Here is a 72,089-nt window from a genome sequence, read left to right as displayed (position 1 = left end):
ACTCTGCTGCCTTATCAGCTATTGAACTTTATTTTTCCTTTTGCTTCTGAATTTCTCAAAAGCATCTCACCTTTCAGTGACAATGCTTCACCATCCTTTGTAGTCAGGGACTTGCCCCCAGTAAGGGGCAGAAACTTTCTCAAGACTTTCTCATTCCTCATCTTCCTATATTTTTCTCCAGAATTTGATTGAATGACCCCTGTTTCTTAAATCTGCTTCTTTTAATCTGTTTTCTTATTCATTCTCTTATAGGATGGTGATTCCTGAGAATACATTATGACAATTCTTTCTTTATTCATCAGAGAGTTTGGTCAGTTCCACAATTCTGTCTCTTACTTCTATACTGATGGCTCCTAAATCTCTGACTCTAATATCTGTACATTCCACAGCCTACTGACTTGCCTGTTGGTTGTCTCAGGGGAATCTTTAGCTCAGCATGTCCAAATATAGATCAGCATCTTTCCCCTGGCCCATTCCTACTCTAAATTCTATGTTTCCTATGTCTCAGTGAAAGTCACCGATACTTTTCCAATCTACCCAGTCACCTCTCCTGCAAACTTTTGATCTATTAGTGATGGAACTAATAGAGTAGGCAGATGAAGCATGACCCAGATTTCATGAGGAACTATCTCTCTCTCTCTGCTCCACCATTTTCTGCAATGTAAGACCCCTGCATTGCTGTAAAGCCACCACCTGGAAGACCCTCACCAGATGTGTTCCCTAGATTTTGGACTTCCGAGCCTCTGAGACTGTAAGCAATAAATCTCATTTTCTGTTCCAGTGGTTTTGTTATAAGCAACAGAACACTGAGCAATACATCATAACTCAGCTGCAACTATTTATTGAATGTCTAGTGTTGTAGATGTGTACACAAAACCATACACAATTTCAATCACAGACATGTAGTTGGTACAAAGACATGTATTCACACACAGACATACAAAAATAAATTAAAAAATTACAAAGTATAATGATAAAATGACTTTACAGTTTTTCTTATCGGAAATAAAACTAAAATACTTGACTGTTTTGCTCAATAGAGTACTCTAAGGAACCTTAAACGCCAGTGATAGCTGTCATTGGTAATAAAAAAACAATGTGAAATTCAGAAAGTGACTCCTTGAAATATATCCCATGGTGGGACACTTCAGGGAAAGCCAGGGAGATGGGAAATAATACAAATTCTAGCAACCATTCTTTAAGCATTAGAAGTTATTCACTTTTGAGACAATACAGCTATTTCTTTGAAATACCTGCAAGATATGGAGGTTATTTTTATTGTACAGATAAAGAAACAAGCTGAGAGTAAGTGATTTTCTACACATATGTTGGTGAAATTTTAAACTGGTTCTTCTGATTCCAGCACCCTCCTTCTGTGTGCTGCACCTGTGCACTCAGATTGTGAGTGTGCAGGACTTAGAGTGACCATTAAGGGAACAGGATCTGGTCAGATTGAAAAAGCTTGGATTTAGAGCAGGCTTATGGAAAGGCTAAACTTCTGCCCAGAGGGTGAAATCTTATGGAGGGTGAAACCATTTCATCAGACTTGGGAGTCTTTGGAGTAACTGCTTCAAAAGAGGAAGTAGGTACAGAACTAGGGCCAAGAAAAGGACAAATATGCCAAGGAGATTATGCAAAAGGGTGGAGCTGGTCTGCTACCTTAAGGATACACAAGAGCAAGAAATAGGTGTCTGTCGAATCAATAACAGTCTGTATATATACAAGTGAAAGAGTGCAAAACAAGAATAAAAGCACAGTAATTAAAGTACTGAGATGTATCCAGATCCCTAAGTATATACTTCTATCTATCCTATTTAAAAAATAATATCTAATTAGGTATCTTTCAACTTGGCCCTTTATATTTTTTTTTAAAAAGTATATGGGGAGATGCAATGCAGGACAAGAGAAGAGGACAGGGCTGGGTCTTCTAATTGCTGGTTACTGGGGATGATATCCCTTATACAATTAACTTTTTAAAAATTGGAATAGAGGCAAAAGCATGCAGTTCTCTTCCACTGGGCTACAGATTTTTGTCCTGTGGGATGATGACATTGTGCACTGCCTTCTGTCATTTTTTTCCAAGTGAGAAAATGAAGAGAAAGGCTTTCTACAATCTAATTTTCTACATTCCTGCCTGCTTCTCCTTTCTCACTCACCACTTTGGTCATCACTGTGTCCCCAAGCATGTGCACATCTTTCTGGCTAATCTATGTGCTGGTGCCTCCTTTGCTCAGCCCAATCATCTATGAGGATAGGACCAGAGAGATTTAGAATCGAACCTCCCTCTGGGACTGCTTTACTTAGGGAAGGATTTGGTCTGACCCATCAATTTGAGATAGAAGATGAAGATAGTATAAAAGCTGTGGTTTGCAAACTATATGACTTGAGTTCTAATACTGGACACATCACTTGACCACTCGTGAATTAAATACCTTTACCACTACTACTTCAAGTCTCTCATAGCTTCACAACGTGGTAAATCTAGTGCATAGGTGTGTTCATTTTAATATTGCTATAGGAGTCCAGAGCCCTGAGTCCTATCCCTGCTTCTCATACTTCTTGACTCACTAACCCTTATGTTCTTCCAGAAATATTGTGAGATTTCACAGCAGGAGGTTATTGGTATAAATGTTCTTGGTGAGTACGAAACTGACAAGCTCTCTGACATTTTAACACTTTAAAATTTAATAGTGGCCCCAAATTAATGATCTGAGTTAGTTCACTTGCTGATAGCTGTTAGCTTCCTGCCCAGAACCCCTTGTTCCCATAACATAATTATAAGTTGCTCATGTCCAATTTTCCATCAAGTAGGAAGAGATGACTCAGAGATCACAAGGAGAATGTAATAGTTTGTTTTCCAGAAAAAATGAATGCTCTCAAAGAAATTGTGACTGTTGAAGGACCTAGAACCAGCTGCCGCTGGCTGGTGCCAAGGAGCCTGGTTGCCTAAGATCTTATCTGGAGTCAGAGGAGAAAACACAGGCCTTCTCTTAACTTCCTTGAGACTCCCTCTCCCTTAACTCTTGGTCCTGTAAAACTTCCTGTTTTCTGTTTCTTTGGTAAGACAGATCAGAGAGATTTTGCTCTTTCGTCCTCTCACTTTAGCCAATTTGAAGAAAACTTTCTCTATCTCCAAGCATGGTAATTCAGTTTTGGCTTTACTTGTGCGTTAAATACCCAAACCTGGAATTTTGGGGTTCCAGTTCCAGGTGGTTGCATTTGTGTGGTGGACTTTATTATCAAGTGAAGCCAGGACCTGAGAGAAGTAGGCATGGGACCGCAAAGATGCCTTTCAGGAGCAGAACTGCAGTTGCAAAGGCATTGAGCACTAACCCCAACTCCTATCTCTGGCTTTATGTGTTTTTCTCTTCTCAAAATCATTATGCTATCGATCCCTTTAGCATCCACTGCCTCAAATGCAATGATTCTTCATTTTTGTTTCTGGGTGTTCTTGCAGGATGGCATCCCATAAAAATCATGTGTTTATTTGTTCACCCGTTCACTAACTTATTCAACAATTAACACCTATTATGTTCTAGACTTGGTCCCAAGTATAGTCAGATCACAAAGCTTGGAATGAAAAAAAAAATTGAATGCATCAACGTCTTAAAAAATGGGTAAGTATTTGTCAGGTGAACAAGCCAGAAATGCATCCTGGGTAGTAGAAACAGCATGAACAAAGTTATGGAGCTGTGAATGCCTGGTGTGTTGGAGAACTGCATGATCACTATGGCTAGAATGTCATGACAAAGGTTATGCTTTACTTAACTTATTAGTCTGAGGTGTTTGGGAATCTACCCTGAGGGCTGCAGAGACCTTTGAAGGATTTAAGCAGGGAATGGTACAGTCCAATTTTTCTTTTATAAGGAAGTTGGAGAATGTGATTGGAACATAGCAAGACTGGAGGTAGAGAGATCAACAGGATGCTGTAGCTGCAATCTTTTGGGAAAGATTGTAGATTCTTTCCAAGTGGGACAAAAGAGAAACCCTACAAAGAATTTAAGCTACATCTGAGTTGGCAGGTTTTTAGTTCCGGTAGCATCTCCTATGTTTTACCTAGACCACACTGCCTTATACACAGCCTGAGCTCTCTTGCCTCAGGAACTGGTCTTCAGTATGGTGCCAAATTCCTCTACCCCTCACACACACAGGACTGGGAAAACCCATACACCTTTCCCAATTTGTGACACACATAGTTTCCCCTTATTTAAATCTTGACTGAAACTTCTATCTTTTCAGTCTCTAGAGCATCAACTTTGGGGGATTAAAAAAAAAGGCCTAACGTCAAATTCAGGCATTATCTTTGTTACTTGAATAATCTTGTATTGGTTGCTTGACCTCTTTATTCCTGTTTCCCTAGTTAATAGAGAGGGAAATAGTATCTACTATTTAGGTGTTTAGGATTGCTGTAAGGATTAAATAATCTATGTGAATCTCTTAGCAGAGGATACTTAGAACACACCATGGGCTAATGAGTGTCAGTTATTAAAATGATTCAAACTCTGAGTCTGTTTTCTCATCTGTAAGATGGTGGTAATGCTATCTACTAGGTATTAGCAAAGATTTTAGTAAAGTTAAACATGTTTATATTTAACATGTTGCACAGTACTTGTCACATAGGCACTTATAAAAAAGTAGTAATGTTTCCCTTTTTATACTACAAAAGCTCTTCTCTCTCCACCTCACATTTGATCGGCAAGTAACAGTAATTGACATCGGTGCTGCTGAGTGAATGCTTTAATTTCCCAAAACACGTCTCAAGGCCTGCTCCCTGCAACAATGGGATGGGACTTCACAAAGCCTGTTCAAACCAAAAATTGCACTTACAGCATCTCCCAAAATGGAAAGGGGAGAGGAAAGTGGGACCACTCTTAAAAAAAGCCTGAAGGAACTTCACCTGTCATTGCTGTTATCCTGTGATTCCCCAGATGTTTTCTTGCCATTCAACTCCCTCAGTATGGTCTGTACAGTCCTGGGGATTAAGGGCATTCCTTGCTTATAAGCATCAGGCTCCAGTCCAGTGGGGCAATACTGGGCATCATTATTACATGTGCCTAATGTGCACACTCTTTATTCAGCCCCAGGAGATTCCATACCAGGCTGTGAGGGCCCTAGGTCAACATGCTTATGAGATAGGCCAAGTAGTGATCATAAGTGTACAGGGCCTGTCATCCCTTGTCACCATTAAATAAATAAACAAAAACTGCCTTATCCTCGCTTTTCTCTTTGCAAGACATTCCTTCTTCCTGAACATTTCAGTTTTAGAAATGTTCCTCTGTATTTTCTACTTCCAATACCTCAGACTTCATTCATTTTTTAAAACTATTGTCATCAGCCTTTGGATTTGCTCTCTGGTTCCAAAGAAATCACCCTCCCTAAGGTCAGCAGTGGCCTACTAATTGTCAAATCCCATGGGTACTTTTTGACCTTCCTTCTCTTTAATTTGTTTGTGGGCCTTAACACTATTAACTCTTCCAGGTATTTTTTATTCTCAGTCTTCTCTTTTCAGTCTACACTATGTTCCCTGGGTGATATCATATCATTTCATTCCTTGTTTTAGATTATCAGAACTATAGCACTTCCTTTCCTATTCACATGCTCACATGAAGACTTTACTGTCCATTTCCGTGAGAAGACAGAAGCACTGAGACAGAACACCCATGAGTTTTCACCTTCATGTCTACCCACTTAGGTGTATTTTGTGCTGTTATATTCTGCCTGCTGTCCTGTTGCTGTGGGTAGAATTACTACGAAAGTTCAAACTTCCACTATAATATTTGAATTTTTTTCTCTCTTACTTATTAAAGGACAGCCTCTCTTTCATGCATCACCAAACTTCCTTTTCTAGTGGCTTATTCCCATTAATATGCAGGTTACTTTCCAATCTTAAAAAGAATATGCTGGCCTGTAAGCTTTCTACTGAGAAATCCCTTAGAGATGCATTGGGGCTCCTTTGAGAAGAACAGAAGAGAATGGGATGATATATTTAAAATGCTGAAGGAGAAAGACTTTCAGCCAAGAATTCTGTATCCGGTGAAACTAACCTTCAAATATGAAGGAGAAGTAAAGTCTTTCACAGGCAAATTAAAGCTAAAGGAATTCATGAAGACTAGACCTGCCTTACAAGAAATGCTAAAGAGAGTTCTGCAATCTGAAAGATAACAATGTTAAAGAGTAGCAAGAAAATATTTGAAGATTCATAACTCACCAAGAAAGCAATTACACAGACAATCTCAGAATACTCCAGTGTTGTAAGGGTGGTGAATAAACCACTTATATCCTTAGTATGAAGACTAAAAGATAGACCTAATATAAACAGCTAGAAATAAATTTATACTGCTAGAGAAAACCACTCAGTCACAAAAAAAAAAAAAAAAGAGTGTAAGACTGGAAAAAAAGGAAAAGAGGATTTATAAAATAACCAGAAAAAAAAAATGGCAGTAACAAGTTCCTATATATCAACAATAACCCTAAATGTAAATGGATTAAATACCCCTATTAAAAGAAATGGAGTAGCTGAATGGATTAAAAGGTAAGAACCAACAGTATGCTACCTACAAGAAACTTAGTTCATCTATAAAGACACACAGCAACTCAAAGTGAAGGGATGGAAAAAGATATTTCATGTAAGTAGAACCCCCCCGCCCCCCCCCCCCCAAAAAAGCAGCACTTATATCAGGTAAAGTAGACTTCAAGCTAAGGAAAGTAAGAAAAAAAAAAAGAAAAAAAAAAGATAAGGAAGGGCTTATATAATGATAAAGGAATTCAACAAAAGGATATAACAATTCTAAATATATACTCAACCAACTCTGGAGCACCCAGTTATACATAGCAATTACTATTATATGTAAAGGGAAAGATAGACTCCAACACAATAATAATTGAGGGCTTTAATACCCCGCTTTCAGCAAAAGACAGATCATCCAGACAGAAAATTAGACAGGAAACATCAAAATTAATCTCACTGTAGGCTGACTGGATTTAATGGACATTTTACAGAGCATTTCATCCAACAGCAACAGAATACACATTCTTTTCAGTGTAATATGGAACATTATCTAGAATAGACTGTATGTTAGGACACAAAACAAGTCTCAAAAAATTTTTAAAAAGTTAAAATCATATGAATTACCTTGTCTGACCACAATGGAATAAAACTAGAAATCAACAGCAAAAGGGACACTAGAAACCATACAAATACATAGAAATTAAACAGCAGAAATCAAAAGAAAGTTTAAAAAATTCCTGGAGACAAATGAAAATGAAGACACAACATACCAGAACCTCTAGGATACAGTAAAAGCGGTTCTAGAAGAAAAGTCTATGGTAATAAATGCCTACGTCAAAAAAGAAGAAAGGTCCAAATAAACAACCTAACATTAAACCTTAAGGAGCTGGAAGAACAAACTAAACCCCCAATCCACAGAAGGAGGGAAATAACAAAGATGAGAGCAGAAATAAACGATTTAGAGATTTAAAAAGAATACAAAATATTGATGAAACAGTTGGTTTTTTGAAAAGATAAACAAAATCCACAAACCTTTAGCTAGACTGATGAAGAAAACAACGTGAGAAGACTCAAATAAAATCAGAAATGGAAAAGGAGATATTACAACTGATAAGACAGAAATACAGAGGTTCATAAGACACTACTATAAGCAACTATGTGTGAACAAACTGGAAAACCTAGAAGAAATGGATAAATTCTTGGACATGTACAGCTTCCCAAAGTTGAATTATGAAGGACTAGAAACCTGAACAGAACAATAATGAGATTGAGGCAGTGATAAAAAGTCTTCCAACAAAGAAAACCCCAGGACCAGATGGCTTCACTGCTGAATTCTACCAAACATTTAAGAGGACCTAATACCAGCTCTTTTCAAATTCTTCCCAAAAGCTGAAGACTAGGGAACACTTCCAAACTCATTCCATAAGGCCACAGTACTCTCATATGAAAACTGGAAAAAGACACAACAAAAAAAGAAAACTACAGACCATTATCTCTAATGAACACAGACTCAAAATCCTCAACAAAATACTAGCAAACAGAATCCCAAAACACATTAAAAAGATCATACACCATGATCAAGTGGGCTTTATCCCAGGGATACAAGCATGGTTCAACATATGGAAATCAATAAATGTGATACAACACATCAACAGATGAAGGAAAAAAATGTTTATTTAAATAGATGCAGAAAAAGCATTTGTAAAATCCAACACCCTTTTATGATAAAAATACTCAACAAATTAGTTATATAAGGAATGTACCTCAACACAAAAAGGCCACATATGACAAACCCACAGCTAATATCATACTGAATGGAGAAAACTTGGAGTCTTTTCCTACAAGATCTGGCACAAGACAAGGATGCCCATTTTCCCCACTCTTATTTAACCAAATACTGGAAGTTCTAGCCAGTGCAATAATGCAATAAAAACCAATAAAGTACATTCAAATTAGAAAGGAGAAAGTCAAACTATCCCTATTTCTAGATGATATGATCCTATACATAAAAAGTTCTAAAGACTCCACCAAAAAATTACTAGAACTAAGAAATGAGTATAGTGGCAGGATAAAAAAATCAACACACAAAAATCAGTGGTCTTCCTATAGGACAATAATGAAATTACTGAAGAAGAAATCAAGAAAGTAATCCCATTTGCAATAGCTAAATAGTAAATTTAACAAAGGAGGTGAAAGACCTGTACAATGAAAACTATAAAACATTGGTGAAAAAAACAGAAGAGGAAACAAGTAAATGGAAAGTTATCCTATGTTCAAGGGTCAGAATAATTAATGTTATCAAAATGTTCATATTACTCAAAGCAATCTACACATTCAATGCAATCCATATTAAAATACCAAAACATTCTTCACAGAAATAGAAAAAGAAAATGTTAAAATTTGTATGAAAATACAAAAATCCTGTATAGCTAAAGCAATCTTGAAGAAAAAGAACAGTTAGAGGCATCAGACTTTCTGACTTCAAAATATACTGTAAAGCTATTGTAATCAAAACAGCATGGGGCTGGCATAAAAACAAATTGACCAATGAAATAGAATAGAGAGCCCCCAAATAAACCCACACATTTACAGCCAACTGATTCTCCACAAAGGTGTCAAAAACATACAATTGGGGGTGGGGAGGGAACCAGTCTTTTCATTATATAGTGCTGGGAAAACTGAATGTCCACATGCAGAAGATTAAAACTAGGCCTTTGTTTCTCACCGTACACAAAAATCAACTCCAAATGGATCAAAGTCCTAAATTTAAGACCCCAAACTATGAAACTATTAGAAGAAAACATAGGAGAAATGTTACATGAAATGGGAGTGGGCAGTGCTTTTTTGAGCAAGAGTACAAATGCACAGGCAACTAAAGCAAAAATATGTAAATAGGATTACATCAAACTTAAAAGTTTCTGTACAGTAAGGGACACTGTCAACAAAGTGAAGAGACAACTTACAGAACTGGACAAAGTGTTTGTAAACTACACATCAGACAAGGGGCTAATATCCAGAATATATATGGAACCAAAACCATCTCAATAGCAAAAAACAAAAAGACAAAAACAAACAAAAAATTAAAACTAAAAACAAATAACCCAACTAAAAAATGTGCTAAGGATCTGGACAGACATGTCTCAAAAGAAGACATACAAATGGCCAACAGCACATGAAAAGATGCTCAACATCACTAATCATCAGAAAAATGCAAATTAAAACCATAGTGAGATATCATGTCACTCCAGCTAGAATGGATCTTATCTACAGCCAAAACATAACAAATGCTGGATAGGATGTGGAGAAAAAGGAGCTCTTCTACACTGTTGAGAATGTAAATTGGTACAGCCATTATGGAAAAGTTTGGAGTTTCCTCAGAAAACTAAAAACAGATCTACCTTACGACCCAGCTATCCCATTGCTCGACCTATACCCAAAGTAAATGAAATCAATATATCAAAAAAGATCCCTGCACTCCCATGTTCATCGCAGCACTATTCACAACAGACAAGTGATGGAATCAACCGAAATGTCCATCAATGGATGAATGGATAAGAAAACTGTGGTATATTTATGCAATGGAATACTATTCAGCTACAAAAATGATATCCTATCATTAGGAGTATAACATAAATAAAACTGGAAACCATCATGTTAAATGAAGTAAGTCAGGCACAGAAAGACAAATATCACATGATATCTCTCATATGTGGAAGCTAAAATTGAAAGAAAAAAGTAATTCTTATAGAAGTAGAGAGTAAAATAATGGTTAGCAGATGTGGGGGAAGGGTGGAGGAAGGAGGAGAAGTGGTGAACTAATGGGTACAATACTGTGCTATCTACTCTAAGTGAAGCATTGTGAAGCATGTGCATATACTGAAACAACACACTGTAACCCATAAATTTGTACAAGTGAATGTAGAAATATTTTGAATAAAAAATAAAATAAAATAAAAAATAAAAAGAATACACTAACAAAAACAACCATAAATGTCTTGCGTCTGCTTATCCCTCTATCTACTATCTCATTTTTCTACCCACCTTTACAGCAAGAATAATTACTCAGAAAAGTTATTCATACTCACTAATACCAATTTATCTTCTGTTGTTCTCTTAGACCTACTACAATTAAGCCTTTGTCCATATTACTCAAAAGTTTGAAGCCACTCGTGTCAGGGTAACCAAAGATCTCTGCATTGCTGAGTCCCACAAGTCATTCCTCAGTCATCATCCCACTTGCCCCTCAGTCTTATTTGAGTGATTCTTGTATTTGTCACAGCTAATCACCCGCTTTTCTTTGAAACACGTTTCCTTGTATTCCTGCACATTTTTTAAATTAACTTCACTCTCCTAGAGACCTTTATTTTCAATTTCCTGTGCTGGTTTCTCCTCATCTCCCTGACCTCTTAACTTTGAAGTCTTGTCTGTTTACTTTATCTTACTGAATTGGTGTTTTTACCTAGTTTCATGGCTTTAAGTAACATGTACACAATGATGAATTCCAAACTCAGATTTCTAGTCTAGACTCCTGTCATGAATTCTAGACTTTTACAGCAAACCTATGACAAATCCAGACTTGTATAGACAAACCTGTGGCAGACCCAGACTTGTGTAGGCAAACCTTTCCTCTAAGATATCTTAGAGATAGTAAACTCATTATCTTCTCCTGCAAACCTGTCTCTTTTCTAGTCTCTCTTGTCTTACCAAAAAAAAAAAAAAGCAAATCTATCCTTCCAGTTGTTCTGACCCCAAACCATACAGGTGTCCTTAGCTTCTCAATGGCAGTCAATCTGTTATAATAAACTACCTTCAAAATATACCCAGAATCTGACCAGTCATTACCATCTCTGTTGCTATCACACTGTTCAAATCATTGTTATCGCAAAAGCATTCTAAACAGTGTCTTTGCTACCATCCTTGCTCCCCATCTTTTTACTATTCCCTACATAGCAGCCACACTGATCTTTTTAAATACCAAGACAAATTATATGGAGTTATACAGGTGCAGAAGCAAGCACATAGAAGGTCTCTATTTTCCCAGAGTCACACAGCTTGTGACTGGTTGAGATGAGTGGTTATGACAGGTAAAAAAGACTTACCATCCTCAAGGAATAGACTCTGTGCACCATCCAGGTGGTGCTGGGCCACTTTGACCAGGTCAGCTTGGTCCCAAGGTTCATAGTGGTCAATGCTGGCAATGGCCAGTTAAAGAAGTCTCAGGAAAAGGGTGGAGGGAAGCTACTTCTGGGCCTGGTCATCTCCAATCAGGAAGAACATGTGACAGAGTTATGGAAACCTGAGCTCGTGGATTCCAGTCTGTCTTCTTAGCTTTACACAAACTCCAAGTCAGAATCAATCAGTTCCCCTGAAATCAGTGAGCAGAAAGTGTTTCCTATCTTGCCCTGGCACAGAAGAAGTGACAAATTATGTCTCCAGTTCTTCAGGAATTTAGAATCTCACTTAGGAAAAGCTGAGAGAATAATTGAATTCACAATGAAAAAAAATTTCCTCTCTCTATATATTTATAATAATAACAGATTAAATGTTTCCTGCTGCTGAGAATTATTATTAGCAAATAAAAAATAAAATAAAATAGTGGGACTATGGAGTGGGAGGAAGAGACTGGTATTAGGGATGGTTTCTTTTCCCTATTATGTAAAGGGAAGAAATTGTTTTGTTTTGTTTTGTTTTGTTTGAATTCTACATAAACAAGAAAAATGTATGTGCGTATGAGACAGAGAGAGACAGACAGACAGACTAGGGAGCCATGGGGGGAGCAAATTCTGGTTCTGGAGAGGGCTATGGCATCGGTGAGAACTTGGCAGGGTGGCAATTCAGGGCTTCACCAGGGTCGAATGACTTAAAAGGGAATTCACAGAGTCTTTTCTTCCTCAGCAATAATTGAAAGAGCTATACCTAGGTCAAAAAAGCCCAAGTTCATTCCAGAAGATTTTGAGGTTAGGCTTATTACAAACTTTTCTCTGCAATTTGGCAATTGCACTGATTTATATGCAAAAGCATGAATATACTTTTCAATGTGCTCCAGCATATGGGTTGCTGAGGGCTCTACAAGGGTTCACACAGCAGACTAAATCATACGCACATGCTCTAGGACTGGAGACATCTGCCTTTCTTCAAAAGTTGAATTTCTTTTGAGTGCACATGTAAAAACATACAGTGTTGTGCATTTTAGGAAAGGATGATGCTGAATACTGGGTTGTGGTTGTTGGGGAAGTATTACCTTGGAAAATCTTGCCTTCTCCTCTTACCCATTGACCTCACTTCAAACTTATCTCTCTTCAGACTTCAGTTGCAACTGATTGATATTGATCTATCACTGTTTCAAAATGGATCGATTCATAACACTTCTAAGGGCTGTCCATATCTTCTGACCTTGGCCTGGCTTTAGAGGTCCCCTGGAAATCTCTTCTCATCCAGCTGCCTCAAACTCAGTAACCATCTCCCAGTCTCCTTTCTGTACTGTTATCCTGTCCATCCCTCTCTTTCAGTCTCTTCTCCACCCCTCTGATCTTTCTCCCCTTAGCTCCTCTACACCTAGACATGCCTGGCCCTAAACCATGACAGCTCCTTACACATGAACTTTCCTCTTCAGCTGTAATTGTAGCTTTTAATGTCCACAGCTGACACGTCTTCTGTTGCCTCACAAGCGGATTCTGTGATCCCTTTTCCACTAACTGCTTCCCTGGAAAACAAAAACAAAAACAAAAAACTCTCCCTTAACTCTACCCTGCTCCTTGTGAATGTGACTCTATCTAAACAGCCTTCATGTAATATAAAAGAAATAGAAAGCAAAAATAAACAAATTACTGTATGTTTACCATGTGGTACATGTTGTGCTAGATGTATACTGTCATTACCCATCATAATAGCATAATGAAGACATCATTTATTTATTCGATAATTTAACAAAGAATATGATATATACCACTATCATCCATAACACATTCTCCATAATATTTATTCAGTGCTTATTAATTATGGTTAAGGCCCAGATGAAAGGCCTGCCATCATGAAGATTCACAATGGCAATCAGTCAATCAATCAAGAAGCAAATAGATAAGCACTACAGATTATTTTAAGTCATGTAGGTGTAATGAAACATAGCATACCTTTATAAATTTAAGGATTATTAACCAAATGCCACCAACTACCACCAATCTATGTGGAACGTTGCTGTTTCAGACATTATAAAATGAACTAATGCTAGGGATGGTTAAGTGGGATGCATAATTCATGGAGCTAATAGATAAAGAAGTCATGATTTAAGCCCATGGTTATCTGGATCCTGATCTTATACTATTTCCATTATATAATCCTGGAAAATGAATGAGATATTGTCCACATAAGTGGTGTAACTTTAGACAGTTAGCCTCTCTGAATTACAGGTTCTTCACTTAAAAAGCAAATAACAAACCCATCTATCTGAACAGTTGGGAGGAGTATCAGTGGACTTATCTGTACATTTTAGAACTGAGATTACGAAAACATTGAAGAACTATTAAAAAAGGAACGTGAATTCCAAGCTGGCTTCTTTGAATCTTTAATAAGGGATAACTTTATGTTGAAAGAAAAGGAACCTCAAAACTGAGGAGGACGGAAGAAAAAACAGTTTTATTAAGCATTGATCGTATCTCATCACTGTCTAAATATTATAGGGTTTTTAAGAAATATACTTATAACAATAACACCATGAGGTGATATACTACAAAAATGTCTTAGATAAGCTAAGTAACTTGACTAACAAGGTTTAGAGAGATTACATAACTTTCTCATCTTACATTTATGTATTGAGCATGTTACACGGTAGGTACTGTCTTAAGTTTCTTTCATTAATTAACTTATTTATTCCCCACCACATCATTAAGTAAATATTATCATTATCCCCTTTTCATAGATGGCCCAAATGAGCCATAAAAACATTGAACAAAATGCTCAAAGTCACAAAACTAGGAAGCAGAGGAACCAGGATTCAAGCGCAAATACTCTGACTTGATACTTTGTGTTCTTAACCACCACCCGAAGGGTTGGAATTGAGATTCAAATTTACTGCAAGTGTTCTTTTCTTTTCCACTTGGACACACAGGAGAATATTTCTACCATGAGAGCCAGACTCCCCTCCAGTCCAGGAACTGACTTGCTCCTTAGTAAGTCATAACCACTTTTGAGACACAAATGAAGATATTATCACCTTTCTGAGCTATTCAGAGGTCTTCAAGGACTCTCAGGAAAATGGTATTTTCATTTTGATCATTGATACTGCCAGTTTACCTGGCTATTACTCTTCCTTCCAGGGCTTGCTGCCACCTCAAGCAATTCTTCTCCATATCATGGGTCACCATTCATGTACATGCATCTAAGCAGATATCCTACCCATTTATTTTCTACTCCACCTTCTGCTGAGAATTCATACTGAAACCTTCTTCAAGTGAAGCAGTCTTAGAAGTCGACTCCGAATCTCCTTGGTTCTAGCTCCATAGATAATGGGATTGAGCACAGGAGGAACCAGAACATAGAGATTAGCCAGAAAGATGTGCACATGCTTGGGGACACGGTGGTGACCAAAGCGGTGGGTGAGGAAGGAGAAGAAGGCAGGGATGTAGAAAACCAGGATGACACTGATGTGGGAGCCACAGGTACTCAGAGCCTTGTGCTGGGCATCACGGGATGGAAGACGAAAGACAGCACGGAGGATAAAGCCATAGGAGATAGCAATGAGGATGGAATCCAGACCCACGGCTAGCAGAGCCACAGTCAACCCATAGACAATATTGATGGTGATGTTGGCACAGGCCAGTCTAGCAATGCCCATATGCTCACAGTATGTATGTGCCATGACATGGTGACCACAGTAGGGCAGTCGCCTCAGCAAGAAGATGAAGGGGGAGACAATAGCTACACTACGGCATATGCCAACAAGGCCAATTTTGCCTATGACAGTATGGTTCAAAATGGATGTGTATCTCAATGGGTTGCAAATAGCTACATATCGGTCAAAGGCCATGGCAAGAAGAATCAAAGACTCCAGAGCATAAATAGAATGTATGCAAAACATCTGTGCCAAGCATCCACCAAAAGATATCTCACCAGCATGGAGCCACAAAATGGCCAGCATTTTGGGCACAGTGGTGGAGCTGAGAGCCAGGTCAGTGAGTGAGAGAAGGCAAAGGAAGATGTACATGGGTGCATGAAGTGCATTGTGTGTGACAATGACCAGGATGAGAGCAGCATTTCCAGCCAGTGCTACCAGATACACGGCACAGAAAGGGATGGCAATCCAGAAGTGGGCAGCCTCCAGCCCTGGTATCCCTGTGAGGAAGAGAGTGGCTGGGAGACTGTTGTCACTGAAGTTAGAATCTGACATCCTCTTTGGCAAGTGAAGGGCTGTATTCAAGGGGTGATGGTGTGCATGCCCTGTAACACCAGATATTTGATTTATTCACATAAAATGATGCCCTTTCTGTGAAATAATCTTTTTAGTCTGAGAAGAAATATTTATTGTTTTTCACTTGCTCAAGAATCTGAAAAGACTCTACAACATGTCATTTATTTTTTAAAACCTCTTGCCAATACCTATCTTCAACAATGTTATTTTGAGATCTAGATTCAGAGCAACAAGTTAAGTAATTACTCATCTGCCCAAACTTACACTTCTAGTTTCATCTTCTACCACATCCTGCACATCATTCATTGACCTTTAGTTCAGCCATATCTAGGGATATTCCTTGTCTTTCATTCATGCTTTTTCCCATGCTAGGGAGTCTTTTCTCTTTATTTTTCCTCTATCATTTTTTTTTTTTTTTTAATTATCAGGGCAAGTTTTGCTGCCTACCAGAGACTTTTGCTTTCTAACTAGTCCTTAGTGATGCTGATTTTTTTTTTTTTTTTACATTCTTCCAGTACCTTCCAATATTATATTGGGCTGGAACTATGTCTTTTTGCATTTGGTACCTTCATACTCCCCATGATTTTGTCTATACCTAGACATTTTGATCAATGTTCACTAAAGACTCAAATCTGATAACTCTTAGTAACATTCTATGGACTTTTTGACTTGGTTATATAATGATGGATATACTTTCTTTTCTGTTTGTAGTGTATTTTCCCAGATACACGGCAAAGGGCTTTTTTGTATGTCTCATCTGAAGTGCCTAGAAAGAATCCGGATATCCTGAATATGCTTCCATGCCTCCAGATTGACTATGTGCTGTGACTTGAGTATTTTTGAGAGTATAATAGAAGAAAATGTGAGATCAATCACATATGCTTGCTGGGGAGACAACACTCTCACCTGTAGCAAAGTCAGCTCATAATCCTGTGAGGCCACCAGTGCAATAGCTGGAGGCTATGGCTGGGTCAGAATAAGAAATTCGTAATGAGCCACAAAACATGTTTACATTGCATATTGATACAATTTTTGTATAAGTATAAAAAATATAAAAAGTAACAAAAGAAAAAAAAATGCGATGTTCCAATAGAAGCAGATGGAGAGAGTGGAGTATCCTGGGGTTGCCAACCATAAAGACAGCTCAGATGGGAGTCTGTTTTTTGCTGTTGAAGGACAACTAGAATTATATACATTCTTTTAGTAACATATTGTGTACTCTATAGAACCCTAATAGAATGCCAGGAAACTTAAATTGTAGCTCTGATTCTGTATGAAGATTGACATGTGACCTTGAACAAATTTCTCACTCCTTTGGGCAGTCTCAAGTTACAAACAGCAATGACTTTGTACTCAATTCTGTTTGTCTATCTCCTCATAATGTGGCATTGAAAAAATCCGAAAATCTTTTTGTTCTTCAGTTTTTTCCCTCTAAATTGGAATGACATAATCTAGCCTACTAATTTCATAAGATTTTGTGGCTGAGCAAAGATTAATATTCATAGGATTAAAAGATTGAAGCCACAAAACCGTTTTCTCCACTCTTTTTTTTTTTTTTTACATGATCTTTACCTCCTAATAGCATATACTCTGGAGAAAATAAGCTATAATTTACCATCCATACACCTTAAAATGGAAAGACAAAGTCCAGAGAGGTGAACTGATAAAATTTAGATAACAAGGCATGTCACTTGCAGAAGTGAAATTAGGTCTCATTTTTTCTGGTTCAGAGTTTGTTTTTTTCTCCGCCACCTGTCGTCCATTACTATGGCCAGTATCTGAATTCCTGTCTCTTTCAAACAAGGCATTTTGTCTAATATCATTTCCTAATGCTGCAATAACTTTAACTTGTTATCTCAACTCCAAAGTGCTAGAGAAGTTGGGAGACCCCTGCTATTTGCATTGAGATTTTCAATGATGACACGAGATGGTTTTGTGCTCATCCTTATCACTGTCCTGTAGTAATAGGGAAATAAGCTTTGATGGTAGAGTCTAGAGAGCTGGAATCACTGTCATTTCTCTTCTACTTTCTTCCTGGCCTATTCTTGCCCCCTAACGAAAATTTTAAATGGTTTTTAACATAGCTGTTACTCTGAGCACATACAGATTTGAAAACCAGAAAGCTTGGGGTAAGTGCAAGTTTTCTACATTTCCCTTTGGGAAGCAATGGTAAAAGGATAATAAGCTGGAGTACTGCTCTGATTCAGATGGGGGCGCCCCTCTAAACTTGTCTCAGCGTCTTGTCTCTGGCTCACTATGATGGCTGAGTTTTTGAGGTTCCCCTTCTCAGACACAAACCTCAATAACTGGGTTTGTTCACTGAACATAGCTGTTGGAGAATCTAATTTCAAGAACTTACCTATGTGAGAGATGTGTATTTGCAGATGGAGCAGGCTGAGGTTGCAGCTCTCTGTAAAGGTATAGGGTATGGAGTGAAGCTGTGTGGGAGAGAGTGTGGTGGGGCAACACCGTGGGCAGGAGTATCTTTGCATGTGTATCTGCATGCAAAGTTATGTTCTGTGTTTCTCTGCTGATTCAAGTGGCTGTGGTATATGAGAGTGGAGGATCTGAATGTGCAATCTGTGATGATGTGTCTGATCCTTTCTTGATTATCTGGGCTCATTGAATGTTTTTAGCTCAGCTCTGTGTTCCAGCCTCCTCTGCTCAAGGAGCTTATAAGTGAGGTTATTTATTGACTCTGGGATGCCCAGGTGTGAAAAGCCAGGTGGCCTCCTCTAGGGATTTGATTTGTTGTGCATCTGTGGAAAGAGAGAAAGAGAAGGAGTAATTGATAAATGAGGAAGAAATGAGCAAGAAAAATTTCCCAGTGACTTTTCAAGGAAAATGGAAATTAAACATTATATATATGTTTTATTCTCCATTCTTGTCTCTTATTTCTCTCTTCTTTCCTTGTCTCCTTTTTCTCTCTTCTTCTCTTTACTTTTGTGAGTCTCCTTGAATCCCCACTCACTGTCGACCTGTCACAATTCTGGGCTCATAGGGTATGATGAAAGATTCATGTGAATTGTGTGGCAACTAATGATAGTGGACAGATACATACATTTTTGCACCATCAAACTTTTTATACAACATGCATGCTCAAAGATAAAAGCATGAGTAATTCCACAATGATGACAGAAGAGTATTAAACAAAGCATTGGACCCTTCTGAGCACAGCCCACTACAAATGTCCAGGTTGTGTGCCCATGAACCCAGTCCTCTCAGAAAAGGACATTAGTGCTCTAGCCAGATCCTTTCATATCCTGTGACATTAGGCATCCATCAAGTCCTTCCTCCAGGTGTTACTCGCATCAAAGCCCCCTCCCAGGGTTAATTAATTTCTTCTTCTTGACTTCAGCGTACGGCACTCTCTTCCCTTGTAACACACCTTTCTCCTCTCAAATTAATTCAACCTAGGGGTCTTTAGAATTTTTATGTAGGTGTTTCCTCAAAACATTCCGTTTCTTTAAATACTTTAAGTTGGCATCTAAAAATTATCATTAGAACTTTAAATATTAGAAAAGGATGCAATTTCCAGTGTAATGTGAATATTGACTTTGAAAAATAAAAGTCTCATATAACTATTTTTTTTTTTAGTTGACATGTAATAATTGTACATTTTTTATGGGGCACAGAGTGATATTTTGGTATGTGTATACTATGTGTGATGATCAAATCCGGGTAATTAGCATATCCATCACCAAAGGTATTTATCATTTCTTTGCAATGACATTTGAATTTCTCTCTTCCAGCTGTTTGAAATATAATTAAATATTGTTAATTATAAACAGCTAGCAGTACTATAGAACCGTAGAACTTATTTTTTTCTTTACAGCTGTATATTTGTATCCATGAATCAACCTCTCACTATTTCCTATGTTCCCAGGTTCTAGTAACTACAATTTTACTCACCACTTCTATGAGCTCAATTTTTTTATCTCCCACATATGAGAGTACGTGTTATTTATCTTTCCATACCTGTCTTATTTCACTTTAAATAATGTCTTCCAGGCTTGCCCATGTTACTGCAAGTGATAGGATTTCATTAGTTTTTTATGGCTGAGTAGTATTCCATTGCCATATTAGTATATTAAATGTGTTCTATGGAATCTTTAAACCCTAGAAATTTACAACTCACAGTCATCCATTTACAAATATGTGGGGCTGAACAATAGCTCAATTGTTTACAGCTGAGCATTATAACACCAAGATTGTGGGTTCAGATCCCCATACTGAACAGCCACACTAAAAATTAAAATAAGTAAATTAAAATATACACAAGTTTTTCTTAACTGTTAAAAATTTAATGTAACTGCTTTGTGTTCTTATGTTGGTCCATTATCCCACATTCTTATATTTATGTTTTGCTAAAATATTTCATTAAAATCAATCTCTCATACATGTAATATGTATGTAAATTGGAATTGTTTATTTTCTATAGGCTCCAAATGTTAATGTGTTTTTTAAAAATTATTATAAGGGTACACTAAAGAAATCAATATGAAAATTTTTAATTTTATGAGTTATTAAACGGAGCTCAAATTTTTTTGTAAACATTTAAAAATGATATTTGCTACAACTTTTTTTCTCTTTCAAATTTCCTTATGTATACACAAGCCAATATTGATGTAATAAGGTAAGGTTCACACTCAGTCATTCTTAATTTTATTTACATAGAACTAAGCTCTGAGAACATTTGTTTACATAAATATTTTAGCTGGGAATTGAGGGACTTTTGTTTCTTCAATGTGGGAATTACACCATAACTTGGAGTAATTGCTATAATAATCAACAGTTCTAAAAGAGGAGGTTCTGATTATCTGATACTTAAAGGAATGTACACAACATAGCCGGGACCCAGACTTCTGGAGAGAGGTCCTACCAGGTGGTACTGGTATGGCTCAGGGACACGAAGAGGTTGGTTAAAAGTAAGGGACAAATAAAAATTGCAAACAGGAAACAACTACGTCTATTAGAATCAACTGCCATTGCCAAGGAAAAAACAGGTGCTTGGGTGACAGAAATTCAATGTGAATAGAAGAAGCAAATTTCTTATTCATGTTCTGGCTTTCCAGTCTGCTTCTAATGGCTCCTATTGACATTGCCTAACAAGTAGAGAGGTGGTAGAGGAAAAGTATAGTCCCAGCCTAGGCATCATAAAGCAGAGCATAGATGGGTGGTTTTGGAGCTGAGAGGCAATAGCTTAGCATTCAGCATAATTTTCCTTTGTTACCTATTTATTCCTGTATGAAATATAACTTGTGTGGCATTTTGGGATTGTGTAAATATGAATCATGTAAAAAAATAGATATAAATCAATTCAGTTTGTTAGAACTCACAATAAAATTTTTCTTCATTATTATTGTAAGAAAATATTACATACATCTAAAAAAGTAAGATTAAATAATGTTAAGATTGCCTATTATTTGAAAATATTTCTATATATTTTGATAAAAATTATTTTTAATTAAATAATGCTTATCTTTTCAAATGGCATCTTTCTTTTTTTTAATGTTCAAATCAGGATAATTAGTATCGTTACCTTTATATAATGTAATCAATTTTTGCCACCCATTATCAATTCCTCCCTTCCCCCCCTTTACACTCCTGGCAACTTCAGTTCTGTTCACTTCTCCTAAAAAGTCTAATGTATTATTGTGATTGTTGTATTTTTTCTTTGTTTTCTTTGTTTATTTATTTATTTAATTTTTTATTAGCTCTCATTTGTAAGTGAGGACATGTGGTATTTATCTTTCTGTGTCTGGCTTATTCACTAACGTAATTTTCCCTAAGTTCATCCACGTTGTTACAAATTGCAGTATTTAATTCTTTTTTAGGGCAGAGTAGTCCTCGACTGTACAAATATACCACATTTTCCTTATCCATTCATCCAGTGGTGGGTATTTAGGTTGGTTCCAACTCTTGGCTATTGTAAATGGAGCTGCAATAGACGTGGAAGTACAGGTGTCCCTTTGACATGATGATTTTCATTCCTTTTTGTTTATACCCAGCAGTGAGATTGCTGGGTTATATGGAAGTACTATCTACAGTTGTTTGAGGATCCTCCATATGATTTTCCCTAATGGCTGCACCATTTTACAGTCCCAACAACAGAGTAGGCAGGTTCCTCTTTCTCTACCTCCTTCACCAGCATTTGTTATTCTCTGTCTTTTTGACAATAGCCATTCTAACTGGAGTCATGTGATATCTCAATGTGGTTTTGAATTTCATTTCCCTGATGATTAGTGATGTCGAGCATTTTTCCATGTGTCTGTTTGCCATTGGTATATTTTCATTTGAGAAATGTGTATTCAGCTCCTTTGCGCATTTTTTAATTGGGTTACTTGTTTTTTACTGTTAAGTTGTTTGAGTTCCTCATGTATTCTGGATATTAATCCTTTGTTGGATATATATTTTTCAAGGTTTTTCTACCACACTCTGTTGTTTCTTTTGCTGTGCAGAAGGCTTTTTCGTTTAAAATAATCCAAGTTGTTTCTTTTTCTTTTTTTTTGCCTGTGCTTTTGGAGTCATATTCATAAAATCTATGCCCAGTACTACTTCCTGCAGTGCTTTCCTTATGGTTTCTATTAGGAGTTTTACAGTTTCTGGATGTATATTTAATTCTTTAATCCATTTTGTGTTGATTTTGGTATATCACGAGAGGTACAGGACTACTTTCATTCTTCCATACATGGAAGTCCAGTTTTCCCAGTACCATTTATCGGAGAGGTAGTCTTTTCTCCAATGTATGTTTTTGATGCGTTTGTTTAAGATCAGTTGGCTGTAGGTATATGGGCTGATTTCTGGGTTCTCTGTTCTGTCCCATTGGTCTGTTGTCTGTTTTTATGCCAGTACCATGACGTTTTGGTTACTCTAGACTTGTAGTATAATTATAATCAGACAGTGTTATGACACCAGCTTTATTTATTTATTTTTGCTCAGGATTGCTTTGGCTTTTTGGTGTCTTTTCTTGTTCTGTATGAATTTCAGGATTGTTTTTTTTTGTTTGTTTGTTTGTTTTTTTCCATTTCTGTAAAGAATTCATTGGTATTTTGATGGGGATTGCATTGAATTTTTAGATCACTTTGGGTAGTATAGACATTTTTACAATGTTAATTCTTCCAATTCAAGAACATGGAATATCTTTCTGTCTTCTTGTGCCCTCTTTAATTTCTTTCAACAGTGATTTGTAGTTTTCCTCATTGAGATATTTCACGTCCTTGGTTAACTTTATTCCTAGGGGTTTTTTTGTCTTTGTTTTTGTTTTTTTGGTAATTTTTTCTTGATTTCTTTTTCTGCTAGTTCATTGTTGGAGTATATAAATGATACTGATTTATTCATGTTGATTTTGAACACTGCAACTTTGCTGAAATTATCAACTCTGATAATTTTTTGGTAGGGTCTTTAGGCTTCTCTCTATATAGGATCATGTCATCTGCAACAGGGACAAGTTGACTTTCTCTTTCCATCTTTCTCTTTCCTGATTGTTCTGGCTAGTAATTCGAAAACTATGTTAAGTAGGAGGGTGGAGATGAGCATCCTTGTCTTGTTCCCATTCTTAAGGTAACAGCTTTCTTCTTTTCCTTATTCAGGATGATATTGGTAGTGGGTATGTCATATATGGCTTTAATTGTGTTGAGATACTTTCCTTCTATACCTAATTTGCTGAGAGTCTTTATCATGAAGCAGTGCTGAATTTTGTCAAGTGCTTTTTCAGTGTCTATTGAGACAATCATATGGTTTTTGTCTTTGATTTTTTTTTTTTTTTTTTATGTAGTATATCACATTTATTGACTTGCCTCCCTGGGTGAATCCCACTTGATCAGGGTGTATAACTTTTTGGATGTGTTGCTGTATTCTATTTGCTAATATTTTATTGAGGATTTTTGCATCTATATTCATCGAAGATATTGGCCTGTAGTTTCCTTTTTCTGTTGCAGTTTTGTCTGGTTTTAGTATCACGGTGATGTTTGCCTGATAGAATGAGTTTTGGAGACTGGCCTCTGTTTCAATTTTTTGGAATGATTTGAAAAGAATTTGTACTAATTCTTCTTTAAAGATTTGGTAGAATTCAGCAGTAAAGCCATTCGGTCCTGGGCTTTTCTTTGCTAGGAGACTGTTGATTACTCCTTCAATCCCTTTGCTTCTTATTGGTCTATTCAGGTTTTCTATGTTCCTGGATCAGTCTTGGTATTTTGCGTGTGTCCAGAAATTTGTTAATTTCCTCTAAGTTTTCATATTTGTTGCCATATAGTTGTTTATAATAGTCTCTAATGATTCTTTGTATTTCTGTGGTATCAGTTGTAATGTCTCCTTTTTCATTTCTAATTTTTGTTATTTGTGTCTTCTATCTTCTTTTTTTAGTTAACCTGGCTAATAGCTTGTCTATTTTGTTTATCTTCTCAAAAAAACTACTTTTTGTTTCATTGACCTTTTGTATTTTTTTGGGGGAAGGGGTTTCTGTTTCACTTAGTTCTGCTCCGACCTTAATTATTTGTTTCCATCTGTGGGGTTAGATTGTTCTTGTTTTTCTAGTCCTTTGAGGTGTAGCATTAGGTTATTTACTTGTGATCTTTATATTCTTTTGACATAAACATTTATTGTGATAAACTTCCCCCTTAGTATTGCTTTTGTAGTATCCTACAGGTTTTGGTATGACATGTCATTATTTTCATTAGTTCCAAGAATTTTTTTTTGATTTCCTGTTTAATTTCTCTTTTGACCCATATGTCATTCAGGAGAATGTTGTTTAGTTTCCATATATTGTGTAGTTTCCAGAGTTTCATTTGTTCTTGATTTTTAATTTTAATTCATATTTGCCTGAGAAAATGCATAAAATTATTTCAATGTTTTAAAATTTTTGAAACTTGATTTGTGACCTAACATGTGGTCTATCCTGGCGAATGTTCCATGTGCTAAGAAGAATGTATATTCTGTTTTTGTTGGATGAAATGTCCTGTAGATGCTTGCCAAACCAATTGGTCTAAAGTGCAGTTTAGAGCTTGTGTTTTTTTATTGATTTTTTTGCCTATATGATCTGTCCAGTGTTGAGAGAGGGGTGTTCAGGCTTCCAAATATTATGGTATTTGGGTCTATTTCTTTCTTTAGGTCTAGTTGTGTTTGCTTTATATATCTGGCTGTTCTGATATATATTTATGATTATATATAGGTGCGTATATATTAATGATTACTGTGTCTTCTTGTGGGATAGATCCCTTTATCTTTATATAGTGGCTATATTTGTCTGTTTTGTGTTGCTGTAACAGAATACCTGAGACTGCATAATTTATAAAAAACAGGTTTACCTAGCTTATGATTCTGGGACAGCTGCATCTGGCATGGGCCTCAGGCTGCTTCTACTCATGGCGGAAGACAGCAGGCAGCCGGTGGGTACAAGCAGATCACATGGCAAGAGGAAGCAAGAGAAAGAGAGAGAAAGGGAACATGCCAGGGTCTTTTAAACAACCAGCTCTGGTGGGAACTAATAGAAGGATAACTCACTCACTACTCCCACCCCCCCGGGAGAGCACTAATCCATTCATCGGGTATCTACCCACATGACTCAAACAGCTCCCAATACTGCCACATTGGGAGTCAGATTTCCACATGAGTTTTGAGTGGACAATTACATCCAAATTCTACTAGTAGCCTTCTTTGTCTCTTCTTATGGTTTTTGGTCTATTTTAAAGTCTATTTTATCCTGAATAAGAATAGCTTTTAAAAAAACATACAAACATGCACAGGATACTTTTTTTTTTTTGGTCCTTAAGAGGCATCTACTGAATTTTGAAAAATATGGTAGCCTTCAAAAACATTTCATTTATATTTATGAATATAATTATTAAATGTCATATTTCAACTTTTTGTGGGTATTTTTCTTTATAGTCACAACATATCCTAATGATAAATATTTGAATACTACAGCAAAATATCCTTGAGTTTAAAGTATATAAAAAGAAAATTTTAGTGTTTAATATTTCCTTACTTTTCTCTGAAAAATATTCCTTTTTAATAGCTTGTTTAACTTTAGACCTGGCAAAAGAAAGGCAGAGTCATTCAACCACCCTGCCTAATTTATAATGTGTTTAAATTCAAAACTTTCAAACACTGTCAAAATACTCTGGTCACAAGCCATATGTTATATTAAAGATAAATATATAACAGACAGGGAAAGCAAGCTCTAGGCAGGTATATGATGATTATATTGATCATTAAAAAAGCTTGTTCTAAACCAGAAAGTGTAATTATCTCTTTGCTTGTTCCCTTGGAGGGTAATGCACTAGATGAGAAAATTAAGATGCATGAAGCATAAATGAGCTTGTAAGACCACAGAATGTTGTTTTGCTTTGTTTTTCTCAGAAGCATTGTAATAGTTGGATTTATTTCCCTATTTGACCGTTATCTATCTCTCTGGGGAGCTTTTTAACACTACAAATGTCTGGATATGAGTCCAAATCTTCTGATTCAGAAGTCTTGGGGTGGGGCCCTGGGCCCTGAATCTGTATGTTTAGATTTCCAGTGCATATCCAGGATGAAGAATCACAAACCTAGGGACACATGAAGCTGAGGGCATCTCAAATCAAAGGGTTGTGTTAATTCAGATACTCATGGCTACACCACATATAATGACAAATTACCAGAAAAAACCTAAAGAGCACTCAATAGGCAATTGGAGAAATTAATCATGGCCCTTCTGTACAATGCATTATCATAGAACCCATTGTAAAAGAATAAAGTAGAATCAGGTACTGAGCAAATCTATTTACATTCATTATTTTATGTAATCCTTACAATAAACCTGTAAGGTAAGTACTATTATTATCATCCCTGATTGTTATATGAGGAAACTGAGATGCCGAGAGAAGTTACGTACCTAAAGTTATAATTATTACAATTAGTTATAATGTCAGAATGTCAGTGCAGGACCTTGGACCCAGAGTGAATTAGTTTCTTAGTAACCATGCACTGCTTCTCTCTGAAAGGACAACAGAAGGTTTATAATTATGTTTGTAATCATATTAACAACGCAAGAATCAGAAAACCTGATCGCTTTCTACCAGAGATGGTCCATCTGGCAGTCTAGGCTTTGTTCTTCCTTTGTACTAGTTCTTTCGCTCCTAACCTGGATAATTCTTACCAGTCATTTCTATGTTCCTATTATTGAATACTATTTTAGTCAGCTAGAGCTTCCATAACAAAATATCACAGCTGGGTGTCTTAAACAACAGACATGAATTTCTTGGAAATTTGGAGGCTAGAATTTTCAAATCATAGTCTGAAAGGGTAGGGATTATGATAAGGGCTCTTTTCCTGGCTTGCGGAAGCTCACGTTGTCCTCACATGGTGTTTCATTTGTGAGAGAGTGGACAGTGAGTTCTCTGGTGTGTCTTCTTACAAAGATATTGATCCTATGGAATCAGGGGTCTTCCTTTATGACTTCCTTTAACTTGAATGACCTTCCAAAGGAACTATCTCCAAATATGGCCACCTTGGAATTAGGGATTTAATAGACAAAATTGAGGGTTTGGAGATTCAGTCCATGCACATACTATGGGGACAAACTCCTAATTATCCCTAAATTAACATAATGTAAAGCCATGGCCTTAAACCTTAGCTTTATCTGGGAATCATTCTCTTTGATCTGGTTGATTTTCTCTATCATCCCCCTTAAAGACCTTTTATAATGTTCATTGCACCCTCGGAGTGCTCTACCTACTTATACTTAGTATGTTGAATACATAGGATTTTGTGACTACTTTAATGGATATGGGGGACTAACGAGGTAAATATGTACAGAATGAAACTCAGATTGTTGCTTTAGTGAGCTACAAATAACATGACATTCATTGAGAAAATAAAACTAGAAAGAATAATAAGTTTATATTCATATTTCTTTTCTTATATTCATATTTTGGATATGGTGAATTTAACATTTCTATGAAACAACAAATTATAGGTGTCAAACAGTTACTTGGAAAGGAAGAAAAAAATTAGAGGTACAGATATTGATTTGAGAGTCAGACATAGAGGAAATCCTACTTTTTTTTTCCCAAGGTAATCCAGCGTGAGTATATAAGGACAAAATTGAAGCAGAATTGAAAAAGAGCTGTGGAGAATATTAATATTTAGAAAAGAAAAAAAGGAGAGTCTTTGTAAAGAAAACTGAAGAAATTGGATATAAAGGTGGGTGGAAAACCAAGAAAACATGATATTACTGATCCAAGAAGAGAGAAACAATCAAGAAACAGGAAACAGTCAAGTGTATCAGTCTCTGGACTGAAAGCCCATTACATTTAGTAATATCAAATTCAGGCTGACAGTGAAGGCACAGCTTTAGAATGTGATAATACTATAGTACAGTGCATTTAGGAGTGAATGAGAAACAAGAAAAAGATATAAAGGAATCAGATGGCTGATGACCATGTGTTTGAGAAGCTTATGGTATAGTGACAGTACCATAATAGGTACACTTCTTTTACTGATCAAGGAATAGAAGAAGAGATTCTTTCAGCCCAAAACTAAATAGGTAAGAGAGGTAGAGAATGAATGATGAGTTCAGACCAATTATTGAAGGATGACACATGCCTGAGCCATTACTCAGATTTTAAATAAAAGATACTGTGTAACTTTTGAAGAACTTAAGCAGGAAGACTTGGGTTTTAGAATGATCAGTCTGTCAGTCAAGGCAAGAAATGGATGGATTCTGACAGAGTTGGTGCCAGGAGCAGTTAGGAAGTTGCTTCAGTAATTCTGACTGTGAAGGTTTAAAGTTAGTCATATACAGTATAAATATTGCAGCAAAACAATTTTTAGAAATGTGATATAGACAAACCATTTGCTAGTCTGGCAAAAAAGAAGAGAAAATTCACAAATAACAAAAATCAGAAGTGAAAAAAGGAGATATTACAATGTACCACAGAAATATAAAAGTCATTAGAGGCCATAATGAACAACTGTATGCCAACAAATTTGAAAACTTGGAGGAAATCAATAAATTTCTGTGCACATACAAAACAACCAAGACTGAACCAAGAAGAAATAGAACACCTGAATAGAGCACTAATGAGCAACTAGATTGAAGCAATAATCAGCAGTCTCCCAAGAAAGAAAATCATACGACTGGATGGCTTCAAAGCTGAATTCTACCAAACCTTTAAAGATGAATTACTACCAATAATTTTCAAACTATTCCAAAAAACTGAAACAGAGGCCATTCTCCCAAACTTATTTTATGTGGCCAGCATCACCCTAGTATCAAAATCAGACAAAGATACAAAAAAGAAAACTAAAATGTACTTGTTGAACATAGTTGCAAAAATCCTTAACAAAATATTAGCACTCAGCATACAATAGCACATGAAAAAGATTATATGTCATGATCAAGTGGGATTCTTCCCAGAATGTGAATGCAAGGAATGCCAGGATATTTTAACATACACAATCAATAAATGTGATATAGCACATCAACACAATCAAGGACAAAAAACATATGATTATCTCCGTAGATGCCAAAAAAGCACTTGATAAAATTCATCATCCTTTCATGAAAAAGATTCTCAAAAAATTAGGTACAGAAAGGAAGTATCACAACAAAATAAAAGCTATATATGACAAACCTATCACCAATATTATCCTGAATGGGGAAATGCTGAAAGTTTTTCCTTAAGAACACAAACAAGACAAGGATATCCACTCTCACCACTCCGAATGTAACAAAGTATTCGAAGTACTACCCAGATAAATCAGGAAAGAGAAAGAAATATAGGATATCCAAATTGCAAAAGATGAAATTAAACTGTTCCTGTTTGTCAATGACAATCCTGTATATAGAACAACCTAAAGACTCTACCAAAAAACTCCTAAACCTGATAAACATATTCAGGAAAGTTGCAGGATTAAAAAAAAAAAAAAAGCAATATACAAAACTCAGTAGAGTTTTTAAATACCAACAGTGAAATAACAAAACAACAACAACAAAAAAGAATTTAAGAAAGAAAGTGCATTTACTGTAGCTACCAAAAAAAAGTACTTAGGAATAAAGTTAATCAAGGAGGTGAACGATCTCTGTGATGAAAATTACAAATCACTGCTGAAAGAAATTAAAGGCACAAAATGATGGAGACATTCTATGTTAATGACTTGGAAGAATTAATGTTGTGAAACTGTCAATACTACCCAACAAGATCTACAGATTCAGTACAATCCCCATCAAATTACCAATGGCATTCTTCACAGAAAGAGAAAAAACTTAGTATTCATGCAGAACAACAAAAGACCCCTATTAGCCAGAGCAAGCCTGAGCAAAAAAAAGAAAAAACAAACAAAAACAAAAACAAAAACAAAAAACAAACAAAAAAACCCCAGAGCATTATAATACCTAACTTCAAATTATACTACAAAGCTATAGTAACAAAACAGCATGGTACTGACATAAAAACACGCACACTGACAAATGGAACAGAATAGAGGTGCCAGAAATCAGCCCAGTTACTTGCAGCCAACTGATCTTTGACAAAGGCACCAAGAACATACATAGGGGAAAGGACAGCCTTTTCAAAAATGGTGCTGGGAAAGCCGGATATCCATAGTTAGAAGAATGAAACTAGACCTTTACCTCTCACCATACACCAAAATCAACTCAAAAGGATTAAACACTAAAATATAAGACCTGAAACTGTAAAACTAGAAAAAAAACATAGGGGAAACACTTCAGGATGTAGGACTGGGCAAAGACATTATGAATAAGACTCCAAAAGCACTGGCAACAAAAGAAAAAAAAATAAACAAACGGAACTATATCAATGTAGAAAGCTTTGGAACAGCAAATGAAGTAATTAACACAGTGAAAGACAGCCTATGGAATGGGAGAAAATATTTGCAACCTATAAATCCAACAGAGATTAATACCTAGAGGGAAGAGAGAGATATTAGGAAGAGTTTCTTCAGGGCTCCAAGAAAAGAATTTGTTTTATTGTTGTTGCTGTTGTTTTTATTTTTGAATCCTATATAAACAAAAAAAAAGGTGTCTGTGTTCTTGTGCATATGTGTGTGTAAGAGAGAGAGGGAAAGACAGAAATGGGAGCCATGGGGTAGAGTGAATTCTGGTGTGGACAGGGCTATGATATTGGTGAGAACTTGGCAGGGTGGCCCTTCAGGGCCTCATCAGTGTCAAATCACTTAAAAAAGGAGTTCACAGAGTCTCCCTCAGCAATAATTGAAAGAGCAATCTGGGCAAAAATCCTAAAAGTATATTCAAAAAGGTAAGATTCCAAGGTTAGGCTTATGATAAACTATTCAGTGCAATTATGAAATTGCACTGATGTATAGGCAAAAGCATGAGCACACTTCTCAATGTGGTCTAGGAGAAGGGTTGCTGAGTGCTCTACAGGGCCAGTTTCACACAGCAGGCCTAAACCATGTGCACATGCTCAAGGACTAGGGGCATTTGTCTATCCTCAAAAGTTGAATTTCTTTTGAGTGCACGCATAAAAATATACAGTGTTGTTCCTTTTTAGGAAAGGATGATGCTGAATACTGGGTTGTCGTTTTCAGGGAAGTATTACCTTGGAAAATCTTGCCTTCTCCTACTACCCATCGACCTCATTTCAGACTTCAGTTGAAACTTATTGACATTGATTGATCGCTGTTTCAATATTGACTGATTCATAACACTTCTAAAGGCTGCCGTGTCTTCTGACCTTGGCATGGTTTTTGAGGCCCCCTATCAATCTACTCAACCCAGCTGTCTCAAACTCAGTAATCTTCTCCACAGTCTCCTTTCTGTACTGTGATATTTCCCTTCCTTCTTTTCCAGTCTCTTCTCCACTCCTCTCAGCTCTTCTGCACCAACACATGCCTGACCCTAGTGCATGACAGCTCCTTGTACATGAACTTGCCTCTACAGCTCTACTTGTAGATCTCTATGGCCAGAGCTGCCACTTTTTCTATTCTCTCAGCAGTGGACTCTGTGATCCTTTTTTCCACTAATTGCTTCCCTGGTGAAAAAAAAAAAAAAAAAAACTAAAAACAAAACAAAACAAAACAAAAATACGACCCCCCCCAAAAAAAAACCTCTCCCTTAATTCTACCCTGATCTTTGTGAATATGTTTCTCTCTAAAAAGCATTCATGTAATGCAAATAAGAAAAAAAGAAGAGTCAAATTACTGTACATCTACTATGTGGGAGACATTGTGCTAGATGTACGTTGTCATTAGGTATCATAATAGCACAGTGAAGACATCATTCATTTATTTGTTAATTTAACAAAGAATAAGATATATGCCAGTATGATCCACAATACGTTTTCCATAAAATTTATTCAGTGCTTATTAATTGTGGTTAAGGCACAAATAAAATGCCTGCTGTCATGAAGTTTTATAATGGTAATCAATCAATCAATAAAAAAGCAAGTAGATAAACATCACAGATTATTTGAAGTCATGTAGTTATAAAGAAACATAGCATAACTTTATAAATTTAAGAATTATTAACCAAATACTACCAACAGACAACAATCTATGTGGAACGTTTGCTATTTCAGACACTATACTATGAACTAAGGCTGGGGATCGTTAAGTGAGATGCACTAATTCATGAAGCTATTTGATAAGGAAGTCAAGATTTAAGCCCATTGTCATCTGAATCCTGATCTTAGTATTATTTCCTTTATAAAATACTGGATAATGAATGCAATATTATTCACATAAATGGTGTAACCTTAGAATATTAGCCTCTCTGAATTACAGGCTCTTCATTTAAAAAGCAAATAACAACCACCATCTATTTGAACAGTTGGGAAGACTAAATAGGAAGAGTATCAGTGGACTGATTTGTATATTTTGGAACTGAGATTACTAAAGCATTGAACAGCTATTTAAAAAAGAACTTGAATTCTAAGCTGGCTTCTTTGTACCCTTAATAAGGGATAACGATGCTGAAAGTAAAGAAACCTCAAAACAGAGGCGGAAAAGAGGATGGGATGATCAAATCTCAGCACTATCTGAACATTGTAGGGGTTTTAGGAAATACAGTTATCACAATAACCCAGTGAGGCCAGAGACTCCAAAAAAAAAGTCTTAGATAAGTTAAATAACTTGACTAACAAGGTTTAGAGAGATTACGTAACTTTCTCATCTTCCATTCATGTATTGAGCATGTTACACGGTAGGTACTGTCTTAAGTTTCTTTCATTAATTAACTTATTTATTCCCCACCACAACATTAAGAGGTAAATATTATTGTTATCCCCTTTTCATAGATGGCCAAACTGAGCCATAAAAACATTGAACAAATGCTCAAAGTCACAAAACTAGGAAGCAGAGGAACCAGGACTCAAGCCCAAACACTCTGACTTGATACTTTGTGTTCTTAACCACCACCCGAAGGGTTGGAATTAAGATTCAAATTTACTGCAAGTGTTCTTTTCTTTTCCACTTGGACTCACAGGAGAATATTTCTACCATGAGAGCCAGATTCCTCTCCAGTCCAGAAAATGACTGTTACTCTTCTTTCCAGGGCTTGCTGCCACATCAAGCAATTCTTCTCCATATCATGGGTCACCATTCATGTACATGCATCTAAGCAGATATCCTACCCATTTATTTTCTACTCCAGCTTCTGCTGAGAATTCATATTGAAACCTTCTTCAAGTGAAGCAGTCTTAGAAGTCGACTCCGAATCTCCTTGGTTCTAGCTCCATAGATAATGGGATTGAGCACAGGAGGAACCAGAACATAGAGATTAGCCAGAAAGATGTGCACATGCTTGGGGACACGGTGGTGACCAAAGCGGTGGGTGAGGAAGGAGAAGAAGGCAGGGATGTAGAAAACCAGGATGACACTGATGTGGGAGCCACAGGTACTCAGAGCCTTGTGCTGGGCATCACGGGATGGAAGACGAAAGACAGCACGGAGGATAAAGCCATAGGAGATAGCAATGAGGATGGAATCCAGACCCATGGCCAGCAGAGCCACAGTCAACCCATAGACAATATTGATGGTGATGTTGGCACAGGCCAGTCTAGCAATGCCCATATGCTCACAGTATGTATGTGCCATGACATGGTGACCACAGTAGGGCAGTCGCCTCAGCAAGAAGATGAAGGGGGAGACAATAGCTACACTACGGCATATGCCAACAATGCCAATTCTGCCCATGACCTTATGGTTCAAAATGGTTGTGTATCTCAATGGGTTGCAAATAGCCACATATCGGTCAAAGGCCATGGCAAGAAGAGTTGAAGACTCCAGAGCATAAATAGAATGGACACAAAACATCTGTGCCAGGCATCCACCAAAGGATATCTCACCAGCATGGAGCCACAAAATGGCCAGCATTTTGGGCACAGTGGTGGAGCTGAGAGCCAGGTCAGTGAGTGAGAGAAGGCAAAGGAAGATGTACATGGGTGCATGAAGTGCATTGTGTGTGACAATGACCAGGATGAGGGCAGCATTTCCAGCCAGTGCTACCAGATACATGGCACAGAAAGGGATGGCAATCCAGAAGTGGGCAGCCTCCAGCCCTGGTATCCCTGTGAGGAAGAGAGTGGCTGGGAGACTGTTGTCACTGAAGTTAGAGTCTGACATCCTCTTTGGCAAGTGAAGGGCTGTATTCAAGGGATGATGGTGTGCATGCACTGTAACACCAGAGATTTGTTTTATTCATGTAGAATGATGAACTTTCACTGAAATAATGTATTTCAGACTGTGAAGAAATATTTATTGTTTTTTTCTTGTTCAAGAATCTGAAAAGACTACAACATATCATTTATTTTGTAAAACCCCCTCCAATTTCTGTCTTCAATAATGTTATTTTGAGTTCTAGATTCAGAGCACCAACCTAAGTATTTATTTATCTCCCCAAACTGACACTTCTAGATTTATCTCCTACCACATCGTGCTCATTTTTCATTGACCTTTAGTCCAGCAATATCTAGGGCTATTATTTGTCTTTCATTCATGCTTTTTCACATGCTTAGGGAGTCTCCTTCCTTGCCTTTACCCTTATTATTTATTTATTCATTTTAAATTTCAGGGCTAGTTTTGCTGCCTACCAGAGGCTTTTGCTTTCTAACCCAGTCCATTGTTATTCCCAATTATTTTTTTTAATCTTTAATTTTTCTTTTTCATTCTTCCACTACCTTGCAATATCATATTGGACTAGAACCATGTCTTTTTGCATTTGTAACTTTCACACTCCCTGTGATTATGTCTATACCTAGATATTTTTATCAATGTTCACTAAAGACTTGTTTCTGATAACTCTTAGTAACATACTATTGAGTTTTTGACATATTGATATTATGATGGGTATACTGTCTTTTCTGTTTGTAGTGTATTTTCCCAGATATATGACAAAGAAAAAAAATAAATCTTTTTTTGAATTGTCTAGAAAGAGTTCAGATATCCTTAATATTCTTCCATGCCTTTTGTGGGTATAAACAGAAGAAATTGTGACATCAATCACATATGCTTGCTGGGGAGACAACACTCCCACCTATGGTAAAGCCGGCTAATAATCCTATAAGCTTATCAGTGCAATGGGTGGAAGTGATGGTCAGATCATGATAACAAGAGCCAATAGAGGTAGTTGTAGGGAGAGAGTAGAGTGTCCTGGAGTTGCCAACCATAAAGACATCCCAGGAAGGGAATCTGTTTTTGCCGTTGAATGACAGTATTACATACATTCTCTCAATAATATATTGTGTACTAAAAGAATTCTAGTAGAATACATGGAACCTGAATTTTTGTCCTGATTCCACAACAAGATTGATTTGTGACCTTGAACAAATTTCTTCCTCCTTGGAGAGTCTCAGTTTAGAAAGGAAAATGACTCCGTGGTCATTCTTGGCTTTTCTATCTGCTCACTATGTGGCATTGGAAAAATCCAAAAACTTTTTTGTGCTCAGTTTTTAACTCAAAATTGGGAGTGACATAATCTAGTTACTAACCTCACAGGATTTTGTGGCTGAGCAAAGATTAATATTCATAGGATTAAAAGCTTGAATACACAAAACAGTTTTCTCCCACTTTTTAAAAACACTTTTTTACAAGGTTGTTACCTCCTAACAACATATACACTGGAGAAAACAAGGTATAATCTATCATCCACACTCCTTAAAATGGAAAGACCAAGTCCAGAGAGGTGAACTGATGAAATTTAGATAACAAGGCATGTCACTTGCAGAACTGAAACTAGGTCTCATTTTTTCCGATTCAGAGTTTGCTTTTTTCTCCCCCACCTGTCATCCATTACTATGTCCAGCACCTGAATTCCTGTCTCTTTCAAACAAGGCATTTTTTCTAATATCATTTCCTAATGCTGCAATAACTTTTACTCATTATCTCAACTCCAAGGTGGTAGAGAGGTAGGGAGACCCCTACTATTTGCATTGAGATTTTCAGTGATGACACCAGATGGTTTGGGGCTCAGCTGTGTCACTGACCTGTGGTAATAGGGAATGAAGCTTGGATGGTAGGGTCTAGAGAGCTGGAGTCACTATCATCTTCTCTTCCATTTCTTCCTGGCATGTTCTCACCTCATAAAGAAAATTTTAAATGTTTTTTTTTTTTTAAACATAACTGTTACTCTATGAGCATGTATGGATGTGAAAACCAGAAAGCCTGGGGTAAGAGCAGGTTTTCTACATTTCCCTTTGGGAAGCAATGGTAAAAGGATAATAAGCTGGAGTACTGCTCTGATTCAGATGGGGGCGCCCCTCTAAACTTGTCTCAGCGTTTTGTCTCTGGCTCACTATGATGGCTGAGTTTTTGAGGTTCCCCCTCTCAGACATAAACCTCAATAACTGGGTTTGTTCTCTGAACATAGCTGTTGGAGAATCTAATTTCGGGAACTTACCTATGTGAGAGATGTGCATTTGCAGATGGAGCAGGCTGAATATGCAGTTCTGCATAAAGGAGCACTGTATGTTGTGGAGCTGTGTGGGAGAGAGTGTGGTGGGGCAACAGCGTGGGTAGGAGGTGTGTATCTGCATGCAAAGTTATGTTCTGTGTTTCTCTGCTGATTCAAGTGGCTGTGGTATGAGAGAGCAGAAGATCTGAATGTGCAATTTCTGATGGCGTGTCTGATCCTTTCTCAATTATCTGGTCTCATTGAATGTCTTTAGCTCAGCTCTGTATTCCAGCCTCCTCTGCTCAAGGGGCTTATCAGTGAGGTTATTTATTGACTCTGGGATGCTCAGGTGTGAAAATCCAGGTGGTCTCCTCTAGGGATTTGATTTGTTGTGCATCTGTGGAAAGAGAGAGAGAGAAGGAGTAGTTGATAAATGAGGAAGAAATGAGCAAGAAAAATTTTCCAGTGAATTTTCAAGTAAAGTGGAAATTAAATATTGTCTCTATGTTTTATTCTCCATTCTTGTCTCTTACTTTCTCTCTTGTTTCCTTGTTTTCTTTTTCTCTCCTCTTCTCTTTACTTTTGTGAGTCCCTTGAATTCTCACTCACTGTGATTACATCAGAATTCTGGGATCATGGGGCATGATGAAGGATTCATGTGTATGGTGCGGCAACTAATGATAGTGGACAGATGCATACACTTTTGCACCATCAGACTTTTTAAACAACATGCATGCACAAAGATAAAAGCAAGAATAATTTTGGAATGGTGACAGCAGAGTATTAAACAAAGCTTTGGACCCTTCTGAACATGGCCACTCAAATATCCCGGTTGTGTGCCAATGAAGCCAATCCTCTCTGGAAAGGACCTTAGTGCTCTAGCCAGATCCTTTCATATCCCGTGATATTAGACATCTATCAAGTGTTTGCTCCAGTTATTACTTGCATCAAAGCCCCCTCCCAGGGTTAATTAATTTTTCCTTCTTGACTTCAGAGTACTGCAATCTCTTCCCTTGTAACATACCTTTCTCCTCTTAAATTAATTCAACATAGTGGCCTTTAGGATTTTTATGCAGGTGTTTCCTCAAAACACTTTTTCTTTAGGTACTTTAATTTGACATAAAAATTATCATTAAAAATTTAAATAGTAGAAAGGGATGTAATTTCCAGTATATTGTAAATATTGACATTGAAAAGTGTCTCATATCACTATTTTATTTTATTTTTTAGTTTTCATGTAATGTACATATTTATGGGGCACAGAGTGACAGTTTGGTACGTGTATACTATGTGTGATGATCAAATCAGGGTAATCGGTATATCCATTGCCAAAATATTTATCATTTTTTGTGATGACATTTGAATTTTTCTCTTCTAGCTTTTTCAAAATATACAGTAAATATTGCCAATTATAGACAGCTAGCACTACTATAGAACACTAGAACCTATTTTTCTTATGTAGCTGTAGATCAGTATCCATTAACAAACCTCCCTCTATCTCCTGCTCTTCCCAGCCTCTAGAACCTACAATTCTAAAAAATATGTGGTATTTATCTTTCTGTACCTGACTTATTTCACTTAACATAATGTTTTCCAGGCATATCCATATTACTTCAAATGACAGGATTTCATTCATGTTTATGGCTGAGCAGTATTCCATTGCCATATTACTATTTAAAATGTATTCTGTGGAATCTTTACACTGTAGAAATTTTGAACTCAAAATTATCCATTTCAAAATATATGAACAAATTTTTTTTTAACTCAAACATTTAATAATATTGCTTTGCCTTCTTGAGTTTGTTCCATTATACCGCATTTTCGTACTAAGTTTTTATTAAATATTTCGTTATAATCACTCTCTCATACTTAAAATAATATTTATGCCAATTGGAATTATTTTATTTTCTATAGGCTCCAAATATTATTTTATATCAGTTATTATAAGGGTGCATTAATAAAAGCAATATGAAAATATTTAAATTTTTAGAATTATTAAAAAAAGGAAAATATTTTTTGTAAACATATTTTTAAGTGATATTTGATACAACTTGTTTTTTCACTCTTTAAAAATTCCTCATGTACGCACAAGCCAATATTGATGTAATAAGATAGGGTTCACACTCAGTTATTTTTAATTTTATTTACATATAATTAAGCTCTGAGAACACTTGTTTATGTAACTTATGTAGCTGGGAATGGAGAAACTTTTGTTTCTGCATTGTGGGAATTACACCATAAGTGAGAGTAACTACTATAATCATCAACAGTCCTACAAGAGGAGGTTCTGGTTATCTGATAGTTAAAGGAGGGTACTCACATAGCTGGGACCCAGACTTCTGGAGAGAGGTCCCACTCAGGTGGTACTGGTATAGCTGAGGGACATGAAGAGGTTGGTTAAAAGTAAGGGACAAATGTAAACTAGAACCCACTACTTTTATTAGCATCAACTGCCATTGCCAAGGGAAAAACAGGTTCTTGGGTGACACTGACAGAAATACAACATGAATAGAAAAAGAAAATTTCTCATTCATCTTCTGACTTTCCAGTCTGCTTCTAATGCCTCCTATTGGCATTGTCTAACGTGTAGCTAGGTGGCAGAGGAAAAGTGTAGTCCCAGCCTAGGTATCATAAAGCAGAGCATAGTAGGATGGCTTTAGAGCTGAGAGGCAATAGCTTAACACTCGGCATGATATTCCTTTGCTACTTATGTATTCATGTATGAAATATAACTTGTATGGCATTTTGGGATTGAGTAAATATGAATCATGTATAAAAATCAGATATAAATTAATTTATTTTGTTAGATCTCTAAAATTTGTGTTTATTATTTAATGTAAGGAAAAATTATACATGTTAAAAAAGTAATAATTTGTAAGATTGAATGATGTTACAGTTGACTATTATTTGAAAATATTTCATGATATAATTTGATAAAAATAATTTGTAATTAAAAAGTGCTTATCTTTTCTCACGACACCTTTTTTTGAAAAAATACATGCACACTTTTTTTGTTGTTGTTGTTCTTAGCAGTTATCTAGTGAATTATGAAATATATAGTAGTCTTTAAAAATATTTCAATTATATATATGCGTATAATTACTAAATGTCATACTTCAACTGTTTGGGGATATTTTTCTTCCTAGTGACAACATATCCTAATGATAAATATTTGATTACAACTGCAAAATATCCTTAAGATAACATGTAAAAGAAGCAATCTTTAGTATTTAAATCTTTTGTTACTTTTCTGTGAAGAAATTCCCCTTTAGTAATTTTGACTTGTTTAACTTTAGACCTGGGATATGAAAGGCAAAGTCACTCAGCTGTCCTGCATAATCTACAATATATTTAAATTTAGAACTTCCAAACACTGCCAGATTACTCTAATCTAAAGCCATACATTGTTTTTAAAGTAAATATGTAACAGACAGGGAAAGCAGGCTGTCGTCAGCTATATGATGATTTCATTAATTATTAATTAAAGAAGCTTGTTCTAAATCAGGAATTGTAATTGTCCTTTTGTTTGTTCCCACGGTGAAATGCACTAGATGAGAAAATTACTATGCGTGAAGTATAAATGAGTTTTTAAGATCACAGAAGTTTTATAACTATGTTTGTAATCATAATATTAACAAAGAAAGAATCATAAAAAACTGATCTCTTTCTGCCAGTGATGGTTTAACTGGCAGTTTAGCCATTGTTCATTGTTCTTCTTTGCAGAATATCCTTTCTTCTTAACCTGGATAATTCTTACCATTCAGTTTCTATACTCCTATTAATGGTGTTATTGAATACTCTTTTAATACGCTAGAGCTGCCATTCAAAATATCAAAGCTGCATGGCTTAAACAACAGAAATGTATTTATTGTAGTTTTTTTGGAGGCTAGAAGTTCCAAATCATGGCTCAGCAGTGTAGGGTTTCTGGCAAGGGCTCTCTTCCCGGCTTGTAGAAGCCCACGTTGTTCTCACATGGCCTTTCCTTTGTGGGAGGAGTGGGGAAGGAGCTCTCTGGGGTTTCTTCTTCTTTTTTTTATTGCTTATGAATATTCATGAGATACAACCTGATTGTAATCCCATGATGTGAGGGCCACATTCATACTGGCAGCATACTCATTACCACAAATTGCATTCGTACCTCATGTCCCCCACCCAATTATCCCCAACCTCTCCCTCCCCCTTCCCCCCCACTCCGCTTTGTAGCCCAAAGAATGTTCTCTCCCTCTGCAAGTCCAATGCACTACTATGGTCTTTCTTTCCTTCCTTCTTTCTCTCTTAGCTCCCACATATGAGTGAGTACATACGATATTTATCCCTCTGTGCTTTCCTTATTTCACTCAACATAAGTTTCTCCAGACTCATCCATGTCAGTGCAAATGGGAGAATTTCATTCTTTTTTTATGGCAGAGTAGTATTCCATGGTGTGTATATACTACAATTTCCTTATCCTTATCATCCATCGATGGGCATTTAGGTTGCTTCCATGTATTGGCTATTGTAAACAGAGCTGCGATGAACATGGGAGTGTAGGTATCCCTTTGACATGATTTCCATTGCTCTGAGAATATACCCAGAAGTGGGATTGCTGGATCATATGGAAGACCTATCTGTAGTTCTTTGAGAAAACTCCATACTGTTTTCCATAATGTTTGTACTAATTTACAGTCCCACCAACAGTATAGGAGTATTCCCTTCTCTCCACACCCTCACCAGCATTTGTTATTCACCATCTTTTTGATTATACCCAGTCTAATTGGGGTGAGATGATATCTCAATGTGGTTTCAATTTGCATTTCTCTGATGACTAGTGATACTGAGCATTTTTTCATGTACCTGTTGTCCATTTGTATGTCTTCCTTTGAAAAATGTCTATTCAGCTCCTTTGGCCATTTTTTAATTGGGTTATTTGTTTTTTTTTTTACTGTATAATTGCTTGAGTTCCTTGTATATTATGGATATTAATGCCTTATAGGATGCATAGTTTGCAAAAATTTTCTCCCACTCTGTAGGTTGCCATTTCACTCTGTTGATAGTTTCCTTTGCTGTGCAGAAACTTTCTAGTTTGATATAGTCTCATTTGTTTATTTTTTCTTTTGCTGCTTCTGCTTTCAGGCTCATGTTCATAAAGTCTGTGCCCAGACATAGTTGCTGAAGTGTTTCACCTATTTCCCTAAGTAATATTACAGTTTCAGGTCTCATACTTAAGTATTTAATCAGTTTTGAGTTGATTTTAGTGTATGGTGAGAGGTGAATACTAGTTTCATTCTTCTGCATATGGATATCAAGGCAGTCCCTTAACGAGGCAGATTGTAGATTTTGTTGTCTTTGTCAAATATCAGATGGCTGTACCAGTACCATGTTGTTTTGGTTACAATAGCTTTGTAGTACAATTTGAAGTCAGGTAGTGTTATGCCTCTGGCTTTATTTTTTTTTACTCAGCATAGCTTTGGCTATTTAGTGTCTTTTGTTGTTACATATGAAGGGTAAGATTGTTTTTTTTTTTTTATTTCTGTGAAGAATGTCATTGGTATTTTGGTGGTGATTGCATTGAATCTGTAGATCGCTTTGGGTAGTATAGACATTTTCACAATATTAATTCTTCTAATCCAAGTGCATGGCATATCTTTCCATCTTTTTGTTTTGTCTTTAATTTTTTTCAGAAATGGTTTGTAGTTCTCATTGTAGAGGTCTTTCACTGCCTTGGTTAAATTGATCCCTAGGTATTTTGCGTGTGTGTGTGTGTGTGTGTGTGTGTGTGTGTGTGTGTGTGTGTCAATTGTAAACGGGCTTACTTTATTTCTCTTTCTTTTAGCTCATTATCTGAATATATAAGTGCAACTGATTTTCAGGCATTTATTTTGTATCCTGAAACATTAATGAAGTTATTAACCAGCTCTATGAGTTTTTTGATAGAGTCTTTAGGTTTTTCTATACATAGTATCATGTCATCTGCAAATAGGTCAAGTTTGCCTTCATCTTTTCCAGTTGGGATTCCCTTTATTTCTCTCTCTTGCCTGATTACTCTGGCTAGTACCTCCAGCACTATGTGAAATAGAAGTGGTGAGAGTGGGCATCCTTGTCTTGTTCTTGTTCTTAACGGAAAGGCCCTCAGTTTTTCCCCATTCAGAATGATACTGGCAGTGGGCTTGTCATTTATGGCTTTTATTGTGTTGAGGTATTTTCCTTCTATACCTAATTTGTTGAGAGTCTTTATCATGAAGGGATGTTGAATTTTGTCAGCATCTATTGAGATAATCATATGGTCTTTGTCTTTGAGTTTGCTGATGTGATATATCACATTTATTGACTTTCATATGTTGAACCATCCTTGCATCCCTGAGATGAATCCCACTTGATCATAGTGCATGATTTTTTTAATGTGTAGTTGTATTCTGATTGCTAATATTTTGTTGAGCATTTTTGCATCTAGGTTCATCAAGGATATTGGCCTGTAATTTTCTTTTTTTGTTGTGTCTTTATCTGGTTTTGGTATCAGAGTTATGTTGGCCTCATAAAATGAGTTTGGGAGAGCAGCTTCTGTTTCAATTTTTTGGAATAGTTTGAGGAAAATTGGTATTAACTTCTCTTTAAAATTTGGTAGAATTCAACTGTAAAGCCATCCAGACCCACACTTTTCTTCGTTGAAAGGTTGCTGATTACCGCTTCAATCTCCTTGTTTGTTATTGGTCTGTTCAGGTTTTCTGTCTCTTCTTGGTTCAGTCTGGGTAGTTTCTATGTATCTAGAAACTTATTCATATCTTCCAGATTTTCATACTTGTTGTCATGCAGTTGTTTATGATAGTCTTTAATGATTCTTTGTATTTCTGTGGTATCAGTTGTAATGTCTTCCTTTTCATTTCTGATTCTTTTAAATGGGTCTTCTCTCTTCTTTACGTTAACATAGCAAATGCTTTGTCTATTTTACTTGTCTTCTCAAAAAAACAACTTTTTGTTTTGTTGATCTTTTCTATTGCTTTTTGGATCTCTATTTCATTTAGTTCTGCTTTGATCTGAAGTATTTCTTTCCATCTATGACCTTTAGGTTTGGATTGTTGTTTTACAAGTTCTTTGAGGAGTAGTGCTAGGTCATTTATTAGACATCTTTCCATTCCTTTGATGTAAGTATTATTGCAATAAATCTACCTCTTCATACTGTTTTTGCAGTGTCCCACAGGTTTTGGTATGATGTATCTTTATTTTCATTAGTTTCTATAATTTTTTTGATCTTCTGTTTGATTCCTTCTTGGACCCATAGGTCATTCAGGAGCCTTTTATTTAGTTTCCATGTATTTGTGTAGTTTCCAGAGTTTGCTTATTATTAATTTCCAATTTTAGTCCATTGTGCTCTGAAAAAAATACTTGGAATGATTTCAATTTTTTAAAATTTGTTGAGGCTAGATTCATGACCTAATATGTTGTTTATCCTGGAGAATGTTCCATGAACTGGTGAGAAGAAAGTATATTCTTTAGTTCTTGGGTGAAATGTTCTGTGTATATCTGCCAGATCCAGTTTGTGTAACGTGTAGTTTAAATCCTAGTCTCTGTTGATTTGTTGCCTTGAGTATCTCTCCCATACTGTGAGAGGGGTATTTCTTCTTATAAGGACATTTATCCTATGGAATCAGGGATCTTCCTTTATGACTTCCTTTAACTTTAATTATCTTCCAAAGGACCTATCTCCAAATATGCTCACATTGGGGATTAGGACTTTAATTTACAAAACTGGGGGAGGGGATTCCATCCATAGCAAATACTATGGGGGAAAATGTCCTAAATATCCATAAATTAACATAATGTAAATCCATTGCCTCAAACCTTAGTTTTACCTGGGAATCATTCTCTTTGATCTGGTTGGTTTTCTCTCTCTTTCCCCTTAGGACATTTTCTGACATTCATTGCACCCTTGGAGCTCTCTGCACTACTTGTACTCAGCAAGTAGAATATTTAGCTTTTTGTGATTAATGCATATGTGGGACTAATGAAAGAAAAATGTTCGAAGAAAACCCAGATTGTTGGTTTAGTGAGCTACAAATATTATGGCATTCATTGAGAAAATAAAACTAGAAAGGAGAATAAATTTACATTCATATTTTGGGTATGTTGATTTTTTTTTTTTTTTTTTTTTTGTCTTTTTCGTGACCGGCACTCAGCCAGTGAGTGCACCGGCCATTCTTATATAGGATCCGAACCCGCGGTGGGAGCATCGCAGCGCTCCCAGCGCTGCACTCTCCCGAGTGCGCCATGGGCCCGGCCCTGGGTATGTTGATTTTAAAGCTCTTATGAAACAGTCAATTATCGATGCCAAGCAGTTAGTTGGAAAGAAAATAAATTAGAACTACAGATATAGATTTGAGAGTCATCAGTGTGTCAGAGATAGTGGAAATCTGACATTTCCACTATCAGGATGAGTACATAAGGACAAAATTGAAGCAGACTTGAAAAAGACCTGTGGAGAAGGTTAATATTTAGGAGAGAAAAAAGAGAGTTATTTGTAAAGAAAACTGAAGAAAATAAATATGGAGATAGGTGGAGAACCAAGTAAACATGATATTACTGATCCAAGAAGAGAGAAACAATCAGGAAATAGGAAACAGTCAAGTGTATCAATTTCTGGACTGAGAGTCCATTGCATTAGTAATATTGAGTTCAGCAGTGACAGTGAAGGCAGTTTTAGAATGTGGTAACATGATAGAACAGTGCATTTAGGAGTGAATGAGAAACAAGAAAAAGGCATAAAGGAATCAGATGGCTGATGACTATGTGCTTGAGTAGCTTATGGCATAGTGACAAACACCAGACCATAATAGATACGCTTCTTTTACTGCTCAAGGAACAGAAGAAGAGATTGTTTCAGCCCAAAAGTCAATGGGTAGGAGAAGTACAGAGACAAGTGCAGACCAATTCCTGAAGAACGACATATGCCTGAGCCATTATTTAGGTTTTAAACAAAGGGTAATGTGTATGTTTTGAAGAACTTAAGCAGGAAGACTTGAGTTTTAGAATGATCAGTCTGTCAGCCAAGGCAAGAAATGGATGGATTCTGACAGAGTTGGTGCAAGGAGCAGTTAGGGAGTTGCTTCAGTAATTCTGATGGTGAAGGTCTAAAGTTAGTCATATACAGTACAAATAAAGTGGCAAGACAATTTTTAGGAATACGATAAGACTTGACAAGTGCTTGGACATTAAAGATAAGAATAAGTGGTCAAGGATGAATGGAAGATTTCTGGCCTGGCTTCAGTATGACAGTACTCTTATGAGAAAAATATGAGGGGCCTATGGGTATTTGCTTATGCATGTCAGTGAAGTCAGAAGTCCCTTTCTCAGCCATAGCCTTCTTGCTTGAGCAATCCTACAGCTGACTGGAGACAGTGTCTCTGATTTCCACTCTCTCTGTCTTTTCTTTGTACCAAAAGGTTAGTAGATGATGGTGAAGAAAAGGAAATAATGTTCATTGCTTGTTACCATGTGCCAAGCTAAGTAAAAAACTTGTTTATGCTCACAATTACCCCATAGGAAAAATGTGTAAGATATTATAATTTCTACTTCAAAGATGTGAGGAAATTAAAGTTTAGATTATGACAGTATCATATGACTGATTATTTATTTACTCTGTATCTGATCCAAAAGCTATTTTCCTAATTACAGCATACTTCCTTCCTTTTCCTATAATGAATGTTTTGGTTTCCATGTCTGCCCCCACCAAAAATATAAAGTAGGGTAGTGATGTCTGTAAAAATGGCAGAGTAAGACCTCTGAAAATGTTCTCTTCCATTAAAGCAATGAAAAAGCTGGCAAAATATTGTCAGCATCATCTCTTTCAGAACTCTATAAGAAAACAAAGATTTGCCTCAATCCAGGGAATCTTTATTTTTTAAAAAAGGGCTGAATTTTGGTAAAATCAGTAACTTTGTGTTGTTGTGACTTGCCCTAATCTCATCCCCCACTCTCCAGCTCTGCACTTGCGTTAAAAGATAACAGCCTGCTTTTACAGTGAAACCCAGTAGCCTGGTGGCATCCAGAGGGTGAAGACTGGGCTGGAACTCTCTCAAAGTCTCTTTTTCAGAGAACCGTCATTGTTTCACTTGTCTAGAGATTCCCCTGAGGGCCATGCTTGCAAGACTCTAAATTTAACCTGATCCAGAGCTCACCCGGTGTGAATAGCTTTTTCCCATGGGCGACTGTCAAAAACAATTACAGGCAATTAACTGTGCAGCTGCTTGCAATAGTGGATAATAGTTAGGGCATACAAGAAACTAACTAAAAAGCTAAAACAGAAAAGCCAAAAAATACGATATTAACATGAGCTTAAGACATTTTTTGACATAGCTCTAGGGATATAGAAGGCCATGTGCGTGTCCATAACTTTGCACATGTTCAGGGCTGTACATATCCTCAGAAAAGATCTGAGAACACCATAAGCTCTTACCTCTGGCTCGCCGTAAGGCTCTGCACAAGCAGAAAATAAAGTTTAAAGCAGAGTTGTAAACTGAATGGCTGAGTGTTGAAGTTGTGCCCCAGTATGCATCTGGAGTCCTCAGCAAAGACAGAAAGACTTACTGTTTCAAAGTATTTAAGGCAATCTCTTTCTAATTATTGACTGACCACTAAACTAACAAAGCAGAGATTTCAGTGACTACACATGACAAAAGTTGGTGTTACTGAATTCATAAAAAAAAAAAAATCAGTAAACAGACAACAAAAATGACAATAACAAATAGCAACAAAACAAACCCTGGGAGAGGGGAAGATCTGATTTTCAGAGTTGTCACATAATATTGTCTAAAACGTACAATTTTCAACAGAAGCTTATGAGACATACAAAACAAAACAAACAAAAAACAAAACAAAACAACAACAAGAACAAAAACAAGGAAGATTGGCCCATACACAATGAAAAAAAAAATACCAATAGAAACAGTCCCCAAGGAAGACCAAACAATTGGGCTTACCAAGACTTTAAGCCAGCTATTTTAAATCCATTCAAAGACCTCAAGGAAACTATATTTAAAGAATTAAAGTATAAGAGAACTTTCTCACCAAAGAGATCATATATGTGTATGTATCTATGTATACATATATATGTATGTATCTATGTATATATGTATATATATACACACACACAGACACACATATGTTGGAGTCAAAAAGTATAAAAACTGACATGAAAAATTCACTACAGGAGCTCAACAACAGATTTGATGAGACAGAAGAAAGAATCAGCAAACTTGAAGACTAGTCAATGGAGATAATCCATTCTAAATAACTTAAAGAGAAAAGAAGGTAGAAAAATAAACAGAGCCTTAGAAACCCGTGAGACACCATCAAGCATACCAACATATGTGTATGGAAGTCACAAAAGGAGAAGCAAAAAAAAAAAAAAAAAGAAAAAAAGAAAAAGAAAAAAAAGGAGGGAAAAAGTTATGTAAAGAAGGCTGGCCAGTTAACTCAGTTGGTTAGAGCACAGACTTATAACAAGGTCACAAGTTCAGACTCCATCCCCCCCAAACATAAAAGAATATTTGAAGAAATACAGGCTAAACACTTCCCTAGTTTGATGAAAAACATTAATGTTCACATTTAAGAAGCTCAACAAGTTCAAAGTAGGATAAACTTAGAAAGATACACTTAGTAAATGCAGTCAATGAGATGCTATGAAAAAAGGCAGTTGGACTTCAAAAAAGTTTCCCTAAATGCTCCCTAAGGAATAAATTTATGATTAAAGGTAAAAAATTCAAAAGTGGAGGAGTAATGGGAGAAAATATAATTTCATTAATCATTAACCATCTCACAAGTACTATCTAGCTTTTATAGAATAATTTTATAATACATTTATAATAATTCTGTAATGCAAGATGATGTAAAGATGTATTAGATTAGTTATAAACATTCACTAATAATATTTTGAGAAGTTACATAAATTTTACATATTATATTCATTTATTAAGAATATTACATTTCAGGCACTGTTCTAAGGTCATTCCTTATCACAATCTCAAAAGTTAAGTAATATCATTACTTCATTTTACAGTTGACCATGGCAGGCATAGAAAGATTCAGCAGCAGGCTCAAAACAGAAAAGTTCTAAGTGGATGAGCCAAGATTCAAACCCAGGCACTGTGATTTTAGACCTTGTATGTTTAACCACTACCCAAAATTTTGGAGTTTAGATTCAAATTCACTCGAAATATTTATTTTCTTTTTAATTTCTTTGTTTTTTATTTGATCTTCTGGTAGAATATTCCCACCATGAGATGCACTATCTTCTCCAGACCAGGACTGCCTTCCTATAGCAAGTTATAGCCTCTTCCAGACAATGGAGAAAATGTTATCTCATTTCTGGTAATTGAAAACTGCTAAAGGAGTAAATTCAGTGATCAATAATAAATCCAATTCAGCTGTCCTCCCATGCCATACCATCCCTCTCACATCATAGGTCTGTATCTGTGTAAGTTTATCTAGAAAACTACCCTACCGATTTATTTTCCTTACGTCCAACTTCTGCTCAGAACTCATACTGAGGCCTTTCCAAGTATTTTCAGAACTCAAGTCTGAATCTCCTTGGTTCTAACCCCATAGGTAATAGAATTGAGCAAAAGAGGCACCGGCACATAGAGATTAGCTGGATATATCTGCACATGCTTGGAGACATGGTGGTAACCAGAATAGTGGATGAGAAAGGTGAAGAAAGCAGGGATGTAGAAAAACGAGATAACCAAGGTGGAAGCCAGAGGTAGTGAGCTCCTTGCACCTGGTATGTTGAGATGGAAGGCAGTAGACAGCATGGAGGACAAAACCATAGGAGGTGGCAATGAGGATGAAATTTAGACCCATGCCCAGCAGAACCACATAGACAATATTGATGGTGATGTTGGCACAGGCCAGTCGAGCAATGCCCATATACTCACAGTATGTGTCATGCATGGTGACCACAGTAGGGCAGTCACCTCAGCAAGAAAGTGAAGCAGGAAACAATAGCTACAATATGGAATATCCCAACAAGTCCGATTCTGCCCATGACTGTATTGCTGAGAATGGTTGTGTATCTCAGTGGGTTGTAGATAGCCACATATCCATCAAAGGCCATGAGAGGGAGAACCAAGGAATCCAGAGCATAAATGGAATGGACACAACACATCTGTGCCAGGCATCCACCAAAGGATATCTCACCAGCATGGAGCCACAAAATGGCCAGAATTTTTGGCACAGTGGTGGAGGCAAGAGCCAGGTCAGTGAATGAGAGAAGGCAAAGGAAGAGGTACATGGGTGCACGAAGTGCATTGTGTGTGACAACAACCAGGATGAGGGCAGCATTTCCAGCCAGTGCTACCAGATACATCGCACAGAAAGGGATGGCAATCCAGAAGTGGGCAGCCTCCAGCCCTGGTATCCCTGTGAGGAAGAGAGTGGCTGGGGGACTGTTGTCACTGAAGTTAGAATCTGACATCCTCTTTGGCAAACAAAGGGCTGTATTCAAGGGACGATGGTGTGCCTGCCCGTAATATCAGGTATTTGGTTAATTCACATAAAACGATGGCCTTTCTTTGATATAATCTTTTTTGAACTACAAAAAGTACTTATTGCCATTAACTTGTTCAAGCATATGAAGTTTCCATCACATAATCCACATTTTTTTCTGCTTCTGCTAATTCCTATGTTAAACAATGATGTTTCGAGTTCCCTAATTGAAGCATCAAGCTAAGTATTTATTCATCTGCCCAATCTGATCCTTCCAGATTGGGGTCAGATCTCTAAGGATGAACCTCAGACAGTTGGAGTTGGTATATCTGGGGGATATAATGAGGCTGTTTCTAAAAAAGGAGGAAACAAAATAAAACAAAAACAAAGCAAAAACACCACAGGATGTTTCTATTAGAATCAACTACTGTTCCACAGGATAAAATAGTTGCTTGGATGACAATGACAAAAAAAGAAAGCCATCAGGAAAAGAATATCCCTTACCCTCTTCAGTTTTCCCATTTGCCTCTAATGCTTCTTATTGGCAGAGTCTAACCTTGTATTTAATTTTAGCTGGATAAAAAAATCTTGTTATGTGTTCTGAAAATGTTAAGTAAATAAATGAACAGTCTGTGTTGGAACAGAGCTCTGCAACTCAACAGTATTAAAATTTTGAACCTAATTTCACCTCCCAAGCACTCAGTTTTCTCAGTGAAATAGGAAGAAATTCCCTCCATGTTTGGTTGTTAGGATTGAAAGAGACAATGACCATAAAGTTCTTGATGAAGTTCAGAGAATACTGAAAACACTGAGTATTATTGATGACTATTCCATTTCTATCATCTATGACTTTAACCAACCCTACACTCTGGGGTTTGAAAATCTTCTGAGAAGAGGGTCCTGGAGTGGGAAATTGGCTTGGGAGAAAGAAAGCCTGGAGCTGGAGGTCAGAAAGAATGAGTTACATTTTTGGTTTACCATTTGAAAACAGTAGGTCTCTTGGTACTGTCCTCGTTTGCCTGGAGGTCATTAGGATACATCCCTTACAGAAACTCAGGAGCCAGGAGGACATGGTCTAGGGCAGGGCTGGGAGGAGGGGTTGCCTTGTCTTTTGCATAGAAGTTCAACCACCCATGCAAGTTGACAGCAAGAGGCATATGCTGGGATCCCACTGTGAGAAGCCTATTCCCAATAGGGTTTGGCTGGGGAATATTACGGCTTGCTATAGCCCCTCCACTACTCAGAGCGTAAAAGCTGGCTCTTGTGGAATGTAGTGTCAGTGTGAGGTTTTCTACAGCCTTGGCCTAGCCTGTGGAATTACAGCCCATTCCTCCTGGAGCATCTGGGGCAGGCTGGGACATCGCCTTGTAGCTGCTCTCAGTCTCATTTGTCCTCCCCTCCTTCTTCTTCTCCATGTTAATGTTGCAGTCACTATCTCCCTAAAATCCCTTCTCTGCTCTTGCATTTTGCTTTCCTTAACTAGCACTCTCCAACTCCATATTATTTTCTCTCTGTTTTTCATCTCCTTCTATCTGTCTCTTTGTCACTCTCTGCCTTTTATCCTGCCCTCCTATCTCTCTCTCTCCAACTATATATCACTTCTCTCTTCACCCTCTGCACCCACTTTTTGCATGATGTGAATACGGAGAAAAATATTAAGGAGCGGAGAGGATGCTAGTATTAGCAGAGTTCTTATCTGAAGGAGATGAACTCCATCATCTCCAGTTAGAACAGAAAGTAGGTACTACAAATGACCTTATTTTGCAGCAGCAGGTTTTAGCTAAGAGAGTTTTAGATTTCCTTTTAGTGGAACATGTGACACGGTGCGTTGTTCAAGCAGTGGGTGGCCTAATCATCTCCTAATCATTGTTTCTAAAATCCTCAATATTCATTACTTTATGTGGTACTAATATGGCTCATTACACTGTACAGGCTTCCCAGGGTTTATCTGGTTCATCCTCCCCACCTTTTCAAATCCAATCCTGCTGCTCAGCAAACCCATCTTTGGGCAGTAAGCCCTTGTAACTTTGTCCCAGACCCTGATCCCTCTGGTGGGGAATTTATCCCTGATGTCTAATTGGATTATTTATTGATATAATACTTACCATATGCTGGAGAAAAATCAATTTTTCTTCCAAGAGTCATATAAAATAATAAATATAACAATGATGTAATAAATTTCTCAGTGGTGGGTAGTTACACTCAAATGTTAGGAATTACTCATGAAAGGCATAAGGGGATCCAATACCTAAATTTCAGAAGCATTAGGTGAGGACACTTGCCTAAAGGGTAGGCAAGAGTTTTGCACATGTTACAGAAATATTATGAAATATGAAATAAATGTATCTCCTTCACCAAATGATTATTTCTGAAAATCCACAGTGTGAGAGAACAAGGGGAAGAATATGAAATGTTTTGGTTTTTTTACTCCTTCATCACATTTTCTCACAGCCTTGTTTCTCATCTTTTACTCCTGTGGAAGATTGACATTTTGTGAGAGGAACAACAACAGTCTGGTGTGAAAATGAAAAAAAAAATGCTATTATCTAGCAATTTATAGGGGAAATGTGTTAATGGTAGAATGTTTTCCTTGTTATAATTTTTCTTTCTCCTCTCAATTATTTCTAATCCTTTGCACTTTACTTTTGCTTGTCTGTGCCATAATCTATTTTGTGACAATACATGGTTTAAACATACATATTTAAGTTTTAAATAAATATATGTGGATTTTGTTAAAGCAAGTACAAGGTACAATCAATGTGCCATCTAAACATGCTTTTAAATAATAACAATGATAACAGTGCATATATAAGCTTACTGATAGGTAGGAACAGTTTCAAGTCCAAATTCTTTCTCCCTCTCTCTTCCCCGCTCCTTCCTTTTTATATGCATGTGTGTATGTACATTCATAGAGCAACTCTATTTTACCCTATCTTAAATATAAAGGAGACAAAGAGTTTAAGAAATTAGCTTAATGTCAGTAGCTATTAAGAGGCAGCACTAGGACTCAACTTTTTTTTTTTTTTTTAACTCTTAACTAGTACACTGCAATGATTCTCATGAGCTATTGATTCTCTGGGCTTTCTGCAAGGACCTTTCAGTGTCATATGTGAGATTCTGGACCATGTAAGTAGCTCAGTATAGAAGGTGGAATACGAAATTCAATTTCTAGCCATGTGACTTTCTCACTAGAAAACCTGGGGTACCTCTCTCCCTTTCTTGGACACTTGATTCTTCATCTGTCAGACAGGGTGCAAGTTTTAACATCTCTTGTAGATCTACTAAGATCATGGCTATGAAATTTGAGACATATGAAGGAGATCTGTGATAATGACCATGAGGAGGGCATCCAGAGACCTACCAATGAGACTAAAGGAGCTAGTCAACATCCCTAAAAAGAGTCCTAATCTACAATTCTTCTGAAAGAGATTTAGGAAAAAAAGCTTCTCTTTCAACAGCTAGCATTTCATAACCTCATGGTCATTCTCCCAGTGAATTTCAGGAAAAAAATCTATATGTAATCTTACTTAATAAAGCTGGATGTTGCCTTCTTCTCCATAGAAATAGCAGTAATCTTAAACGCACAGTATAATTTCTACAAAAGGTCAATCTGGCTGATGACAGATGTCCCCAGCCTCTCATAGGCAACCACAGGATCAATGCCTCTGATGCTCCCAGCTTTATTCTGATAGGTTTCCCAGGAATGGAGACCATGGAGCCCTGGCTATCTCTCCCTCTCCTTCTTCTCTTATGTAGTCTCCATTGTGGGCAATATCCTGCTCCTCCTCATTGTCAAGGAGGAGCAGAGCTTGCACCAGCCCGTGCACTACATCTTGTTCCTACTCTCAGTCAATGACTTAGGTGTGTCCTTCCCCACAGTGCCGACTGTGCTGGCTACCCTCTGCTTCCGTGCTCCAGTGATCTCCTTCAGTGCCTTCTTGGCCCAAATGTTTTTCATCTACTTCTTCACTTGGACAGAATCTGGCATCCTTCTGGCCATGAGCTTCGATCGCTACGTGGCCATCTGTAACCCCCTGCACTATGCTTCAGCACTCACAAATGCATGCATTGTGGGGGATGGGCCTGGGCACTGACCTCCGCAGCTTTGCTCTTATCTTGGTTCTCCCAGTGCTGCTGCACAGACTGCCCTTCTGCCACACCCGGAACATGCTCTCCCATGCCTACTGCCTTCATGTGGATATGATTAAACTGGCATGTACAGATGTCTCCCTCAATAACCACTACGGGCTGTCCATTGTGTGGTTTACCTTTGGTCTGGACTCTGCATTCATCCTCATGTCCCACATACTCATCCTGCAATCAGTGCTAGCCATTGCCTCTTGGGAGGAGCACCTGAAGATGCTCAACATGTGCGTGTCCCTCATCTCAGCTCTGCTCATCTTCTATGTGCCTGTGGTTACTGTGTCCATTGTTCATCACCTTGGAGCTGACCTGCCCCATGCTGTCTATATCCTCATGTCTACTCTCTACTTCTTTGTGCCTCCCATCCTAAACTCTGTCATCTACTCTATTAGAACAAAGGAGATATGGCAGAGACTTCTCAAGATGTTTCCCAGGGTTAAGTTCTAACTCGTTGGCAGATCTAACACCTCTAGATGATCGAATATTGGGAGTAGAGGCAGCCAGACACCAGAGTAGGAATCAGGGGAATGTTAGTGCCACGCTTCAAATTCTAGGATCAGTGAGCAATCATTTAATCTAGTATACTGGGTTAGCACCTGCCAGGACCACCTTGGGTTTTATTCAGAAATTAATTACGTCAATGTTCTCTAGAGGCAGAAAAATGGTCTCTCTTCAAGAATAACTGGGAGAATATTGAGCATCACTACAGAGTGGGATTATTCTCTGGAGGAGTTGGGACTAACTTCATGAAACTTTGTGACATGCTAGTTACTTCTGGTTATGGGCTGGCACAGCTTTTAAAAAGACAGAGGCACAGATAGGGATAATTATGAGCTGGGTTTACATCATTACCAATGTGCAAGTTTAATGTGGATGATTGATTTCTGATGCTGCTAAGACCTTTGCCACCAGGTGTTTGAAAAGTTTGAAATTTTGGAGTTTGACAGCTATAATATTTAAGTAGTCAGAATTAGAGTTTAGGATTCCTGTCATTTTTTTTTTCTCAAATGGGTGACCATGAGATATGTTGGCACTCGGCTCTGCCAATCTTCACTGAACTCAACAGCCTTTTGCTCATATCTCTTCTATGACCTTTTCCTCACTCTTTCATATCATTTGCTTTCCCGGATGGAATCTAAGCTTTCTGAGGAAGAAGTCTGTTCTTACTCTACTCTGTCTATCCACATTAAACTCACCTTGGGCCCTCCATTCAGATATCATCTGTGTGGCTAAAGTAATAATGAAAGAATAATTGAAAAACAGATGAATGGATAAGAGAAGGAAATAATGAGATAATGAGTGAAAAAATTAATGAATGAACATATGAACTAATAATGATTTCCTAAATCAGAGAGTCATATAAGAAAATATTTCCTCTTCCTCTGGACCCCATAATTCCCTCTTTGAAGGGAAGTATAAATAAGAGATGAAATCCTGGGCGAGCGGAACTAGCCTCTCTAGGTCTTAATTTTCTCACCTGTAAAATAAGACATCAATCTCTGATTTATCTAATTCCTATGTTTGTTTTGAAGAGTAAGTAAAATAAACTGCCCTAAAATTACATAATAATATACACATACAGCTTATTTACTCATTTTTTAAAATCAAGAAAAAGTGCAAAATTCTGTTCAGCTTCAAAATATCATGTGCATAAGTTAGAGTATAAATCAATATTTTTTCTAGGATTTTCCTGAACCTTAAGTAGTTCTGATCCCTGCCTGCTTTGTGTCCACTGTACTCAGAAAGTACTTTAATTATGTTAGTTATTTCCTCTCCTCCACCAAACTGTAAGCAACTCATGGGTAGGGATCATATTTTGTTTATCTTTTTACTCGTCAGACTCTAAAATAGGGTCTGAAATATACCAAATATGCACAAAAAAAGTTGAGAAATGAATTAATAAATTATTATATTTGCATGTATTTACATACCAGCAATCTCATTATACTTTAGTGAATTATCACCTCTTAAAATATTTTACTGTAAAATATATCACAATTTTACTAAAGAATCATTTTATATGGAGCCTTTGTCATCAGTCATAGGCTAAAAACCATATACATTACAAATAAGATCAAAGTGGATAAAAAATAAATTGTTCTTGAAATTTTCAAACATGTTACAAATGTACCTTGTATATTTATATTGTTTAGACCTTATGTACCACACAGCATGCTCACAGTAATTTATAGGGTGACAACACTGTGCCTGATCTTTAGCAGGTGTTTAAATAATTTTTTGAATGGATGTTGTTGTTTAATGATTTCAGACTTGTCACAAATATAACTTATAATGAAATTACTGCTATAATAAGTGGAAAATACGGTTTAAATGACAGTAACTTAACTTACTCCTTTAAATCTAAATGACTTTGAAGCAATGGTTTGGCTCTTTTATGTACCTGTAAAAAGCTGTCTAGGAACATTTAGGCTAATGTTTTTCACAACACAACCCATAAATAACGACACTCAAAATCCATCTTTTGACCTTGGAAATTTGTCCAATCTAAAATGGGCTCAGCAGATATTTGCTGCTGACAGTCCTTTTCTATTCAGTTCATTGAAAACAAAGAATTCATGGCTCTGTCTGGATCTCTCATTTGCCCATCTGGAGATACATCTCAGACTATTTATCTACTTTACTGATGAGAACTGTGATCACAGTGACACTCTCACCATCACAGGGCTCTGGTTATCAATGTCATGAGATATATCTGATCTGAGGTCTTGACTTCTTTAACCTGTTTCTATGATTTAACCTCCATTGCTGAAGCTATCTTATTGGTTTCATATTCCATTCTTCTAGAACTAGAACATGAATTGTACCTGTTCTCTCTAAGCAAAACTAGGGCCACCTACTCATTGTGGGCTGGCCGGATCCCATCCAGTCTGTGTCTGCTTGAGGTGCTAAGAACAAATGGAAGTGTATTTACTTTATGAAATAGCAGGAGAAGACATTCTGCAAGTTGGCGTTGGTACATGGACAATCTCCTGAACCTACAAGATTAGAGGAGTGTAGGGTGTAGGAGGTATTACTGAATGGGATTTGTGTCTTATGTGGTGTTATTTGAACTTTTGCCCTTTGGGGAACTATGCACATAGTTATGAAGCCTCAATTCAGATTCTGCACCCTCTTTCATTCCTAACTCTATCAGGTTCTACCCAGCACACCAAATGCTACATGTTTATGTCACACTACAGCTTGAGGACTGTATGGCGCTGCACTTCTACCCCACCCTACATTAGAAAGTGCTTCCACCCTTGACTCTCAAAAATATACAGTAATGAACTCTTTCTTACTTTCCTACTTCTAACAAATCCAAAAGTAGACATAGAAAAATTGAGGTCAGATAGGTCTGAATTAATGATTGCAAGAGCAATGGAAAACACCCATTTATGTAGTCTTACCTGCTTGCTATGTTTTGTTTCACAGATGAGGAAATATTCATAATTATTCCCTTGATAAATATGTGATTTTGCTGCTATCCCAAGCAAGTGGATTATAATTGTTACACAGTAACATTTTATAGATAAGTATCCCAAAATAAAATATGAGCCCTTTGACAGTGCTTACTACAATTTGTGGCATAGGAAATATTCGTTAAAACAGTGGAGCAAAGGAGAGGAAAACAGGGTTGAATATAAATGAAAAACATTGTATCTAACTGAAAAACAGCTTCCTAAAATAAAGTGTGAAGGAGAAAGGCCTTCAGCAAACAAGCATGAAAGATGAAGAAGAGAAAGACATGAGATCCAGGAAACAGAATTCCAACCCAGGAGACAAATTAGTCAAATCCCTTGTGACAGTTGCATAAGCAGCTCATCCAGAAGGAAGTCAGAGGATATAAGGCTCCAGGGGAGGATGTCAAGAAAATTAAAAAGACTTTACTAGAAGAGTAGTGTGATTAAAAGGGTGGACAGATTTGAGGAGGTAATAAACTCAGGAGTTTCATGAATAAGCACAAATAGTAATGGACACCTGATACTGGTCTTAAATACTTCCATATTTCCCATTTCATACTTTATTTCCTTTCAAACTGCTCCCATCTAATACCCTGATCACTTACTCCCAGCTTAGGATCTTACTTTTTATTTCGGAAGAAGAAAGATGTGATTAGACAGGAACTCTCAATTTTCTATCACTAAGTCTGAGTGTATCTTCCTTTTCCTGCTGATATCAATGGTGGAAATGTTCTTAATATCCAAAATACTTGGTCCCTCCATTGTCATTATTCACAGCCTGCATAGGTTAATATCTTACTAATTTCTAACTCACTCCTCAAGCCTTTGAACCCCCCTTGTTCTGCCACCCACTCTTCTCCAACATTCCCTTTTAAACCTTCATACATGTTTCGTATTGTCATATCTGCCAGGAATGACCCTTTTTTGTTCTTTGTCTCCTGTTCTCTTCCTTTTGCCTAAGGCTCACTGTGGTTTCCTTTTTCTTTTCTTTTCTTCCCCTCCCCCTTTTTTCACCGTATTAATTTTATATCGACTCCGTGAGAAATTACCACACATTTTGCAGCTTACAACAACAAAAAAAATCTCTTATATTACAGTTTCTGTAGGTCAGAAATCCAGAAACATTAAATGCTTAGGGTCTCTTAAGGCTGACATCAAGGTGTTGGCAGGTCTGCATTCCTTATTAAAAGCCTCGAGGAAGAATCTTATTAGAAGCTTATTTAGGCTGTTTGTTCAGTTCAGTTCTCTGTGGTTGTAGGACTGAAGTTTCCATTTCCTTGTTAGATATTGGCTGGCAAGTCCAAATCACATTACTGAAGCTATTCACACAACTTCTCATGCTTTTCATTTGGCTCGTTTAAGCAGTGGTGGTCAAGTGCCTCTTATGTTTTGAATCTCTGATATATCTGCCATATTTTTCTGTCTCCAGCCTGAGATAATTCTATGCTTTTAACAGCTCATGTGATTATAGTAGGTCCACCTGGATCATGTGAATGAAAGCAAACCCTTATCTTAAAGTCTATCTTGTGGTCCGTAATTTTTGCCATGAAACATAACACATTCATAGGTTTAAAACACGAACATCTTTTGGGAGGCATTCTACCACCATATTTGCCTAAATAATATTTGCTCATTCCTTGAGAGTCATGAGAGCTATCACATGCACCTGGACATCTCCAACTGCCCTATAATATTGCAAATTCTCCTATGTTTTCCCCTAAAATCATGCCTGTATCTCTTAACATTGTAATTATTAAACTGTTATGTTTGCTTAGCACTATTCCAAACTAGACTAGTAATTGGCGTACTTATACATCTATACATTCCCATGACTAAAATCATGTTTAACATTGAACGAATGTCTTGATTTATACTTACTCATGTTAACATACACCTTATACCATAAGCCTTCGGGGTAGGGATTGTGACCTTATAATAAACAAACTGTTTTTTTTGTTGTTGTTTGTTTGTTTTATATGGAAAAATTTAAACACAAGCACAAATGGCAAAGGAAAAATGTACATAAAATTGTGATAAATCCATATGTATTGATGAGGGCTCAGGTGATTTCCTGATCTTTTCCTGTGAGAATCAGTGTGACTGTGAGAAGATCTAAGGGTTTATTAGGTGGTGCACTGAATTTTTTTATCTGTAAGTGGAATTCTTTTCTTCTTTTCTTTTTTTATTATCTTGTTAATTCATGTAAAAACAGAGTTTCAAAATACATGAAGCAAACAACAACAAGAACAATGTATTAAACAATATCTTATATAACTGAAAGAATAAATAATCAAATCTAATATTCTATTTGGATTATTGAAAAGCTACTACATATTCATCTTGGTTAGTTTCAGATAAACATTAGGAAAGTGAGAGGTTCTTTCTAAAGCTAATTTTTCACTGTCCTCCCTGATCAGGTTCAAGTGTAAGTCACCTGTTAGTAAGCACTATTTTTTCCAGATGTATCTGCTAGTGTGTTCCTAGAAATAAGTTGTTCAAGCTATTCTGAGTATTCTTATTATGCTGTATACTTAGATCAATACCTATTCCCAATTGTTTTACTTTCAGGGCTTAACGTTTGGGACTTCAATGTCCAATTAGATATGGCAGCCAGTAAGCTAAATGCTTTTCATGAATTATATTGTTTAGTTATCCCAATCATTCTGTGTCATATTATTGCCTATTTTACAGTGAAAAAAAATGCAGCTGTATGTGGGTTAGAAACTTTCTCAAGGCAAGTGGTAAAACCTAGACTCAAACTCAGGTCCATCTAGCTCCAAACTTTATCAACTCTTTCCTATTACCTAGTGGTCTCCTGATTGGTATTCAGTAAACATTTGTGAAGAAAGCATCACAGTGCAATGCTCTCAACACCTTCTTAATCAGGGCAAATATTTTCTATGATTTGGTGTATAATCACAGTACGTGTGCAATCAGCTACAGTGTATCAGTGCTTCTTATCATGCTTAGGGTCAATTTCATGGATGATACAGGTGCGAATTTCAAATGTCCTAGTAAGTTCAAATGCTAAAATTAATTTATATGGGGCTTAAGCACTCTTCATAGTGTTTAGCATTTCTTATGAATACTGATTATATTTGTATAGTGGAAAGGTCATAGCTGACTTAACAGAAGATCTTGGACCTAGGTTTAAATATTATTCTGCTAATAACAAGCTATGTAAATTTTAGATGACTTTTTCCCTTCTAAACTCTAATTATTATTATTATTATTATTATTATTATTATTATTATTATTATTATTATTATTGTAAAATGAGGGGTTAAATACAATGTTCTTTCAGGTCCCTAGTTCTGATCATTCCTACTCTGACATACCTATAAATCAGGGAGGTGTGGGGCACTGTAGATGCTCCATATTCCCAGAAGTCCATGAGCACCTGAGCTGATAACAGCTTAAGGGACTTCCTAGATGCAGCCATATATTGCATAAGCCGGGGAGTTGGTAGAGGCGACTTGAGGCTAGGGGCAGGGCATGAAGGACCCCCAGAACTGATCTTCCTTCCTCTACACCTTCTATGCCTAAAAATCTCTCAGGTAGGTAAGTCAAAGTGTCAGGCACTCTAAATTCAGGCCCTTCGACACTCTGCCCCTAGTGTAGAAATCCCAAGTGCTGCAATATGGCAGTCTTAAAGAGGAAGGGCACACCTAACCTGTCAATTTTTCTCCCTGCATTTTCTCACCTTCATCACCTTCTCAGTTCTATAATTTCTGTCTGTTGCTCTCGGTCTCTGAAATCCCACCATGCTTTCTGCTTTACACATTCCTTTCCCAGAAGACATACCTCATCAGGCTACACTTTGGATATACATGCCTTGGTGTAAATAAACACTTTCATAATTTTCTCAGAAAAATCTGCTAACAGGGGATGCATAAAAAGACTAGCGCAGTTTTGGAAGCCACTTGTTAGGACCCCTACTTAGTGTTGAAAGACACCAAATCAGATATTTATGTATATTGCACACAGAGGCAAACTAAAATGTATAGGAGGAACTTCCTGGTTAGTAAAACAAAGGGGTCCTAAGAATACAGAATGAAAAAAAAATTGAATCCTGAGAAAAAAGAAGAGAGTCCTGAGAGCAGATGGAGGAGCAAAGGCAGATGAAAGGCTGGAGTGAGGATGCAGAGCAGGCTTTAGAACTCAAAGCTGCAAAAGCTTTCGTCCTAAGAACTTTCACAACGGCTCACTTTTAGCTTTTCACAATCCCATTAGGTAAGTTGCTTAGCATCTCCAATTTACAACAAAGGGACTGAAACCCAGAAAGGCTGAGTGACTTATTGAGTACTTCTTCTGGTCAAGCGCTTGCACTAAGCACAGCAGGGACCAAAACTATGAATAAGACTCAGGGATGAGTTCTTGAAGCTGATAAGGCAGGAGGAAAGATAAGATTTACAAAGTTATAATGCAGTGCAGGCAGAGAAATGGACAAAAAAGGAGTTACAAGCCTAGATCTGTGAGAGGTAGTAGGGAGTTACCTTTGAGGGTAATGACCAGCCAATTATTCCTGCAGGAAGGAATCCATAGACTTCAGCCCTAGATTATGGATCAAATGGATATGTTCATACAGTCTGGCAACTTCTAGGAACTTGGAAGCTGCAGGTCAAGTTTGGGTAACAGCAAGTATACCCATCTGTATCCTGAGGTACGAAGACAATAATTTTGAGAGCTGAGGCCAGAAATATTGGTTTGGTGCTAACCATAGAGGGCCTCTAATTTATTTAGGCTAGTGAGTTTGGATTTAGTCATTTGATAATGATGAACCGTTTAAAGTTTCTAATCGGAAAAGAGCATTTTCAGATTTGCCTTTTAAAAATATTAGTCCTACTACAGGTTAGAGATGAATTGAAGAGAGAGGCAAGATATTTATTAGGATGCTTTATTATGGCATACTAATGTGATATTTTGGGTCTGAAGTGTACTACTACTGCAGGTGGAATGAAATGGAGAAAGGTGCTGACAAAGGCACTTTGGGGTTGGTATTTCCATTGACTGCTATCCAGTTTAATGTAACAGGTAAAGGAAAAGGGGTCAGTGATGTTTGGATTCTGAGTATCAGTCTTGGACTTAATGCTGATATCACTCAAAAAGTTAGAAGACAGATGAAAAACAATTCTGTGGTGTAGAGAAATGATTATCAATCTTATGCCTTTCAGGAGATAGGTGGTTCTGAAAGAAATTACTTTCAGTAAATTAAGTTACTCAGGGAGAAAAGTGATGCTGTAAACTAAATGGGTAGAGTTAAAAAGTGGGTGGAAATATGAAAGTATAGTGCATCTTGATGAATGTCTGGAAGGTTATCTCTATGAATGGTCATCTTTCTGTCCACTTATCTTTTGTCTGGATGAGTGGATGGAAGAACTGAGAGATTACATAGGGGTGGGAAATCTGGAAGTCATTAAGGTGTTGGAGGTCCAGTAGCATGAAAGAATAGGAAGAGGAAAGGGTTATGATTCAGTGAATAAGTGTTTTGCTCAAGAAGAGGGCATTGCAGCTGAGGACATAGTGATTGGGAGAGTTTGTCTTAGGTCTGGAAAAAAGTGATACCACAGATTTACAATAATAATAATAAAAAGAGTTCATAGCTTTAAATGTCAGAAAGAGCATGGTGGTGATAGATGTAGGTGTAAAGGAGGGCAAAATGACTTGTCTTGCCAGCTGGATAAACAGACGGCTCGGATGATTTCAGAAATCTTGGTAACAATGAGAGGTGAGGATGAAGGATTTAGTGAACAAAATAGATTAATGTGATAAAGTGAGGGTATGGATAGTATATGAAAGTCTTAAAATATTAGGCAGAGGCCATGCACACCACAGTATACTCTATTTGTCTTCTTTACAGGATAGTGGCCCTAGAATTGAAGCAGCAGTGCCAGTATGGAAGGCAACCCCTACAACAGCTCAGGATTGCCTCCTTTCACCTTGACAGGACTCCCAGGGCTGGAGTCTTCCCAACACTGGATGTTTTTGCTCCTTGGTGCCCTCTACATTGTCTCTATTGTGGGCAATGCCCTTATCATTTTCATTATCAAGGAGGAACAGAGCTTGCACCAGCCTATGTACTACTTCCTGTCTCTGCTATCAGTTAATGACCTGGGTGTGTCTCTCTCCACACTGCCCACGGTAATGGCCACATTTTGCTTCCACTTACGGAAAATCAGTTTTGATTCTTGCATGGCCCAGATGTTCTTTATCCATCTCTTCTCCTTTATGGAGTCTGGGATCCTGCTGGCCATGAGCTTTGACCGCTATGTGGCCATCTGTAACCCTCTGTGCTATGCCACAGTGCTCACTGATGCCCGTGTGCTGAGTATGGGCATGTCTATTATTGTCCGTAGTTTCTGCATGGTTTTCCCTCTTCCCTTCCTTCTGAAGAGGTTACCCTTCTGCAAGGTCAGTGTACTCTCCCATGCCTACTGCCTGCATCCAGATCTGATCCGCCTGCCCTGTGGTGACATCACCGTCAATAATCTCTTCGGTCTATTCATCGTCATCTCTACCTTTGGCGTAGATTCTGCACTCATTCTCCTCTCCTATGTGCTCATACTTCACTCTGTACTTGCCATTGCCTCCCAGAGGGAACGGTTAAAGACGCTCAACACGTGTGTGTCCCACATCTGTGCTGTGCTCATCTTCTATGTGCCCATGGTTGGTGTGTCCATGGCTGCTCGCTACGGGAGGCATGCCCCACGGTATGTACACACACTCATGTCCCTTATATACCTTTTTGTGCCTCCAATGCTCAACCCTGTCATCTATTCCATCAAAACCAAAGAGATTCATCAGAGGCTTTGCAAAATACTATGGGGAACTAAGTGTTAAGTAGAAGCCATGTTGAGAAGCCACGACTCAGAGGATGTTTATCCTTAGTCCACAAATTTTAGTTTTCAAGATCTGCTTTGATAAGGCATATTTAATATCCTTTTGGGCACTGACTTACCAGTAGGAGTCCTTTCATAAGATGTTTTATGACAGTCTGGCAATAGTTAAGACTCAAGACAATAGATTTTGCCAGGGTAAACTAGGCCATATAATAATTTGAGATCGAAATATTTATATATTGATTTAAAGAGTGACTGTGGGAATGGAAAAAAGTCAATGAGTTAGAAAGATGTTCAGGAGGTGGAACCAAAAAGACATAATATTTCTGCATGTAGAGTTCCTAAGTCCCATGTCCAATACTTATTTATTGAGATCTCTCCTTTCTTCTCCTGGCTCTTTATAATTTTTCCTTCATGTCTCAATCTAAACTAATTTTCCAGATTATTTTAGGTCTCTCCCTTTGAAGTGGTTCCTATTCCTAGCATCCTAAGCCTTTTACCTGAAGCAAACAAATGGATGGAGTTTTTATTTGTTTAGCCTGTTGTCCTGATCACTGTGAGAGCAGAAAGAAGGCTTAGCCTGTTGATTGTTATATCTCCATACTTCCTTCAGTGCAGTTCTGTCTCTCAGCATGAATTTACACTAACTAAAACAATGCCAGAAATGTGTAATATTGTTAATTTACAATGAGAAATAGTATTACTGCATGGGCAAAAATTATCTTGTCAACTTGACTAGCACATTCTGCCTAATGAGAGACACACCATATTTATATTTTTGGGAAAACAAGAAAAAAGAGGCAAAAGGGCTCAAATATATGATTCAAAAAATTATGTTTTAAATTAAGATTGATAGGGATCAATTCCAAAACACCAGTGGATTGGCATATTGATCCTTATGCTTAGTGGGCTTGTTTGTCTTCTCTTTATAACTGCTTAATTATTGATGCTATCTTTCAACTCTCTTTTTTCTTTTTTTTTATTCCCCTTTTCAACTGGTGATTGTGTGTTGGGGGGGAGTGTTGCTTTGCCTCCCATGGATTTGTCACCCCTTTTCCCCTGGGTGATGGAGCCACCAAAGATTATTCAAAGCCCATCTCTTCTGAACAGTGAGAAGACCCCAAAAGGGTTTAATCTCCTGGAACCCTCAAGTGAGAGGCATTCCTTCCATTTGGGAAATTAGCCACGAGTTGGGGTTCTCTTCCCACATTTATTCTCCAGACCAGGAAGTTACAGGAAAAGAACATAGTTGGGGTTTTTGCTAAGTACAGTTTAACAAGTTTAACAATAGAAGCTGGTAACATTCAGTAAGACAAGCAAGGTGACCTTTTATATTGCAATTTTCAAGAAGTTAAGTTGATCCACCAACAAAAGCTTGATCTTAGCCAACATTCTCTTCTTACAGCAATTTCCCAGTATCTTTACATACCAATCAGTAACCTGTATTTGAGCCAGAAACCTTTCTGTGTTACAATTCTTTATCTTACAACAGAGACTATAGCCTGGGGAAATTTTCCTGTCCTTTCCAAGGTCAATATTTGAAACTGCAAGGCTTTGGAAAACCAGGCCCTGTGAAGTGCATTTTTTTAATGCATACTCCACAGGTGAGGGAGGTGGGTGAGTGGTACATTTGTTTATAATCATGGTTTATCATACAAAATTGAGATCTTGACTCACCCAATAATTTTATAAAGCAAGTTTTAAAACCTCTCTGAATCTCAGATATTTCAACTATAAAAGATAGATAAAAAATCATAACTTATAGGCTTCTGTGAAATTAAATAATATATATAAAGATTCCACTAAGTTTATGGCATGTAGTAGGTGGTCAATAAGTGGTAACTTTTTTATAAAACATATTTATAATCAGGTTAAATCAGTTAAATATTAATTGTCCAGGGATCAATTTTTTTTTATAAAGGTGTCTTTTTATTTCTCTCTGTTGATCTCTTGTGGCTGATTGGATGATCAATTATAAAAACGCAGACCTATCTTTCTCATTTTCAAGTAATGAGAGACACTTTCTCTTGCATACCCTCTCCACACACTTATGGACATAAACAGAGATGATACAAGAAGTCACTAATAACAGCCTTTAGAGGCACTAAATCCTGAACAGCTTTGGTGTTCCTCTATATGAATTTTAAAATAAACAAATGGGATTATGTCAAACTAAAAAGCTTCTGCACAGCAAAAGAAACAACAGAGTGAAAAGACAACCAACAGAGTGGGAGAAAATATTTGCAAAATACACATCTGACAAAGAATTAATATCCAGAATACACAAGAAACTCAAACAACTTTAGAGTAAAAAACAAGTAACCCAATTAAAAAATGAGCAAAGGAGCTGAATAGGCATTTCTCAAAGGAAGATATACAAATGGCTAACAGGCACAAGAAAAAATGCTCAACGTCATTCAGCATTCGGGAAATGCAAATCAAAACCATTTTGAGATACCATCTCACTGCAGTTAGGATGAGTAATATCCAAAAGACTGAGAATGATAAATGCTGACAAGGTTGCAGAGAAAAAGGGACTCTCATACGCTGTTGGTGGGACTGTAAAATGGGGCAGCCTCTATGAAAAATGGTATGGAGGTTCCTCAAACAATGCAGATAGATCTACCATATGACCCAGCTATCCCACTGCTGGGAATATACCCAGAGGAATGGAAATCATCATGGCAAAGGTATACCTGTTCCCCAATGTTCATTGCAGCATTCTTTACAATAGCTAAGAGTTGGAACCAGCCCAAATGTCCATCATCAGATAAGTGGATAAGGAAACTGTGGTATATCTACACAATGGAATATTACTCTGCTATAAAAAAGAATGAAATACTACCATTCATAGCAACATGGATGGACCTAGAGAAAATTACATTAAGTGAAATAAGTCAGGCACAGAAAGAGAAATACCACATGTTCTCACTTATTTGTGGGAGCTAATTATAAATAAATATACAAACAAATAAATGGTGGGGGGGAATAAGACACAATAATCACAACAATTCCTTGAACTTGTTAAGAAAAGTGAACAGATATGATGTTGAGGGGGGGAGGGGCAGAAGGAGGGGGGAAGAGGAATTGGTAAGGGGACAAGAAAATCAACTACACTGTATATCGATAAATTAAAATAAAAATTAATTAATTAATTAATTAAACCCTGAAACAGGTGTAAGAAAGGTCAACATCATTCTAGCTTTCCCATGAGGAAGACTTTGATGTTTTAAAAATATTGAACATACATAAAGTGTTTGAATGTTTTACTTCTCTGTTGTTCTAAATGTGTATGCTTACTCTGTCCATTGATTAGTCCAGTACTGATTTTAGGCACTATAAAATTTATTCATGGAATTTTCTCTGATGATTAAATAGCTAACCTATATCAAATAAACTAGCAGATTCCCAGGTACTTAGTTGGTGCTCAGTAAATATCATTTGTTCTCCCCTCATTTGGGTCTTCATCAGGATAATTATGTTCAAGTTCTGACTTTTTAAAATAATTTATCTGTGTATATCAGTGAGCTTCTTACCTCTTAAAGTCTTAATTTTTCTCCATTACAAAAGTTTGGGTGTGGTACAATATGGCCCAACTAGACTCTCCTAGTTGTAAGACCCTTACATTACTACCTAAGAAATCAGCCTGCCCCCAGAACCCCCAAAGCCACCAGAGTCAATGGGCATTCCCACCTTCTATTCAAGTTTTTTTCTGGCAGATGAAAAATCAGCAAGTCTTTAACAGCAGTTTTGGTGTCATAAGCACTTACCATGTGATATTGTTTTACATCTGCTCAGATTTATAGGAATTTGTACTCCATTTTGCAAATGAGGAATTTGAAACTTGAATAACTAAAACTTTTTTTTTTTTTTTTTTTTTACAACTCTCAGTTAGACAGGGAAGGAACTGGTTTTGAGTCCAGGTCTGGCTACAGGGTGCCAAATTGTCCCAGTTTGCGGAGATTGAGGGCTTTTCCTTCAAGGGCTTTCAGTGCTAAGACTAGTACAGTTTTGAGCAAGCCAGAATGGTTACTCTAATTAGGCTCTTAGTGGTTATGCTATTTTAACCTCTTGAAATCTATTTGAGTTGTAGCATGATTAGTAGAAAAAGCCCAAATCTGTTTTTAGTTTTTTGGGGGAAACTTCATGCTGTTTGCCATAATGGCTGTATTAATACACAGTCATGATCTCACTCATATATTGAACCTAAAAAAGTTGATTTTATAGAAGTAGAGAGTAGAATAGTGCTTCCCAGGGACTGAAGAGGATGGGTGGGGGAGGGGGGGAGGTGTGGGAGAGGTTGGTCAGTGGGTACAAAATACAGTTAGGAAGAATAAGTTCTGGTGTTCTATTGCACAGTAGGGTGGCTCTATCTAATGGCTTTATCTAATAACAACGTAGTGTGTATTCCAAAGTAGCTAGAAGAGAGGAATTTTGAATGTTATTACCATAAAGAAATAATAAATGTTTAAAGTGATGGATATAAATTTACCCTGATTTGATCATTATGCAATGTATACATGCATTGAAACATAACGCTATACCCTATAAATATGTACAACTATCAATAATAGAGACCAAATCTGGGAGTCAGAGAGAATCAGTGGATCTGGGATTCAGTTTTAGTCTGTTGTTGACTTATAGGACGGATTCTTTCTGGGCTTCATATCTTCTTCGACAAAATGAACAGCTGACTATTTTGATCTCTACAGGACAACTCAGTTCTCACTCAATTTCTTTGAAAACTCTAAAGGGGTAAACAACAGGGCTCAGAGGAGCCATCCACTCAAGACTTTTCACGTTGCTTGCTGCTCCAGCACCTCCTTGAGCCTCTGGACTTACCAGACCCAGGGAACTCTTAAGAGGCAGCTTTATAGAGCTCAGAGCGAGAAGTGGGTGAAGCTCACAATGGGGCTGTGTGTAGAGTATGTGGAGTCCCTGGTGTTTCTTCCCTTAGCAAACACTTCACCTATCTCTCTCCTCCCATCCACTAAAGCTGCCTTGAGGAGGTAAGTTGGGACTCCAGCTTTTCCCTCATAGAGGCTCTCAGGAACCTCATTCATAACTTCAAAATCCTGAAGTGATTAGGGTACAAAGATTTGAAGAAGGAGAAGTTGTCTGTAATTTAAGCTTAGAAATTTTTTTCCTGCACCCTTCTTCAGTCCCCAGTATCACACTTCCCATCTTTAGCTGTTGGCACCTGAAATCCCACTATGCTGGCCTCATGCTTACAGCTTTACTGTATAGTTCCTAGTGTATATAAACCGGGCTCAGATGGGCATCTTCTGAAGCTTTTGATTGGTGTAAATGCTTCCATGTGATTAACACATGCTCCAATAATCTCATTAGACAGTGGATAAAATGTTGAGACAAAGAAGAGGGCCTGTGATTGGGAAACTGAAAGTGGGAAGACAGCTTACAGGCAGGACCAGGAAATCTCAGACCCTCCGTAATCCTCTTCATGACTCCCATCTTGGTTGCTATTTATTCAGTATGTGTCTTGCACCAGGGACCTTAATATGGACTTAAGAGTTTTATTCTTTATTACATTTTATATTCTATGGGTAAAAATAAGGTTTAGATAATTAATTAAATTCACAGATGTTATGTGGCAAAGCCAAGATAAAAAATCAGTTATTACACTTAACATAATTTTCTTCAAGCTCATTCATGTTGCTGCAAATGGCAGAATTTCATTCAATTTTATTCATTAAAATTTTATTCGTTTTTATGGCTGAGTAGTATTCCATTGAATACCATATCTTCTTTATCCAAACATCTGTCAATAGACATATAAGTTGGATTCATATTCTGGCTATTGTGACTGGAGCTGCAATGAATATAGGAGTACAGGTATCCCTTCAACATGATGATTTCCGTTCCTCTGGGTATATACCCAGCAGAGGGATTGATGCATCATATGATAGTCTCTCTATAATTGTTTGAGAAACTTCCGCACTGTTAAAGAGAAATACCGCACATCTCACTTATAAGTGGGAGCTAAGAAAGAAGAGAGAGAGAGAGAGAGAGAGAAAGATAAGTTGAATTTTCAGAAGAAGAGAGAAGAATGTGGTGACTAGGTGGGAAAGGGGGAAAGAGAGGTGAGATAGTGAGAAGCTGATTAATGGACACGAAATAGCTCGATAGGAAAAATAAGTTTTATGGGTATACAGTTGGGCTAGGCATCTATAATAAACAATAATTTTCAGCACTTTACCAAATGGCTCATCACAAAGAAATGATTACGTTTTGTAGTGATGACTATGCTAATTATCCTGATTTGATCATAACACATTGTATACATGTATGGATATTCAACTCTGTACCCCATAAATATGTATAATCAATATTTTTCAATACAAATAAATAAATTGGTAAATAAATTGGGACAAAAATCCCAGTTTAGGCCATCAAAAAAAAATCAGTTATTAGATGTTCAGGGAGTTATATTACTAATATGAGTTATTTTATACTTAAAATTGTAGCTCATAACACATTCTTCTTAAGGTAGTTTAATCAATATTTTTTTTATAAAGCTAGAACTGGTAATCTCTGAATACTAGTCTAGGGCCTGGTCACTTGCCTAAGCATTGAGGATAAAAAGAGAAGAAACACAGACAAGTATGGGAGCTTATAATTTATTGGGAGAGAAACATACCAATCAAATAATCAAACAAATATATAATAATGCACTATAAGCACAAGTGTGGTAGTAGCCATGATGAAAAATATGTGAGGATGTGTAACAGGGACATATACCCATGGGCAGAGAAGTAGTGAATGATTAAAACAATTGGAAGTTGTCAAGTTCCTAGGTAGTGCTACTGCTGTATGGCATGGTAAGGACTTGAGTTCTTATTTGTACCTCTTATCTCAAAAGGTAAAGGAAGCCATTTAAAGATTTCCAGTAGGAATGCAACATTATCTTATTTATATCATAAAGAAGTGCTTTGGCTGCTTTGTTGAAAATAGATTAGAGAGAGGCATGATACTAGGCCAGGAGGTCAGTAAGGTAGTCTCTGCAGACATCCTGGTTAAAGATGCTGAGCGATGAGTTGCAGTTGAAAGTGAGATGCAGAGAAGCCAGAATTAAGTATATATTGGAAAGATGAAAATAGATTAACTAGATATGTGAATGGGAGATGGTGAGAGATGTGAAGGGTGCCTCTCTGGTTTTTCTGGCATGAGCACCTGAACAGATGGTGAGGAACTTTAATGAGAGGATCAAGTATGTGAGCTATTGCCAATGAGCTATTACCATTGATAGTCAAGTAGGGAATTGGATGCATGAATCTATAGCTACAAGAGAACTCTGGCCTAGAGACATAAATTTGGGATCATTAATGTATGGAAGAGAGACAAGGAGGACACAATGAGTGAAAAATAACTTTGAGAGTATTAGTTGTGAAAGGGATGAGGGAAATGAGTG

General features: G+C 37.0%; 3 protein-coding genes and 2 pseudogenes across 3 annotated transcripts; 2 read left to right on the top strand and 3 right to left on the bottom strand.

Annotated features, from left to right (window-relative positions):
• Positions 1-14,933: 14,933 nt before the first annotated feature.
• Positions 14,934-15,902, bottom strand: LOC134375731 (olfactory receptor 52D1-like). Its single transcript, XM_063094402.1, has one exon. It carries the CDS (start codon positions 15,888-15,890, stop codon positions 14,934-14,936), a length of 957 nt encoding a protein of 318 aa, XP_062950472.1. The 5' UTR covers positions 15,891-15,902.
• Positions 15,903-33,539: 17,637 nt separating this feature from the next.
• Positions 33,540-34,508, bottom strand: LOC134376904 (olfactory receptor 52D1). Its single transcript, XM_063095480.1, has one exon. It carries the CDS (start codon positions 34,494-34,496, stop codon positions 33,540-33,542), a length of 957 nt encoding a protein of 318 aa, XP_062951550.1. The 5' UTR covers positions 34,497-34,508.
• A 14,763-nt stretch (positions 34,509-49,271) lies between these two features.
• LOC134374612 (olfactory receptor 52D1-like) lies at positions 49,272-50,218 on the bottom strand (annotated as a pseudogene).
• A 24-nt stretch (positions 50,219-50,242) lies between these two features.
• LOC134376353 (olfactory receptor 51I2-like) lies at positions 50,243-54,807 on the top strand (annotated as a pseudogene).
• An 8,909-nt stretch (positions 54,808-63,716) lies between these two features.
• LOC134376352 (olfactory receptor 51I2-like) lies at positions 63,717-64,661 on the top strand. Its single transcript, XM_063094936.1, has one exon. It carries the CDS (start codon positions 63,717-63,719, stop codon positions 64,659-64,661), a length of 945 nt encoding a protein of 314 aa, XP_062951006.1.
• Positions 64,662-72,089: the final 7,428 nt, after the last annotated feature.

This window comes from Cynocephalus volans, chromosome 4, assembly GCF_027409185.1.
Source record: "Cynocephalus volans isolate mCynVol1 chromosome 4, mCynVol1.pri, whole genome shotgun sequence".
Taxonomy (NCBI): domain Eukaryota; kingdom Metazoa; phylum Chordata; class Mammalia; order Dermoptera; family Cynocephalidae; genus Cynocephalus; species Cynocephalus volans.
This window is presented reverse-complemented; position numbering and strand designations above follow the sequence as displayed.

Excerpts from the sequence above, each read along its gene's own strand:
- LOC134375731 (XM_063094402.1), bottom strand. The coding sequence starts at position 15,890 with ATGTCAGATTCTAACTTCAGTGACAACAGTCTCCCAGCCACTCTCTTC.
- LOC134376904 (XM_063095480.1), bottom strand. The coding sequence starts at position 34,496 with ATGTCAGACTCTAACTTCAGTGACAACAGTCTCCCAGCCACTCTCTTC.
- LOC134376352 (XM_063094936.1), top strand. The coding sequence starts at position 63,717 with ATGGAAGGCAACCCCTACAACAGCTCAGGATTGCCTCCTTTCACCTTG.